The sequence below is a fragment of the Callorhinus ursinus genome, unplaced genomic scaffold (assembly GCF_003265705.2).
Source record: "Callorhinus ursinus isolate GAN/ISIS: 27379988/994484 unplaced genomic scaffold, GSC_fseal_2.0 scaffold11, whole genome shotgun sequence".
Classification (NCBI taxonomy): domain Eukaryota; kingdom Metazoa; phylum Chordata; class Mammalia; order Carnivora; family Otariidae; genus Callorhinus; species Callorhinus ursinus.
The window spans coordinates 47211602-47283248 of NW_027397073.1; the positions used below are offsets into that span (position 1 = coordinate 47211602).

Here is a 71647-nt window from a genome sequence, read left to right on the forward strand (position 1 = left end):
ATGTGTGAGGTGCGGGATGGGGGTAGGTGTGTAGTGTGTATACGGGGATGTGAGTGTGGGAGTATTATGTGTGAATCTTGTGCTCTGGAGTGTATGTGTAACAGGAATGCAGATGTGCATGGAATGTGTGTACGAGAGAGCGTGGGTGCGTGCTCGGGAGTGTGGACCGCTTGTGTACTGAACGTGGAGAATATGCGCAGTGTGGCGTGTACCCTGGTGTGTGTGAGACTGCGGATGTGGATGTGCGAGCAGTGTCCGGTGTTTGTGTGTGCGTGCAGAGTGCGCGCAGTGCCAGCGGAGATAGAGCGTGTGCGGGCTGGGGCGGGGCGGGCGCGGGCGGGTGTGTGCGCCCCGCGCAACCGGCCCTCGCCCCAGCGCTCCCGGCTGCCCCGCCTCCGCCCCGCGCCCGCCCAGCCCCCGGTGGTCCCGCCCCCGCCCTCCCCGCGTGGCCCCGTCTGAGGCGGGAGCGCGCGGCGCGGGAGGCCGCCCCACTGCGGAACCCGGCGGGGAGGGGAGGGCGGGCTGGGGCGGGCGCCCCGCGCCGGAAGCGTGCCGGTCGCGCTGGGGTGGCCGCGGACATGTGCAGGATGTCCTTCAAGGTGAGCGCCGCGGGCTCCGGGAGGGAATGCCGGGCGGGGCGGCAGACATGCGGCGGCGGGCCCGCACCTGCGGAGCTCCCGGGGTCGCTGGCGCCGCGGGGCCCGCAGGGCGGAGTGAGAGCCGCCCTGGGTGCTGGCGGGGGACGGGAGGAAGCGACCGGGCTGGGATGGCTCCTGTGGTTTGTGGTTAGGTTGTGTGGGCTTTGCTTGAAAGGCTTTCGGTACTTTCGGCCGCAGGTCCGGGGAGCCCGGCCGCAGGGCGAAGGGGTGGCGGAGACTGTCGCCGGGGTAACGGGCGGGGGCGGGGCGGGGAAGAAGCCCGCGGTCAGCGCTGTCCTGCGGCCGCGCCCCGGGAGAGAGACCCGGGCTGCGGCACCGATTCCCGATTCTGCGTCCTCGTTTCGGAATGCTAGCGGCACCACTGTCGCCTCCTCTCCAGAGCACTTTTCGTTCGCCGAAGCTGAGTGCCCAGCAGAGTGCAGCTGCAGCTGATTACCAGGCTTCAGGGTCCAAAGGAGTCTTGTCTTAAAAGAGTTTAAAGTCATCCCATTGAATCCTCACATTTCAGGATGAAAGTGATGATCCTTGATTTGCCTCTATTGGAAGGTCTTAATACAAATAATTAAAATGTATTGAGCACTTAAAATGTGCCTGACTCTGAGCCAAGGGCATCTGGGCGCATCTTCTGAATCCTCAGGAAGATCCATGAAATGGTACTTTCGTGTGTCTCTCCTTTTTTTTTTTATTTTTATTTTTTAAAGCAAGAAGACTAAAACATGATGAAGTTAAGTAACTCATCACGGTCTTGCAGCGAGTGCGTGAATGGTGTTAACATTGAAACCCTAATGTGTCTGGCTTCCATCTCTTACAGTAGCTCATGTAAACAGAGGGATGATATGTTGAGATTTGCATGTTAGAAAGATCTCTGGCCACAGTTTGGAGAAGGCAGTGGAACTGGGGTCATCTTGTTAAGTGGTAGGGACTAGGGAACAGGTGTCTAGAATGGAAGGAAGTAAACAAATCTGAGTGACTTAAAAAATTTTTAGTCTATGGAATTCTGTAACTGGATGTTATTCCCTGAGTTAAGGAAAGCTAGAGAGGTAAAGATAAAATGTTTGGTTTGGGACATGTAAAGTTCAAGGATGGATGGAAGTCCAGGTAGAGATGCTGATTAGACAGATCTACAAACTGGGAACCCCGGGAGTATAGTCTAGGCAGGAGATAGAGATGAGATGTAGGAGTGAGCAGTGTTAAGTGGTAATTAAACCCATGAGAATGAATGCAGTTGCCCTGTGAGACTGTGTAAAAGTGGAAAACAGAGGACTGAAGGCAAAATCTTGAGAATGAGCAGAATAAGAGAAGCCCATTGAGAAAACTGAAGAGCAGCCAGCGATGTATGAGAACAATCTGAAGCGTGTGCTGATATTTAAGCCAAGGATCTCTAATCCTTTGATAAAGATGGGGAGGAACTCAAAGATAAATACTACAGAGAAATCAAGCTGGGAATTGAAAAGTGTCCATTGTATTTAGCAACAAATGGCCACTGCTGACCTTGCTCAGAGCAGTTTCAGTGAAGTGCTGGCTTCAGGAGCCCGACTGCAACAGCTTCAAAAGAGAGTGGATGGGAACCACGAGTGTCCAGAGCTGTTTCAAAAACTTCTGCAAGAAACAGTGGCTGCAGCAGGGATTTGGAGCAGGCCAACGGTTTGTTTGCTTTAAAATGGTAGAGACTTGACCATCTTTAAATGATGACAAATATCTCAGCAATAAGAAGACAAATAACCCAATTTTAAAAAATGGGCAAAGGAGATGAATAGACATTTCTCCCAAGAAAATATACAAATGGCCAACAAGCATCTGCAAATATGGTCAACACCTTTAGTCATCAGGGAAAGGCAAATCAAAACCCTAATGAGACACCACTTCACACCCACTAGGATGACTATAATCAAGACAGACCGTGTCAGGTGTTGGCAAGGATGTGAAGAAATTCAAGTCTTCCTACCTTGTTGTTTAGGAATGTAAAATAACGCAATCATATTAGGAAACAATCTGGTGGTTACGATATGACCCAGCAATTCCACTCCTACATATATACCCAGAAGAAATGAAAACACCTGTTTACACAAAAACTTGTGCACAAATGTTCATTTTGTTATTCATAATAGCCAAAAAGTAGAAACAACCCGAGTGTCCATCATTTGTATATCATTGATAATAAACAAAATGTATGTATTAGCTTGAGCTGCCATAACAAAATACTATAGACTGGGCAGCTTAAACAGCAGGTATTTAATTTCTCACAGTTCTAGAGCCTGGGAAGTCCAAGATCAAGGTGCCAGAGGATTCAGTCTGGTGAGAGCTCTCTTCCTGGCTTGTAAACAGCCACATTCTTACTGGATCTTCATAAGGAGAGAGGAATCTCTGGTGTCTCTCCTTTTCTTGTAAGAACACCGATCCCATCATGGGGACTATACCCTCTTGATCTCATCTAACCCAGTTACCTCCCAAAGACCTCACATCCAAATACTATCACATTAGGAATTAGGGCTTCAACATGAGTTTGGGGTAGGGGGAAACAGAGATCTTCAGTCCATACCATGGTGTATCCACACAATGGAATATCATTCAAAAGAAGGAGGCTCTGAAACATGCTACAATGTGGATGAACCTTGATAATATTATGTTGAGTAAAAGAAGCCAGACCCAAATGATGCCATTTATATGAAATGTTCAGAATAGGCAAATCCATAGAGATAGAAAGCAGATTCTTGGTTGCCTAGAGCTAGGGAAGAATCCGGGGATGGGGAGCAATTGTTAATAGGTATGAGATGATGAAAATGTTTTGGAATTGTGACAGTTATGCAGCCTTAGGAATACACTAAAAACCACCGAATTATATGCTTTAAAAGGATGAACTTTATAATATGTAAATCAGAATCTCAATAAATATTTGAAATGATAAGCTTGACAGAGGGGATGACTGAGCTGAGTGAGGAAGCGTGGAGGAGGTGGGTGAGGCAGAGGGTGTGAGCAGGGTTTCATTAGTTGTAGGGGTTCCCACTAGACAGGTGGGGAGGAAACCCTCTTTCTTTGGGGTTAGAGGAAAGGAGGTGCAGTTGAGCAACAGTATCTACGTTTTATAAAAGTGAAGGCCAGGATGAGATCAGAATTTGGGATGGGTAGGAAGGAAGGTGTCAGAATTTGCCATCAAGAAGGGAGAATGACCAGGAGGTGACAGCTACTAGGTGAGGTGAGGCACAGGACAAGCAGGTGGGATGGCCTGAGTCGTGAAGGAGCAGAGATTTGTGTACTTGACCGGAAGGGCAGCGTCTCGAAGGCAGGTGAGGAGAGCCTAACCATATTTTCCACTCCAGGGCTGGTGTGGGAGAAGGTCCGGCCCCCACCAGCTGGGACATGCCGGAGAGCTCACAGCAGGGAGACAGAAGAAGTGCTCTGAGCCAGGTTAAGGATGGGGAGTTGATGTTCCATGCAGTGGACTTCCAAACAGCACACAGAGAAGGCCTGAGGACAAAAGGAGCAGAGACGCAGGCCCGTTGGCTGAGCCTCCACTAACCCTAGCTAGCATACTATCAAACATACTGAAAGGTACCCACAGCCCAAGATAATAGACTTTTTATTGTACGTTTTTGGAAAGGTTTTTAACTATATTGCTATTAAAACGATTTTAGCCATGAATAACATTTAATTTATATTGGCCCATGATTTTTCTGCAACTTTCATATATAGTAATTCTTGTGCAGGGAGAAAAATCAGACCTACAAATTATTTTCAAGTGCCATTGATATTTTATGAATATCAAATTTAGCAGTGAATAGAGTTGACAGAGATACATTTTGTAACTATTTTATTCATTCACTTTGATTTTAGAGCTATAGATTAACTGTTTATTTTCACAGGCCTCTGAAAGTCTCATAGGCCCTCTCACCTGGTACCAAAGCCATTTTTAAATATTTTTTTTTTAAAGACTTCATTTATTTATTTGACAGAGAGCTAGAGAGAGAGCACAAGTAGGCAGAGTGGCAGGCAGAGGGAGAGGGAGAAGCAGGCTCTCCGCTGAGCAGGGAGCCGGACATGGGGCTCGATCCCAGGACCCTGGGATCACGACCCAAACCGAAGGCAGCCGCTTAACTGAGCCACCCAGGCGCCCCCCAAAGCCGTTTTTAAAAAGCCCTGTCATTGTTGGCTGAGTCTGTGGGAGAATAAACAGAGCATCGAAAGTCACAAGTTAGCCTCTTATTGATGACTTAGAGTCACCGCATGTAGAGCTGTTTGCTTCTGAGCCACACGGACCCCTTTGTAGCTACTTCTCCTTGCTCCATTAAGCTATCAGCCATCACTGGTATGCCTCCAGTAAACCAGTGAACTTCCTCTTCCAAAATTGGCAAGTCCTCATTTGTTCTGGTTGGGAAAACAGACACGTTTGTTAGAATTATTTTTAAAGTAAAAGCAAACTCAGTAAAAGCAGACGCAGGTCTGAGCCTTTTTGTGGAATAAAGGTCACGGGTTTCAGTACACTGACTTGTGACTCTCTTAACAGCTGTTTCAGGACTTTCTCTTCAGGCCTGAAGCCTAACACAATGAGGAAGGAGACTCTTAACGTGGTGAAGGAGATCACCACAGTAGAGGAAACATTGCTAGAAGAAGAACAATGCCTGTATCTTTCTTGAGCACATTTTCCCCAAGAGGACAAAGGGTCTCAATACCATGTTTCCCCTTGGTGATAGAAACTGCTCATGGCTGGGCTAAAAGTAGGAGAACTTGTATTTTCCATCCTTGCTCTGAAAGTGCATAAATTATCTCATAATTGGCTCCAATTCACCAGTCAGCTAAAATTATTTGAATTACAGGAAAATAAATTTACAAAGCCACATATGTCTTTCAACAGCTTTATTGAAATACAGATCACATTCCATATAACTCACCCATGGAAAATGTTCATTTCAGTGGTTTTTAGTATATTCAGAGTTGTGCAACCATCAGCACAATCAATTTTAGGATATTTTAATCATCCCCCCAAATAAATCACATAGCCATTAGCAGTCACTCTCTATCCCCCACCCAGCTTTAGATAACTGCTATTCTACTTTCTATCTCTATAGATATGCCTATTTTTTTTTTTTTTATTTGAGAGAATGAGTGAGAGAGCACAAGACAGGGGAGGGTCCGAGGGAGAAGCAGACTCCCCGCCGAGCAGAGAACCCAATGCAGGACTCGATCCCAGGACTCCAGGACCAAGACCCAAGCCGAAGGCAGTCGTCCGACCAACTGAGCCACCCCGGAGCCCTAGATAGCCTATTCTTGACGTATATATCTTAAACAGACTTTCCACATGGGCTCGAGTTCTGAGTTTCGAAATGCTGCTCTTAAATGATCCTACCTCTAAGGCAGAATGCTTGGGGCAAATCACTTACTTTTTCAGTTTCCTATCACCTTCAGAAGTGTAACAATACTGACAACATAGGGTTAGGCTTCTCTAATGTTTATCAAGCATTCTGAAAATTTCAAGTACTTAGCATGAAGGGGACAATGGATTAGAATAGCCAGTGACAGGGCTCCTGGATGGCTCAGGTGGTTAAGCATCCGACTCTTAGTTTCGGCTCATGTCATGGTCTCAGGGTCCTGAGATCAAGCCCCATGTCGGGCTCCGCACTCAGCACAGAGTCTGCTTGTCCCTCTCCCTCTGCTCCTACCCCTGCTCTCACTCACTCTCTCAAATAAATAAATTTAAAAATCTTAAAAAAAAAAAAGAATAGCCAGTGACATCTCAAAAGTGTCCTGCACATGACTTCTCAGTCCTGTATTCTATCCTTATTTAATGTGGCTTCTAACATCAAAGAAATTCATGACTAATGTTCTCTTGATTGAATTAATAAGTACACAATCAAAACCCACAGTATTCTAAACCCTTTTTAAACAAATGGTTTAAATCTCTACCTCCTCTTAGCTTTTAATCAGAATTCCAGTACTATACAAGTAACAGTTTACCTTCTGTGTTTCCTCTCCCCTTCCTTCCTGTAACTAATTGCTGGTAGTGTAATAATGAGCAGTGTATGAGCCAAAATCCTGGCAGTAAAGGGGAGAAAAAGAGAAGAAAATATGGCATTTGTAGAAGTTTACACTCAGTTTTTCTCCCAAGATATGAGACAGAAGACCTCAGACTCTGGACTCGGAGTTGGGTTTCAACGCTGGTTCTATTACTTCCTAACTCTATGACCTTGAGTGATTCATTTCTGTGCCTCAGTTACCTCATCTCAAGGATGGGAATAATATGGGTGCTTGGGTGGCTCAGTCGGTTAAACATCTGCCTTCAGCTCAGGTCATGAAACCAGGGTCCTGGGATTGAGCCCCGCGTCGGGCTCCCTGCTCTGCGGGAAGCCTGCTTCTCCCTCTCCCTCTAACCCTTCCCCTGCTTGTGCTCTTGATCTCTCTCTCTCAAATAAATAAATAAAATCTTAAAAATGGGAATAATAAAAACACCTATGTCGTGAGGCTGTTCTGGGAATTAATGCATCAGAGCAATGAAAGTGCGTAGCACGCCTGATTCAGAGCAAGATCTCAGCGTTGGCTGGTGTTGCTGTTTCTCCTAATATCGCAACCAACAAGCCTGCCTGAGGGAGGCTCACTGGCCTCATTTTAGAGATCAGAAAAATCAAGAAAGAAGTTAAATAGTAAAGCATTTCCATGTACATCATCTCCTTCAAAGGCTAAAGGGCTTGCCTCTATTTCACTCTTAGCACTTATGATGATGTGCGAATCGTACCCGGAAGAGGATTGGAAGTTATCCAGGCAACATGGTGTGTATCAACCCCAAAGAGAAGGAAGGTCAGGGGCCTTTCTGTCTTGGCAGGAGCTGAGCTTGGAATGAGGATAGGAAGGAGGCCATTGGGGTCAGTGCTGCCTTATTCCTTGGTGTCTACAGAATTCCTCCAGAGGCCGAACAGTGGGATGACTACGAGGGCAGCCCCGAACACCAGACTGTCTGGGTCTGAAGCCTGCCTGTCCTCTGTCCCTTACCTCACCTGTGCAGCAGCATAGTGACAGTGCCCACCTCACTGAGCTCTGATGGGGATTCAGTGAGGTAGTATGCAGAGCAGATACCAAGTGGTACAGAACAAGCGCTTAGTGTTAGCGCAAGATACCCGCCCTAACTGTGTCCACCGCAGCGTGATGGGAGAAATTACCCATGTTTAATGATAGTCGTTTCCCCCCGGAAGAAGCCTCTTAGGCACTGAAAGTCCTTGCGTTCACAGCCAAACTCATCATTTCTTCCCAAAGCCTGCCCCTCTTACAGTTTCCCACTCTCAGGAATGGCACCACCTCAACCAGGCACTCAAACCAGAAACCCGGGAGTCAGTCCAGGCTCCTTCTCCCACCTTCTCCTGCATATACGGTTGCAGACCAAAACTGTTTAGTTTGGTTCCTTAAAATTTCTCCAGTCTGTCTCATCCTCCAGCCCCACAATTGTTACTTGAGCTCGGGCCCTCATCTTCTCTTGCCCTGTGAATGCGATAGTCCCCTAACCCTTGTAGACACCAACTTTAGTCCAGCTCCAGGCATCAATCCATTCTCCCTGAGGCTGCCACAGGGACCTTTCTAAAACACAAAACCAATAGTATCTCCCCACCTTATAACCCTGCCTTGGCTCCGCAGTGCCCAAGCAAACCCCACAGCATGGCACAGCAGATCCTTTGGGATCTGGCCCTGCCTGCTTTCAGCCCCACAGTGTCCCTTGACCTCTCTCTCCACTCCCATCCTTCAATCCAGCCCTTCCGAGCTCATGACAGTTCCCAGAATGCTGTGACAAGCCTCCATGTCTTTGCTTCACTGCCCCGTCTGCCTGGGATGCTCCTTACCCCGTTTCCTGCTCATCTTTTGAGACTCTTCTCGAGAATTCCTTATCTTTGAAGCCATTCCTGGCTACACCCCCGCCCCCATATAGGCTCGGCCATTCTCTGCTCTCACAAATAATCTGCATTCCTGTTCTAGCACCTGTAATTAACTTCTGATGCCTATTGGCATGACTTGCTTTCCTACTGGGCCATAAAGCCGTTAGAGCAGAGATCAAGGTTGACTCGTACCTCTTGTCCTAGGCCCTGGCCAGTACCACTGTCCCTATTACAGACCAGTGACCAGGAAATGAATTTCCAAGAGCTGTGAGGACTGCGCATTTATAGCTAGCATTTCTTGAGTGTTCACCATCAAACTGAGTTGACATGTATTCTGTCCTTTAATTTTCTAACAACATATGGCGGAGGTACTACTCCTGGCATTATTATGCCCATTTTACTGGAACAGAGAGCAGTTAACCTGCCAGAGTCACAGAGCTGAGAAGTAGCAAGCTTAGGACTGGAACTCAGCTCTTTCTTACCCCAAATCGACTCTCTTGCCTCCACCTCCCAGTAAATCAGGCACTTGAGAGAGAATGAAATCTGTACGTCTTTTCACAAAGTTCAGTTTCTAAAACCTTGTGGGAAACTAGGAAATCTAGCCCTGACAGGAGAGAAAGCCCCGAAGCCATCCTCAAGGCAGGAGAGATTATGACAATACAAGTCTGTGGTTTCCAGATGGTTTCTGAAAATAATTTGGGGTTAAAGAGAAACAACAAAATCACTAAAAATGATTTACAATTTATTACTCTCAAGTCTTCATGTTTCAGGAAAAACCAACAGAGCTGTTCCCTGGTGATATTAAGTTCTCTTCCTAATTCACCCTCCAGACTTCATTTTGGCCTTGTGCAATCTCCCTACTGAAAGGGCGTTGTTTCGTGATTTCTGATACAAGTCAGACCTGCCTGGCCGTCGCTTCAGCCAGTCACCAACAGCTGTAACGGGGGACCCAGCCTGGTACAAACCCGCCAACCCTGGGTGTGAACATAACCATTGCATTTTGGCCTGAAAACCCCTGGGACCATAACATTTACACCTTTGGGGAAAGCAAATTGTTCATCTGGAGTTTGAAGGGATTTTTGTTTTCCTCCTACCTGAGCCAGGAAACTATTCAAAGTATGTTTGCAACCTGCTTAGCACTCCCCACTTGGCCATGCTCTCCTCCAAGAACACAAGAGAGCACTAAGCCGTGGGTGAACCGAAGGGCGGCAGAAAAGAAATCCTCATACCAACAGATGCCCCCTTCACTCTCCCTGAGCTTTCACTTTAGATGGCTCTGTGAACAGGCGCCTGGCTGGCTCAGTGAGTAAAGCATGAGACTCTTGATCTCGGGATTGTGAATTTGAGCCCTGCACTGGGTGTGGACATTACTTAAAAATTAAAAAAAAAAAATGTTAATCCTCAGATGGCTTCTTGTTGTGGGTGACATTGTTTTGTTTTCTTTTTAACTTAGCATAGATAGGTAAGACATTGAATTTAATACCTTATCAGTATACTTAAAAGATATATCGTTTAAAAGGGCCTTGGGGTCAGATCAGTGTTTTAAGCCCACCCAAAACATGCTTTTGTTAAACAGTTTGAATGCTAGAAATTTCCTGAGACCAGCAAAATTCTTTATAGTACCAATACTCAATTTAATTTTGCCTACTCATTCTAACTTTGTAAAGAAAAGTGGACAGAGGGGGAAAAACTAGCATCTGTAAGCATTTATGATGTGTTGGGGACCGTATTTGCCAATTAACTTACATCATTTAATCCTTACCAAGAACTTCAAGGCAGGTAGTATAAGACTCACCAAAGCCGAGTCATTTGCCCCGGGCTGGGGTTGAAACCCAGAGCTGTCTGGTTCCAGAGCCTCCTCTCCACCCCCGCCCTCCCCTGTCACGGACTGTTCTCTATAGATCCAAATTGATGTGTTTTAGGAAAGGCAACTTTACTGCAGTCAATTCTGCCACTCTGATTCTTGAAGAACTGTTTGCCAGCTCTATTCCTTCCATAGGATGGTTCCAACGTTAACTTTGCAACTTTAAAAATGACGCAGCAGTGGAAAGAAGGATCCAGATGAGGGCATGTTAACAGTGTTTTCTGTCCAGAGTTCCTCATTCTTAACTGAATGCTCTGGCAAGTTTCCAGCAAAGAAAATTAGGTGGAGGGGAGGGGAGGCCTTGACCCAGAAAGCTGGAATCAGGTAGAAAGTTGAGGGCATAGAAAAAATGTGCATTGGGGAGGTCAGAATCGGGAGAGATTTCTCTCTGCTTAGAGGTGAAGAGGGATTTGGGAATGTTTCAGGGAGGAAATAGCATTTAAGCAGAGCCTTGACCTTGAAGGATGGGGGAGCACTCCTTTCAAGCAAAAAGGAAACTGTGAACAAAGACACGGAGGCAGGAAAGGGAGAACATTGGTGGAAAATAAGGTATTAATAGTGCTATATTATCAACAGCACTGCTTTTCGTAATGGCACTCCGGTATCTGGTATAAAACAGAATGTGTTCCATGACCAAGTATATCACAATCATCTGTTGCTGGAGGAGCAGTCTTTCCATGCTACAACACATCTGGAAATTTTGCTCTTTGAATGGCATATATTTGCGTAGAGAGGGTCACATTAACTGATGTCAAGTTTAAGATCCTGTCTCATTTTGCTTCTGCAGAAGGAAACTCCACTTGCCAACGCTGCATTCTGGGCAGCAAGAAGAGGCAACCTGGCTCTGCTCAGGCTGTTGTTGAACAGCGGTCGGGTGGATGTGGACTGCAGGGACAGTGTACGGATGGATTCTTTCGGTATATGCATGCCAAGGGCACGCCATTTCCCCTGCCGGCATGAGAGCAGCTCCTGAATACGTTTCCCTGTACAGTGCTCATCTACTCTTTCTGTATGCCTGCTTTATCCTTTTAAAAAGTCCAAGGTACCCTGGTGAATGTAAAAACTTTTGGGGGGCTGGAGGGGGTGCCTGGGTGGCTCAGTTGGTCAAGGGTCCCACTCTTGATTTCTGCTCAGGTTGTGATTTCACCGTGTGAGATCGACCCCCGAGTCAGGCTCTGTGCTCAGTGGGGAGTCTGCTTGGGATTCTTTCCCTCTGCCTCTCCCCCTCCACTCACACGCGCTTGTACACGCATGCACACTGTCTCCTCTCTCAAATAAATATTTTAAAAAAATTAAAAACATACCAGGGAAACCATTACATGCATAAAACGGAAGGCAGCCACAATAAGGAAAGAGGCACTTCACTGGGAATTACAATTAGCAAATTCCAAGAAGGAAAGCGTTTTTAGTCAGAGAATTCAAACCAACTGCTTCCGTGGAAAGTGGAGATAATTCAGAGCAGAAGAGGATTGCCATGAATGTGTAAGTTGGGTTTTCCTATAAGGATACGAGAACTGAGAACGGAAGGCACCACCCAGCCTCTTACCTTTCACTATTGTTGCAAACATCAATACAGGCACTGGCAAGTAAGGGGTTTAAAAATAGATACTCCTGCCCACTGGCAGGCATCCTTTGGGGAGCCCTCCCCCCGCAGAGAGAATCAGTGATTTCTCTGTACTCAGCAGGACAATGCATCTCTGGGGATCAGGAAGACCTCAAATGAGAGAGAGAGACAACAGAAATATTTTGATTTTAGGAATAAAAATGTTTTCAAGGGAGCCTTATTTTCCAGAAAGCAGGATGTGCCATTTCCAGCTTTTATTGCACAAATTTGGTAAGTGAGATCAGCCGCCCGTCTGAGATATCCCGGTTTGTTCGCTTTGCCCACTGGGGGCATCGGTGAGCAGTGTGTTGGGTTTGCACCTCCAGATCCACCCAGACCCTTCTTCAGTTTGCTCTGTGTCACAGAGCCCTGCTGCTGCCAACTCCCAGTCCAACATTGCTCTTGTAATGGCACAGCTTTATACATCACCACACTTTCTTCCAGCCATCCAGTGTGACTATGCCATCTGCTCCTTCCGCTGGGGCCCAGGCTGATAGGTGGTCAGGCATCTATGAACTGGCCATCCCAGTCTTACGTGGGTCTCCTCAGCAGCCCTGGGCCACACTGGAGCAGCAGTGCTGGTTTTCCCTGTGGCCTCACCCCCTGATCGCACTGATGACCATTTTTCCTCTTTTTCTTGAAGTCACCCTTTCTCAGCCACGCCTGTAACTCTTTCCTGACTTTCAGGTTCCTAGGGGCCACCTCACAGTGCCACACACACCTGCCCCCCAGATAGTAAGTACCCCGTATGCTCAGCCTTCCCAGCGCCCTTTCCTCCTCAATGTGACGTGTCCTGCTACCTCCTTTCCCCTCAGAGCTCATCCTCTGTCTCTCTTGGTCTGCTCTCTCAACCAGAAATTTTACTTCTATGAACAGATACTAATATGTTTACTTCTCCTCACTTAAACTAAAAACTCATTTTATTAGCAGCTCTCTGGAGAAATGGTTCCTTAAGCCAAAGAAGGGAGTCTAATTGCTGGGTGGTAGGGTAGCTCTATTTTTAACTTTTTGAGGAACCTCCATACTGTTCTGCAGAGTGGCTGCACCAGCTTGCATTCCCCCAACTGTAGGAGGGTGCCCCTTTCTTTGCATCCTTGACAACATCTGTTATTTCCTGTGTTGTTAATTTTAGCCATTCTGACAGGTGTGAGGTAGTATCTCCACCATGGTTTTGATTTGTATTTCCCTGGTGATGAGTGGTGTTGAGCATTTTCTCATGCACTACTAGGTATTTACCCAAAGGATACAAAAATACAGATTCGAAGGGACACATGCATCCTGATGTTGATAGCATTATCAACAATAACCAAACTGTGGAGAGAGCTCAAATGTCCATCGACTGATGAATGGATAAAGAAGATGTGGGGGGGGGGGGTGTAATGGAATATTACTCAGCCATCAAAAAAATGAAGTCTTGCCGTATGCAACAACATGGATGGAGCTAGAGTGTATTTTGCTAAGTGAAATAAGTCAGAGAAAGACAAATACCATCTTCATCTCATATCTGGAATTCAAGAAAGAAAACTGATGAACATATGGGAAGGGGAAAAAGAGAAAAAGGAGAGAGGGAAACAAGCCATAAGATGCTTTTTAAGATTTTATTTATTTATTTGAGAGAGAGAGCACAAGTGGAGAGGAGGGGCAGAGGGAGAGGGAGAAGCAGGCTCCATGCTGAGCAGGGAGCCTGATGCAGACTCGATCACAGGGCCCTAGGATCATGACCTGAGCTGAAGGCAGACACTTAACCAACTGAGCCACCCCGGTGCCCCAAGAGAGTCTTAGCAGTAGAGAACAAACTGAGGGTTGTTGGAGGGAGGAGGGGTGGGGGATGGACTAGCTGGGCGATCGTATTAAGGAGGGCACTTGTTACGATGAGCACTGGGTGTTATACGTAAGTGATGAATCACTGAATTCAACTCCAGAAACCAATATTGCACTATACGTTAACTACCTAAAATTTAAATTAAAAAATTAATTAAAAAATTGAAAAACAAAGCAAGTCTAAATGTTGGTAAGACGGCTTGTTGATTTTGAAAGCGTCTCTAAAATTGGTGGTAACAGAGACAGAAAGATGTTTGGGAATAGTACAGGTCTTAGTTCCCCTCAAAATTTTACTGGGAGGATTTCCACCTTCTTCGGGTGCCACCTGAACATGGAGTCTGGGTTCCAGGATGACCCTGGTGGTGAATGACCTCTGACCAGTCCTACCCTGGCCGATGGGGCCCAGCCTCTGGTTCACCTGGAACTCCTAGGAGAGCTGATGGAATGCATGGAGAGGCCCTGGGGCTCTCTTGGGAACTGCTCTCAACCTTGAGTTCATGACCGTGTTCTAACTTCCAACAAATAGCATTTAAAGAATGAATACGTTATCTCTAGGCTACCCACCACACAGCAAAGCTTTGATTTGCTAACATTCACCTTCTTTCCTAGATTAATGTTGTCTTCACATGATATTTACATTCTTTGCTTTCTTCATCTCTCTGATGCACATTTACCACCTCATCCCCCCACGCCCGCCTCCCCTCTGGTAACCATCAACTTGTTCTTTATAGTTAAGAGTCTATTTCTTGCTTTGTCTCTTTTTCTCCCCTTTGTTTTGTTTCTTAAATTCCACATATGAGTGAAATCATATTGTATTTGTCTTTCTCTGACTGCCTTATTTCACTTAACGTTATACTCTCTAGATCCATCCATGTTGTTGCAAATGGCAAGATTTCATTTTTTATGGCTGAATAATATTCCTGTGTGTGTGTGTGTGTGTAGATAGACAGACAGATAGGTAGATATCTTCTATCTTTATCCATTCATCTGTTGATCAACACTTGGGCTGCTTGCATATCTTGGCTATTGTAAATAATGCTGCAATATTCATAGAGGTGCACGTATCCCTTCAAATTAGTGTTTTCGTATTCTTAGGGCAAATACCCTGTAGTGCAATTACTGGATCATAGGGTCTTTCTAGGGGCGCCTCGGTGGCTCAGTCGTTAAGCGTCTGCCTTTGGCTCAGGTCATGATCCCAGGGTCCTGGGATCTAGCCCCACATCGGGCTCCCTGCTCAGCAGGAAGCCTGCTTCTCCCTCTCCCACTCCCCCTGCTTGTGTTCCCTCTTTCGCCATGTCTCTCTGTCAAATAAATGAATAAAATCTTAAAAAAAAATAGAGTCTTTCTATTTTTAATTTCTTGAGGAACCTCCATACTGTCTTCTACAGTGGCTGCACCAATTTGCATTCCCACCAACAGTGCACGAGGGTTCCTTTTTCTCCACATCCTCACCAGTACTTGTTTCTTGTGGTTTTGATTTTAGCCATTCTGACAAGAGTGAGGTGATATCTCATTGTGGTTTTCATTTGCATTTCCCTGAGGATGAATGATGTTGAGCATCTTTTCATGTGTCTGTTGGCCATCTGGATATCTTCTTTGGAAAAATATCTGTTCATGTCTTCTGCCTATTTTCAAATTGGATTATTTGGTTTTTTGGTGTTGAGTTGTATAACTTCTTTATATATTTGGATACTAACCCTTTATCAGACTTGTCATTTGCAAATATCTTCTCCAATTCAGTAGGCTTTTAGTTTTGTTGGTTGTTTCCTTTGCTGTGCAGAAACATTTTATTTTGATGTAGTCCCACTACTTTATTTTTGCTTTTGTTTCCCTTGCCTCAGGAGACATATGTAGAAAGATGTTATGGCTGATGTCACAGAAATTACTGTCTGTGCTCTCTTCTAGAACTTTTGTGGTTTGAAGTCTCAATTTAGGTTCTTAATCCATTTTGAGTTTATTTCCGTGTATGATGTAAGAACGTGGTCCAGTTTCATTCTTTTGCATATAGCTGTCTGGTTTTCCCAACATCATTTGTTGAAGAGACTGCCTTTTTCCCATTGCATATTCTTGACTCCTTTGTCAAAGATTAATTGACCATAACATCATGGGTTTATTTCTGGACTCTCTATTCTGTTCCATTGACCTATGTGTCTATTTTTGTGCTAGTACCATTACTGTTTTGATTCTTACAACTTTGTAATATAACTTAAAATCCAGAATTGTGATACCTCCAGCTTTTTTTTTTTTCTTTTTTTTTAAGATTTGTTGGGCTATTCTGGGTCTTTTGAGAGTCCATACAAATTTTAGGATTATTTGTTCTAGTTCTATGAAAAATGCTCTTGATGTTTTGATAGGGATTACATTCAAACTGTAGATTGTTTTGGGAAGTATGGGCATTTTAACAATATTTTTTCTTCCAATCCATGACCATGGAATGTCTTTCTATTTGTTTGTGTCCTCTTCAGTATCTTTCATCAGTGCTTTATAGTTTTCAGAGTACAGGTCTTTCACCTCCTTGGTTAAGTTTATTCCTAGGTATTTTATTATTTTTGGTGCAATTGTAAATGGGACTATTTTCTTAATTTCTCCTTCTGCTACTTCATTATTAGTGTATAGCAATGCAAGGGGGTTCTGTATATTGATTTTGTATCCTGCAAATTTACTGAATTCATTTATCAGTTCTAGTAGTTTTTCACTGGAGTCTTTAGGGTTTTCTATGCATAGTCTTTAGGGTTTTCTATGCATGTCGTCTGCAAATAGTGAAAGTTTTATTGCTTCCTTACCAATTTGATGCCTTTTTATTTCCTTTTCTTGTCTGATTGCTGTGGCCAAGATGTCTAATACTATGTTGAATAAAAGTTATGAGAGTGGACATCCTTGTGTTGTTCCTGATCTTAGGGGAAAAGCTCTTAGTTTTCCCCATTGAGTATGATGTGCACTGTGGGTTTTTCATATATGGCCTTGATTATGTTGAATATGTTCCCTCTGTTCCTACTTTGCAGAAGGTTTTTATCATGAATGGATGTTGTACTCATCAAATGCTTTTTCTGCATCTATTAAAATGATCATATGGTTTTTATCCTTTCTCTTATTGATGTGACATATCACACTGATTGATTTGCAAATATTGAACCACCCTTGCATCTAGGAATAAAGCCCACTTGATTGTAGTGAATGATTGTTTACTGTATTATTGAGTTCTGTTTGCTAATATTTTATTGAAGATTTTTGCATCTATGTTCATCAGACATATTGGCCTGTAGTTCTCTTTTTCTATGGTGTCTTTATCTGGTTTTGGTACCAGGGTAATGCTGGCCTCACCGAATGAATTTGAAAGTTTTCCTTCCTCTTATATTTTTTTGGAATAATTTGAGAATAGGTATTAATGCGTCCTGAAATGTTTAGTAGAATTCACCTGTGAAGCCATCTGGTCTTGGATTTTTATTTGTTGGGAGTTTTTTGATTACCAATTTAATTTCATTCCTAGTAACTGGTTTGTTCAAATTTTCTATTTCTTCCTGATTCGGTTTTGGTAGGTTATATATTTCTAGGAATTTAAAGAATTATTTGTATTTCAGTGCTGTTCATTGTTATCTCTCCTCTTTCATTTCTGATTTTGTTTACTTGAATCCTCTCTCTTTTCTTTTTGATGAGTCTGGCTGAAAATGTATCGATTTTGTTGATCTTTTCAAAGAAGCAGCTCCTGGTTTCATTGATCTGTTCTATTGTTTTTTTAGTTTCTATATCATCTATTTCTGCTCTAATCTTTATGATTTTCTTCCTTCTACTGGTTTTGGGTGTTTTTTTTTTTTTCCTAGCTCCTTTAGATGTTAGGTTAGGTTGTTTATTTGAGATTTTTCTTCTCAACATAGGTGTATATTGCTGTATACTCACTTTTTAGAACCACTTTTGCTGCATCCCAAAGATTTTGGACCTTTGTGTTTTCATTTTCATTTGTCTCCATGTATTTTTTTTTAATTTCTTCTTTGATTTCTTCATTGACCCATTCATTTTTTAGTAGCATGTTATTAACTTCCATGTATTTGTGCTCTTTCCAGATTTCTTTTCTTATAGTTGATTTCTAGTTTCATAGCATTTTGGTCAGAAAAGATGCATAATATGACTACAGTCTTTTTCAATTTGTTGATACTTGTTTTGTGGTGTAATATGTGATCTATTCTGGAGAATGTTCCATGTGCACTTGAAAAGAATGTGTATTCTGCTGTTTTAGCGTGGAATATTCAGACTATATCTGTTAAACCCAACTAGTCCAATGTGTCATTCAAAGCCATCATTTCTTTGTTGATTTTCTGTTTTTATAATCTGTCCATGATGTAAGTGGGCTGTTAAAGTCCCCTCCTCTTACTGTATTACTATCAGTTAGTTCCTTTATGTTTGTTACTGTCTTATATATTTGGGTGCTCCCATGTTGGGTGCATATTTACAATTATATCTTCTTGTTGGATTGTCTCATTATTATATGGTATCCTTCTTTGTTTCTTGTTATAGTCTTTTTTTCAAAGTCTACTTTGTCTGATAGAAGAATTGCTCCCCAGGCTTTCTTTTGACATCCACTTGCATGATAAATGTTTCCCCATCCCCTCAATTTCAATCTGCAGTCGTCTTTTGGTCTGAAATGAGTCTTGTAGGCACTAGATAGATGGGTCTTGTTGTTTGGGTTTTTGTTTTTAAGATTTATTCATTCATTTGAGAGAGAGAAAGAGAGAGAGCACAAGTGGGAGGGGGAGAGGGAGAGAGAGAATTTTAAGTAGGTTCCATGCCCAGTGCAGAGCCTGACACAGGGCTCGATCTCATGATCCTGAGATTCTCAAGTCCAGTGAGTATCTTTATGACCATTATTTTAAATTCTCTATCAGGCATATGGCTTATATCCATTTTGCTTAGATCTGTTGCTGTGGTTTTGTCCCATTCTTCCATTTGGGACATATTCCTCTGTCTCCTCATTTTGTCTAATTCTCTATGTTTCTGTGTTAGGTAGGAAAGTCAGCTACGTCTCCCACTCTTGAAAGTAGTGGCCTTGTGAAGAAGAGGTCTTGTGCCCTGTGTTGCAGTGTCCCCTGTTCCCCAGAACCTGGTGCTTTAGGGGGGGTCTCCCATATGTGTTGTGTGCCCTGCTGTTGTGGCTAAGCCACTTTTCCCTTCAGTTCAGGCACCTGCAGTGGCTCTCCTTGCTGTTTTGGACAGTGTTTGGTCCTGGTGGTTTTAGTGGGCCAGTCTGGGCCTCACCCTGGGCTTGAGTTGAGTCAGACCAGGTGTTTGCCAGAGATGCAGTAGCACCAAACTGCAGGGTGCTTTCTCTGTGTTGTCCTTTGAGAAGCTTTCATTGGCAGGCAGGGCCTGCAATCAGACCAGCTGTCTGCACTGCTGGGGCCACAGTATGATTGCTTGTGTGGTTATCTTTCCTTCTCTCCAAGGCAGGAGTCACTTTGGAGTGGTGCTGACCCTTGTTGGGGCTGCCTGCACACTACCAGGCTTATGGCCCTGGTTTGCATGAGCTCCAGCCAAGAGCACATTGGAGGGGACAGAGCCACAACATGCACAGGTGTTAAGTAAGGGGGGAGTGGTGTTAGCCAGTTAGGTAGGGAATATCAGTGCTGCGCTGGTTCCTGCAGGTGGTCGTATGTTTTTGCTGGGGGGCAGGGGAAGGAAATGGTACCTACCAGCTCCTTTGTTCCTAGAGAAGTCTTCCAATGATCCGGGCTCCTCCAGCACATCTCTGAGACTAGTAAACAAATCTCCCTCCCATATACCCCAGGCATTTTTTAAACTGCTGCTTCTATGCTCTATCTCTGTGGGCTGTTTGTGGTGCTGTCTCTTTAAGGGTAAGGACTCAGGTTCCTCTTGTCCTCCATCCTCTCCCAGAGCTGAGCCACTGATTTTTAAAATTCCAGGGGCACCTGTCTGGGTCAGTCAGTAGAGCATGTTTAACTCTTGATCTTGGTGTTGTGGGTTCGAGCCCCACGCTGGGTGTGGAAATTACTTAAAATAAAAATCTTAGGGGCTCCTGGGTGGCTCAGTCGGCTAACCATCAAACTCTTGATTTCAGCTCAGGTCATGATCTCAGGATCATAAGAGGGAGAAGCAGGCCTCCTGCAGAGCAGGGAGCCTGATGCAGGGGCTCCATCCCAGGGCCCTGAGATCATGACCTGAGCGAAGGCAGAGGCTTTACTGACTGAGCCACCCAGGCGCCCCTCTCTCCCTATCCCTCTGCTCCTCCTCCCCTGTCCCCCACCACACACACACATGCTCTCTCGCTCTCTCTCAAAATAATAATAATAATAATAAAATTTAAAAATAAAATAAAAATCTTAAAAAATAAATAAAAAATAAAATTCCAGGCTTTAAGTCCTGCTGGTTGTAAGAACTCATGAAATTTGGCTCCTCTAGTTTTCAGAACCAAATATAATGGGGATTCATCTGCCCCCCTGCAGGCTCTCTGGTGTAATCATCTGTTTCCCTCCCTTCTCCACAGCTCCCTCCCCACCCAACCCGCCTCTCGCTGCATACAGCAGTGGTCTGTTCACCTCCCCACTGCATCTCTGCCCTTCCTACCCTCTTCAGTGTGACCTCTTCTCTACCTTTAGTTATGGAGTTTGTTCTTCCAGTCTTCAGGTCGTTTTCTGGGTTATTTAACATTGGTGAGAGTATCATCTATTGTAACTCCCATTGTATATCTATTGATACTCCCATTGTATCTATCAGACAAGGTGAGCTTAGGGTCCTCCTACTTCGCTGTCTTCCCAGCAATCTTCCAGATTGGTTTTTTAATCAAAGATTCTTCTATCTGCAATCTAAATAAAAATTGTTCACATTCGGGAGGAAGTTAGTAATACCAGCTTCCACATGCCATTCTAATCCTGGAAAATACAGAGGAAGATGTTCAACTTAATAATGGTTGGTACAGCCTAATGAATGTCCAACATTCAAATACCAAATGCGGTCACATGGAAGTAGAGAAAATATCATAGAACACTTCTATGAAGCCATTAGTTTTTTTGTTTTTTGTTTTTTTTTTACTCTACCTGTACTTTTCATACATAGCAAACAAGACTTTCCCAAAATTAGTATTGAGATTCACAAAAATCAACAAAAGCCAGATGATAACCTAACATTTACTGAAGTATCATAATATTTCCATATCTAACACTTACTGAATATCTAACATTACTATGCTAAGCACATTGCCTGCAGTATCTCGTTTACCCATTTGATTTAATCCAGCAGATGCTTTTATTATTCCCTGTTTTGCGGATGAGGAGGGTGAGCCTTGGAAAGGTTCCATAACTAGCCCAAGATCATAATGTCAGTGACCACTCAACTCTACTGCCTTCCTACAAAATGCCACCAGTGAAATTAAAACGAGGCTTGTAAGACTCACTTATTACCCTGTACCTAGCAAGCCTTCCTCCTATGCAGAACCATGTCTCTCTCTCGTCCACGCTAGAAAGGCAGGCTGCTGCATATGCAGGGGTAGTGGTCAAGATCACAATTCCAAGCCCTCAAAAACAACTGTAAATTAAACTCTAAACCCCAGGAATTATAAGCAACCTGCCCCCAGGTGACACAGTTGATTGATGATAGAGACCGACGTGAACCCCTCGGCTCCTGACTGACTACTATGATTTCCCATTTCATTGAGGTACCTTGCATCTTTACCTGAATCAGTTTTAAGATAAAGACTTCTAAACTCAGAAAACCAACAGGTACCACTTAACCCATTTTTTACATGAAAAGCAGTGTTTGGGCTCAGGAATCATTTAATATGAATCATAAAATGAGACCATTATATCCCTACTGGTTTAAAATGCAGTAATCATAGTTCACTTGGACTGCATTTCTGCGGGTAATGGAATCAAGTGAGTTTTTAGGTTGAAAACTCCACCCTCAGCAATCTGTCGCTTTGCTTTTTCCTTGTCTACTCTGCGTTATAAGGTTATTCATGAGACACTTATTACAGTGGGAAATTTTGCACTTGGACGTGTCTTGAGTGGACCTGAGAGCCCTTCAGCCTCTTCCCCAGGACCCTCTCTGACATATGATAGCCTAACCGTTGTCTGTCTGTCCTCCATCTAGCATGGCACCACGCTCCTCATGGTCGCCTCCTATGCCGGTCACATAGACTGTGTGAGGGAACTGGTTCTGCAAGGAGCAGACATCAATCTCCAGAGAGAGGTAGGTCAGGTTTACACTTGAATAAGAATGACCCAAGTGACAGTTGAAATTTTTACAGTAGTGAATTGGTTAGGAAGACAAGAGTAATCATTGCTTTTTTCCTACATGACATTGAAGCCCAGATTGCAGACTTTACTGTGCCTAAAATAAGGCCCAGAAATGGACCATTGGTTGTACTTGAATTGAATGAATGTTCTCAAGCATGTGTTGTAGTCTGAGGTAACCAAACCTCTAACCACATTCCCTAAGCACTCCTACATTTCCTCCCAAGCTTAAATCAGGTCTGCCTTCTTCCCTTGGGATGAGGTGCTATAGAAGTTATAGGATTTTCACAGAGATCATTGTATTTTTAGGAGGATTGGGTCACCAACCTATTCTGAATGAGGCTCACTTGCTAGACTCTCTCAGCCTTCTTCATCAAACCATGATTTCAAAGGACTTCTCTGATTGGCCACGTATTAGATAAGCTCTCCCCAAAAAGGCCATGTAGTGAACATTGAACTAAAATGTGAGCCTGTCCACATGCTTCATTCAAAAGCCATCTTGGGAGTTCAGTCTGGCTAGAGGATTCATTCTTGGTCCAGTGAAGAAGAGTGGTGGGAGGCTGGGCCTTTTAACATACTTTGGGAGTCTGATCTGAGGGGGATCCATTTATTTCCAAGCTGATCTAGGGCCTCTAGGTCATCCCTAAAGTGAATCTGACCTCTCGGTCCACACTAACTCAGACCCAAGATGGCATCCTGGGGCAAGCTCCAAACCAAACTGGAGCTCTTGATTTTCCTTGATCCAGTCTTATTCAGGGGCCTGCCCTACAGTTGTTTCAGAAAAAATGAGTCATCAACCAAACTTTCATCAATCAGTACACCCCATCTTCCAGGCTAGACTGCTCCCTCTGAGTGGAACAAATTAGGAAACCCCAGGTGTGAGGGCTGGATATTCCGTGGGGCATGTAAAGTCCCTCCCCTCTCCCCTCTGGGTGTCACCTTGGCTGTGGACCATGGAAGAGTGACACTTGATGGATAGAATCTGGAGTCTGGTTCTCCATAGCCCTGGACCAGCAAGCCTGATCTATCAAGAGGAGCCATACAGACTATAGCAAATCCAATCTCACAGACAGATTCTTCTGAGCAATTTTCACAACACTGGAGCATTGTTTTAGGCCCTTTTTCACATCAGCAGCTAATTTCCTTCTGGGAGGAAAATGTTCGGGCCCATTTAGAATTATAGTTTGAAATTACCCTAATCTTTTTGTTTTTCCTTTATGCTTCACAGTCTTGGTTTATTATAACTTTAAAGAATAGACAGATTTTTTTCTAATAAAAACAATATGATTCAGATCTGCTTACTCAAAAAACTTTATCCTGAAGGGCGAGTTCAACACACACAAAAATATCTTCAGAACAACTGTGAAAAGCTGAAAGAAAAGAAACATTTGTTTGCTTTCCAGCCAATGTATGGTTTATATGGCTTTATATTTATCTGTTTGGTTCCAACTGCGCAACTCATATTCTTGGATATGAAAACTATTGTGCATTGAACAAAATGGCCCTCAAGGACTTACCAAAGTGCACCCAATTTAGAGGTAACCTTGTGGCTCAAATAATGATGCTATGTGAGTTCCCAGTGGTCTCCTGAATTTCCCGAGGCCACGTCAGCCTCCAGTGATAGAGCTGCCAAAGAGAGGCCCCAGCCTCACCTCATCTGTTTTGCAATCAGAGAGTACCTAGCCGTGCTATGGAAGTTACTCATATAGCAGGCTTCTACCTGGGTTCATTCTTAATCCACTTTTCCAATTAACCCATATCAAAATACTTTGTTTCCTTAAAAAAAAATACTTTGTTTCCTGAAAAAGTACCTGTCATTGTTTTCTTTGGATGGCCATCTAGGTACACAGCTTGCAAGAACAGGAGGCTAATGATCCAGAGAGACCATTGCTCTAAAGAACCAGCAATATTGGCTAAAATTCTCAGGGATAGGAACTGTGTGTGCAGTTGTCATGAAGCCCTGGGTTACAATAATAAAGCACATGCTTTTAAGACTTCTATTCACGTTCCAGACTGAAGTCTGGTTCTTTTGTCCACAGATTGCCACATTCATGTGCACAATGATTAATGGTATGTGTATGTTCCAAAATTGACTCAAACTGCTCTGATATGATTTTTAATTAATATATTACAAAACCTTAGTGAAAAATCCTTTTTCTTAGTGAAGAAACAATTTCTAGAAATTATCTCTGGTAGTGTCTAAAATTTAATGTCTATTAAGAAGATGAGAGTTTTCCTATGCTAGCCACGTTTCTTCATCCAGACCTGTTTACATCTTCAGGTTTCTGGATCTCAGCATTTTCCACTGTAAGAAAGCAATAAGAGGATACTTCCCACTTGTTTCTGTGGGAACCAAGGAGAAAAATCACTCCTGCGTTGCAGGCTGAAAGGCTCTGGGAATGGTCACATGCCCTGTGCCTCCCCAGGGCAGCGTCTGGTTGGGGGCATAACCTGAGATAGAAGGTCATGACTGGGAAGGTATTGGCTTGTGTTCTGCCACAGTGGTTGGGCTCATTGTTCCCTGTCTCATACACACGCACACATGCATACACATGTACACACACACTTAAGAACAAGCTTCAGAGTCATCAGTAATCCTTAGGGCCTGATCCTCCTGGCTTCTCCCACCAGGGTGAGAACCTACCACTTTAAGACTTCTGGGTAAGCCATGGAAGGTGTTTCTCCTCACTGTGCCTGGCAAAGTGTAATGTTAGCTTCATCCCTGCTCAAAGCACTGGAGTGAAGAGCATCTTTATATGAAAAATATATATTGCCCACAAGAACAGTTTGATGAATTCGCTCCTATCACACAACGATTTGGCTACCAATCTTTGAGTAGGCTTGTAAAAATGGCTGGGAAGAGAGGATGCTAAAACTTGCATCTCCGAGCTTTGCGCAGTGGCAGTATCGTAGCCAATGAGGTTTATCCGAGGCGCGATTATTGCTAATTGAAAACTTGCATCTCCGAGTAACACTGATCCCGTTTAAGATTTGGAACCAGGCTGTTTCTTGTTCCTGTGTCCTCTTTTGAGAAATATTTTGAGTCCGTTTGAGTGAATTACTTAGATTCATTCTACTCTGGGGTGCTTAACTTTGTAACCAGAACTCTGCCGGAATTCTTTCCTGTATGAAGGAATGCCCATGTTAGCAAGCATGATGGTTAGTTCCCTGTGGCCACTGTAACAAATTACCACCAACTAGGTGGCTTCGAAGATCAGAAATTTATACTTTTAGGATCTGGAGGCCAGAAAATTCAAGGTGTTTCCCTTTGGAGGCCCCAAGAGAGAACCCATTCTTTACCTCTTTCAACTTCTGGTAGCTGCAGGCATTCCTTGACTTACGGCCGCAACTCCCTAACGTCCGCCTCTGTGGTCACATTGCTTCTTCCTCTCTTCTGTGTCAAATGGGTCTCTACTTCACTGTTATAAAGACAGTTGTCGCTGGATTGAGGTCGCACCAGGATAAGCCAGGATAAGTGCCTCTTCCCAAAATCCTTAATCACATCATATGCCACAGAAGGTAATATTCACAAGTTCCAAAAATTAGGACAAGGACATATCTTTTGGGTCCACCATGCATCCCGTTATACAAACAGTAAAGTTCTCCTTTCATATTCTCACTTCTCTGAACAAGGAATAATATCAGTTCAAATGTAGCTCCCTCCTATGTTAGAAGGCTTACGTACAAGGATATTTTGTTTAGTTTGCAAATGTATAAATCAAATGTAATGTAACTAAATGTCTTAAAACCAGCTGCTTGTTCTCTCCTAGTCAGGTACAACTGCCCTGTTCTTTGCTGCCCAGCAAGGACATAATGATGTCGTGAGATTTCTCTTTGAATTTGGAGCATCCACTGAATTTAGGACCAAAGTAAGAGAACTTTCTTGATTTCATACCCTGTTGAAAAACGTTAGCAATCATGAGTATTCATGTCTCTCCATCCATAGTGTGAATTTGTGCTTCTCTTTTTTTTCTAAAGATTTTATTTATTTATTAGAGAGAAAGAGAGAGAGAGCACAAGCAGGGGGAGGTGCAGAGGGAGAGGGAGAAGCAGGTTCCCCGCTGAGCAAGGAGCCCGACATGGGACTCAATTCCAGGACCCTGGGATCATGATCTGAGCCAAAGGCAGATGCTTAACTGACTGAGCCACCCAGGTGGCCCACTCTTTTTATAAGATTTTCAAGCCTAAGGAGGTGGGTTTCACAAAGTTACTTGTAATGGCTCAGAGGTAGTCCTAGGGAGTCAATTCAAAACATGACATTTTTTGATGAATCACAGACCTCTACCCCTGAAACAAATAATATATCATATGTTAATAAAAGTAAAAAAAATGACACTTTTACTCTGGGCTCATAATTTTATGGGGAATTATTTAGAGTCTGTCTTGCACTGGTAGCTTTGGGACACTAATTTTTGGGACACTAATTTTTGTTATCAGGATGGATACAGTAGCAGGTGTTTTGTAACTCCCTGTTTTCATGGGCTTTTTTTTTACTTCAAGGTTAATCCCAGTGCTCTGATAGGAACTGTCAAAGTATTTAAGCCACTCTTAGTGAATCTGAGAGATTTCTAAGGAGGGCGATTTGACAGGCAGTTTACTTTCTGAGATGTCCTCACTGAACTATGTAATACATGATTACACTTTATATAGTTGGGCAAGGAAATGTGATTCTTCCTTTAAAGAAGTCATTGATTCTTCATGTTCGACACACAGATAAGAAAACTTAGGTTGCAGAAAGTTCAATTTTGTGTTCATGATATCATTTTACATGATAACGGTTTATAGTAGGAGAATTTGAACTGCTTTAACATTTTTGGAATTATCAACTTATTTCCAGCCTAATCACAAACAAAAAAATTCCTAGAAATTTGCCTTACTTGGAATGTTTTAGGCTTTCTTAATCCTTTGTATGTGATATTTGGATATCAGGGGAGTTTCCAGTGTTCTTTTTTTTCTTTTCCTGTTAAGATGCTATTAAGTAGAACTGAATTTCAGATAGGATCAGTCTGTTCTGAACGTGCCATTGCATGGTGCACATGCCTCTGTAAATGCTGAATATAATATACAATAGTCCAAAATATATGTGTGTGTATATTTTTATATTATCATTTTATTTGTCATTATAAAAGTAATACAACTAAAAATAGAAAGTAAGGTTCGACAAATGTAAATCTCAACTCTTTGAACTAAGTCAGAATGATCATGCATCACCATATGGCTGCTTCAGTCTTCTTGGTTAACAAGTTAATGCTGGCTTTAAAGCCTTTGTCCCTGCACCAGGGGGCCCAGAGCGCAATTCCAAATGTTTCCATTAGGTCAACTGCAGGTGTCCGAGAACTTTCCATGGGAAGAAGAGAGTGTTCGAGAGGTGTTGAGTTTTCATATGATCCTGACATCAAAACTGCCTTTGTTTCAACAATTGTTCTCAACGTTATTGAAGCTATATCCCACAAAATGTGTTTTTAAAAATAAAAAGTACAAAGACACCTGGGTGGCTCAGTCGGTAAAGCGTCTGCCTTTGGCTCAGATCATGATCTCAGGGTCCTGGGATTGAGCCCCACATCGGGCTCTCTGCTCAGCGGGGAGTCTGCTTCTCCCTCTGCCTGCCCCTCCCCCTGCTTGTACACACACACACACACACACACACACACACACACACAGACACACACACGCATGCATGCAGGCGCGTGCACTCTCTCTCAAATAAAATCTTTAAAAATAAGTAAATAAGTAAAAGGTACAGGGGCACTTGGGTGGCTCGGTTGGTTAAGTGTCTGACTCTGGACCTCAGCTCAGGTCATGATCTCAGTGTCATGAGTTCAAGCCCCACATTGGGCTCCACGCTGGGTATGGAGCCTACTTAAAAAATAAATAAACAATAAAAATAAAAGGTACCAGCTCTTCTATGACAATCACCATATTTTATCTACTCTCTTACCTCATTAGGCAAAGAGAAAAATCGACAGAACGGAAGTTGGAAATGGTGGTGCTCATTGCTACTATTGCAGTTTTTGTTGCCCCACACCCCACCCACACTGGCCCCCACCACCAGCCTCAGCCCTCACAGCTCAAGTGCCCCCTTGCCACAGCCTGTGAACAAGGGAGCTCTTACGACAGCGTTTCTCCAAGTGAGGACCACCTGCCACCTTCACACCACAGCCCCCTCACGTGACTGGTCAGAAAGCCTGTTTCTGGGCCTCACCAGAATCAGACCCTGTGAGGGTGGGAGTCAGAGGGCAGGCATTTTGGATAAACACTCTATACCCCAGATGTAGACACCACACTATCCTAGAGTTATGATTTGTATTTTAGAACCAAATGACATGTTCCTGCGTTATTTACAATTAGCACAGATGTCCACAGACCAATTCGCAGAGCCAAACAAACAGCTCCCCAGTTGTAGATGGGAAAAGATAATGCCTTGGCTGCAGCACCTGAGAAAAACCATCAAGGGTTTCAGTTGACCACAGACTCAGTGAGTCAGTAGTGTGATGTGGTTGACATAAAAGCTAATTCTAATTTACGCTGTCGAGATAAAAGTAGAGTAGTAGACGGAAAAAAGGAATGTCCCATTCCCCATCAGACCACATCTACTGTTCTGGGCTCCGATCCGTTCTAGGGCCCACATTTTAAAAGAGATCTGGACAAACTGGCACATGTTCAAAGGAAAATGCCAAGTAGGATGGTGAGAGGCTCACAGTGCAAAAGTTATCCACTCTTAATGGACACAGACCTTGTCCCTTGAAGATAATGGCCCCAGACGGTTAATCCATAACTCACCTTAATCTCAGAGGCCTGCAGCTGGGGGGGAAACCACAGGGAGAAGCCAGCCTTTGTCAAGCGGGTCTCTAGCCAAAAGACACAGGAGACTATTTGGGTAATTCCAAGACAGAACTGACTGGCACAGACTTTCTCTGCTTCATTTCCTTTATTGAGAGGCAAATAGATGATTCTGCATTTGACCTGGGGAATTACTCACAATAACATAGTCCAGTAACTGCAATGTATCCCAAGCAAGTCATCCACTTGTACTGCGTGATGCCTTTAGGAGGAACCCTGTCATGAATATAAAGAGAAAGAGATGAAAAAGGAAAAGTGAGTTTGTTGTTATCTATGGGGAAAGTCTTTTCCAAAGCTCTCCCTCTGTAAGGAGCATCTGCTTGGTAAACGTGTGCCTGCACACTTTCTAACGTGTTGCCACTTTGCAGGATGGGGGCACGGCCCTGTTGGCTGCCAGTCAGTATGGGCACATGCAGGTGGTGGAGACGCTGCTGAAGCATGGAGCCAACATCCACGACCAACTCTACGTGAGTGCGTTTTCAAGGGCATATTAGGTGGACCCTTGCCTATCCCCTCCTCCCACACAGCGCTGCAGTCTAAATTCAGAGGCCGGAAATGCCACCTTCAAAAATGTTTTAATGAACAGTAGGACTTTAATCTGAGACATCAAAGAAAAAGGTAGATTTAACCAGATGAGCTTTTTCTGTGGAGAAACACATAATCTTCTTTACCGATCTTTGTTCTACCCTCTTAAAACTCTTGTACATATGAAATATTCATAGATTGTATGTAGTTAGGATCTTCAAAAATCATGTGACACGTACTTACCCATAAGATAACCAGCCCAGCATATGGACTTGCTGAAAAGCAAAATAATGCTCCTGTCATAGAGTTATCCAGGAGGAAGAGCACACATGAAGGAGAAATCAAGTTATTTGGAAGAGAAGTGAGGTTGGGGTGGTGAACTGTGAAGTACATGCACACCATCGGCCTTCAAGAGGCATCTACCGCAAGTGTGGGTCTGTTGTAGTTAATTGACAATTAGCTCATTGCCTAAAGGCTCTTTTAATTGTCACCGTCATTCCAAAGGATTTATGGCAGATGTTATTCTGGTTTTGGACAACAACAACAAAAAAAATAAAACATGAGATGAAGTGACTTGATAGAGTATCTTCATGAGGAGGGAAAGAACCTACTACCAGTTATGTAGGAATCGTATTTTAGGCTATCCTACCACCAGATATTTAGCACTATGGCACCATACTTTCACAGACAAGTAGAGAGATGTGTCCATGTGAACTTTTCCATTTGCACGCCCTTTCCTGAGTTTACACGATTGACTGCCACATCAGAGACCTCTTTGAAGTGCATAGCAACGAGCATCACCCTTTTGCACTTCAAAATCTGTAACACCCTTTGAACATGTGGCTTTCCCATTGAATGACTGAATTACTTGATTTGTGTCTGAAAGAGTGATTCTCAGCTCTGGCTGCCATTAGAATCACGTAGGGAACTGGAAAAAAAAAGGGGGGGGGGTCTTCCAGGCCCATTCCAGACTAATCCGGAATCTCTGAGGGCACAACTGGGCAGCAGATGGTTCTGATGGGTGGCCAAGGCCAAGGGAACAGAGGTCTACAGCTTTGGCTATTTCTTTGGCTGCATATAATGAAGTATATCTGAGAGCATGAATGAGTCTGTGTGTGTGTACATACATATATGTGTGGTTGAACAGGAAGAGCCCAAGTCTTTGGAAAAGGAAAATGAGTTGTGATTTTCATCCCATGACCACTGATAGTCAACAATCCAGATTGACTGGCATAGTTGTGCTGTTAGTACATTCCATCCAAAAGGCTCACCCAGGGTGGCACATCATCTTAGAAATGCAGAGTTTGGGGAGAGCCCATTCCTGTACTAAATTCCTCTGTTATGAAGTGACTCAAGAAATTTCATGCACTGAAACTTCCATTTTATGTTAAGACGTTTACTCTTACCCAAAGCATCCAAATATAATTGTTTCCACTAAAAACAATTGAAACATGGAGGATCCCCAAGTCAATGACTCCTGAAATCTTCTAGGAACAGAAGAAATGTGTCGTGTGCAGTAAAAACTGCAATGCTTGGATATCCATCTTAGAAAATTTCTAAGAGTTAACGGCTGCTAAGAGCACGGTGGACTTTCTGTGACAACACAGTAAGGAGCAGCTGAACATTTCATCCCCATATCAAATATCTGCTTAAAGATCTATACAAGCTGAGTAATTTTTTAATGATTGCCTTAAGAGGAGTCTGGCAACTCAGCAGACACCCACCAGAAATCCAGCACCCTCCACCTGGTTGGACTTGCAGGGAAAAGCGCTTTGTATTTTAACTTGTGGTTAATGTTCCTGATGGGAGGGGTGGTAATTAACTGGGTTAGTGAGGTGTTTTCCACTAGTATGTGCTCGGGTTTTCCACTGTGGTCTAAAAATAATGAAGCTCAGTGAATGCTGTCTACGTGAAGTGAACATCTGGGGAGGATGCGTGCTCTGAGCTGATTGCTGTCTTTGCTGCCATTACCAATGACATGTCTTTAAGAAAGAAATGCCCTGAAGACATAGACTCATTTAAAAAGAAAAAAAAAACCACTAAAGAAAACTGGAAGCAAGCGCTTGCTTTGAGCTTTTCTGCAGAACTGCTTCGTTGTTTATAGGTCTAGGTGCTGTCTACTGGGCTGTCAGGGAGCAAGCTCATGGATAGTCTCACCAGGGCAGTTTTTCTAGAAGTGTCTTTTGTTTCAAAGCTTGGAAAAATGGCATGTTGGGGGGAACGTGGATAAAGGGGCAATAAAGAGAAAGGGGTAGGAAAGATCTAATTAAAAGGACACTTTTATTTCTGATTCATAAAACATACCAAACAGGTTTGGGGGACTTGTTTGTTGTTTTTATTAATAGATTTTATTGTGTTTGTTTTTAAACTAACACTGAGTCCTTACTTGACAAAAGAAGTGGAAAACCGTATTAAATGTACGTATTTGTTAAACTAATCAAAAGGGGGATAACCCCGAGATCCCACAACGAAAGCAGGCGGCTGCTAACGAGAAGCCTGTGCAGAGGAGAGAAAAATGATGACTGGCTATTTGGACAAGCCTGGAGGCTGCTGCCAAGGGGGTGGATCATAAGCTCCATGATTAAGATTGTGTAGAGTGAACAGTCATTACATTTATTATAACTTATCCTTATAAGACTCTTTGAAATGTTACCTTTCCACCTGACTTACTGTGATATTTTAGAACTATTCTTCAAAGAATAAAACACTAACCATGAATATGAAAACAAAGTGGGGGACAGAAATGGAAAGTTGTATTAAATGGATGCATTTTTAATTGGAGTCTTTTAAAATAAATGTGAACGATGATTCGAACCCTTTCATTTTGACCTCTCTCAGGATGGAGCCACTTCTCTCTTCCTCGCTGCCCAAGGTGGCTACTTGGATGTGATTCGATTGTTGTTGTCTTCAGGAGCAAAAGTCAACCAGCCAAGGCAGGTAATGTCCGAGTGCACAGAGCGGTGGGGCAGGGAGGGCCTGCCATCCTGCAGCAGCTCCTGAGATAACTGGTCAATTCTGGGCGTCATTCAACCCTTTCGCCTTGGTGATGAAGTTAATCTTGGATTAGGGCTTCTCCTGTCCTTAGCTTTGGGCTCACCTGCAAGCCTGTGATACCAGGCTGACTTCACCATTTACTGTTTTGGAAACGTGGGTGTTTGGTGTCTGAGGTCAAGTACATACTCGGCCACCTCCTGTTCAAATAAATTATGGCTGCGCTGAGGTCAGGAGAGTGGGCTAGCCTGGGACATAGGTAAACAGAGGTGAGTCAGGTAGCCTTGCCCCTGCCCCGTCTCTCCGCTGATATGCTGCCTCATCTCTTACCCCCGTTTCTTCTTTGACCACACCAAAGAGGAGCCCATTACCCACTGGGAATCATTATTAGGTTCCACACCTTTCATCTCTCACAATTATAACACCACTGAGAATTAATTTACCAACAGCAAGCCAACATCTAGCAAATCAGTTGATACTTAAAGGAACAGAACTACCAGGTAATATAGGTCATACTTTATGAATAGTAAAGAACCATCCAAATCTAAGGCATTGTAATTAGCTTCTCTTATATTGGAATGATTTCTGCACTAATTAATTTGTTTTTAACAAAACATTTCAGATTAAAGTAACATTACTTTAAAGGTAGTTTTCTCGGGAAAAGCCAAGCTGATTTCTTCCCAGTAAATGACACCCAGGCAGATCCCCACTGTAATGTAACCTAATACATAATGTAACATATGCCTATATGTTCACATAGGGAAGGTTGGTCTGAGCTCTTGGCCCCAGGCTTCTTCAGTCTTTAGAAGTCCAAGCACATAGGAAGCTGAAAAACCCACTTTCCCTTTTGGGCAAAGTGGGTTTGAGGTCAGGAATCCTGAGGTCTAGATCCAGCTCCGCCAATAACTAGCTGTGTGGCTTGAAACTAGTGGATCAACCTCTCTGGACTTCTCTTCCTTCATCTGAAAATTAGGAGGTTGGACAGGATGATCCTGACAATCTCTTCAAGATCCCCCTTTGTAATAACTGTTTTATTCATTATTCAGAATTCTTAAGCACTTAGCATATGCCAGGTACTGCTATAAATGTGAGATTAAATTTTTAGAATTTTAAAGATATTCTTAGATTTAGATGGCCCCAGGAATACTCTTGGGAAAGGAAAGCTTTTAGAAGAAGTTGCACTTCTATACCTACCAGAGTTGACATTTGGGGATTGGAGCTTAATATTTTCTTGTTGGTCCTTCTTATTTTGAAAGTATTGATTGGTTCTGAATCAGACGCTTCACTTTGCCGAAGTTAATAAACAGAGCTGATCATTTTTAGATTGCAGAAGTTTGACTTGGAGGCCATTATTGAGGGTACCACCGTGAATTTAGAAATGAAAGATTATCAAGACTATCAGGCCTCTCCGTCTGTACATCTTTCTGAAATAAACCCTGGCACTTTGACAAATCTATTTGTAAAATAAATTGTATTAACCATATGCCTAAGGTACTATTCATAAAAAAAGACAAGTTGATATAAGAGATTATATTTCAAATAGTGCATGGATTGTGACCACTCGAACCCATGTTGAGTCATAGGATGACGCCGAAGCCAAGAAATTAAAGAGTGTGCTAACAGTACCATGGTAGCCACACCCCCACGGCGGTTTTCATTCCTCACAATGAGGATGACCTGGTCAAAGCAGATGACCTAGTCCAGCCGTGGGAGGACCCCTCCCTCGGATCAAAGAGCAAGTGACATGCCCTTCAAAGACTGCATCTAATGCAATTGTTTGGAATTATGAATCCAACTCTGAAAAGATGGTTATTCAGAAAAACAGTGTTTTATAAAAGAATAGCTTTGAAGGAAAAAAAGCAATGGAATTTTTCCTTTTTATAGGGTACATTCACCCCACTCTACCTTCAAGCCATAATCTTTTTATTACCTGCCATGAGCTAATAATGAAAGGTTGTCTAGCCGGGTCAGACTAGCCCAAGTTCTGTCTTCTTTGAACTGTAAACTCTGCAAAAAAAAAAAAAAAAAAAAAAAAAACAACAGTAAACTCTGCATATTTAATTCCCTTCCTAGAAAACAAACAGTGTCATAAATATGGCAAAAGTGATAGTAGTCCTGGCTGACTTTGTCACAAGTTAGGAGGAGGTTAAAAAAAAAAAGTATAATTAAAAGTTTCCATTAAAATGGCCCGTGAATGGTAGAATATGACATCGGCAGGGCATTTGGACACCAGCATATTCTGAAATCTCAGCTGACACACGGAGTCCCTGTCAGAAAATTCTTGAATTTATAAAACAAAGACCAGGATGTTTGCCCGATTTCATTTCTTAATGTTTTTAGAAAAATCTGATTTATGATTTTTTTTCCTTGCCATTCTCTGGGGTCCCTACATTTTATGGTACCCTGGACAACATGTTATCGGAGTTGCACTGAAATTATTCAGCTGACCTTTGATCTGAGCTGCAGGGAATCCGAACAGTAGTAGTCCTTGTAACTATCATGGATGAACTAACTGAAAACCTCTCTAAGGCTTTTGTGAGAAGGAATCAGAATCTCAAATCCATAGGGAGACTTTGGAAAGACTAAGCTCTTGATTTGAAACTTGAAAAATATTTCCTCCTCGTTCATCCTAAAGAGGTCAAGAGTCACCGAGATCATTGTACTCTATAGTCAAGCTAAAAACTCATCTTCAGTCTTTCTATGTGACTGCAGCATGTAGAGTTGATACACACGTCAAGCCCTTTTAATCACGAGCTAAGATGGCTAGTCTGTTTTTCTATCAACAAAATTCTTTGATATATACTTTTCCCAGTGCAATTCATCCAGCTTATTAGACAGTACTTTCATAGTGTGGCAAAGGTCTGAGTGTTTACCCAGGGCTGAGTTTGGCCTGTCATCGCTCATCTCTAACTTGTCCTCTCAATGTGCTAATCAGGCTCTCTTTGAAGCCTGACAGAAAGGTCATGTCATAAAACGTCTTCTTTAGCCTTGGTTTGCACTGTATGCAGAGATGCTGGGGCCCAGATAGTGCTGGTCCTCCCAGGTTGCAAGCTCGGAGGGGCAGACCCAGTGGTGGGCAATGGGAGAAAGTAGGGCTAGTTGATTGATGTAATGTCCTGAGGGCTTGGGGTGGAAGCAGACAGCAACAGGGAGGCCCCATTGCTTGCATGCCCTCTGCACATGGTAGGCACTCTGAAAAGGTATATTGACTCCAGAAGATACCCCATGGTTTGAGCAGAGCTCCAGTGAGGCTTAGAAGGCCAAAAACATAGTGATCGGTGGCTGCAAACTAGAACAAGGCTCAGATGCAGGGTCTGGGCTCATGGCCAGGACACCAGTCCCAGGAAGACTGTGAGAGCCAGCTAGGGAACCACAGCCACGTCTCTGGGTGGGGAGCAGCTTGTGAGTTATGGGGATATGGATAACTTAAGGAAATGAAACACAGTCCATTTTGCTTATTAACTGCATGACCTTAAGCAAGTCACTAACACTCCCTGAATTCCAGGGATTCTTCGGAGGTTTCTCTTATTATTACTTTAATTCCAGTACAGTTAACATACAGTGTTATATTAGTTTCAGGTATATCATATAGTGATTCAACAGTTCTATATATGTGTTTCATATAGGACTAGAAGCAGCAGAAACAAAGAACTAGTACCACTAAATATATTCATTCCCATGGAACAAAATGGTTTTTTTTTTTTTATTTGTTAGTTGTTTATTTATCAAGACAAACTATTCCATAAGCCAGTATTCGTGTTTCACAGTTCAGAACACAGGTCAGTGACAGACTTCAATGGAACTCAACCCAAAGAAATTCTTTACATTCCCAAATCACTTTGCACTCTGAAAGATACCAGCCTTCTTCATCTCCTCAAAATCTTTCATGGAATCATAATTTCTGTAGAAATCTGCATATGCCTTCTTTCTTGGTTCAGCCACAGCAAACTTATAGAAAGCTGCAACCCCCAGGGATACAGCGAACGCTCCAACAATATGAAATCGCAGACGCTTGGCCAGAAGGCCTCGCATCTGAGGTTTCGTCAAAGCACTGGAAGTCATGGTAGTTATTCTCCTCAACACCAACCGGAACAAAATGGTTTTAATACTTTTTCTAAATAATCTTTAGGACCCTAACTAAAATGATCCAGCATTTAGTTTTCTAATACAAATCATGTCATAGGCTCCATCTCATGATGTGATCTATCTATAAAAATGTATTAGAGGATACTTGAAATTATCTCAGATGGAAGGAGGGGATAACCCAGTCAGAAGGAACTGTGCAAGTCACCTGTGTAACCATCTGTCAGTACATAAATCCTCTCTCTAAGAATCCTGCTGAGTGGTAATCAGCCACTGTTGAACCCCTCCAGGCGTGGGGGACTCATTACTACTATTGAGTCTTTAACCAGCCTTCATCACCACCTCTGTCTTATTACACTGAGCCAAAGTTTTGCATAGCTTTTACTCAGCAGCCCTCTTTGTGCCACTTGGTATGTGAAATTGGTCTAAATCCCTTTCTGTTTGGTTTGCACACAAATAGTAAATGACAGCGGTCATAACCCTGTGAATCTCGTGTTCTTCAAGCTAAGTGTCCTATTTCCTTTTCTTAAAAAGGTACCAGGGAGGTCCTAACTTCCTGTGATTTGTTTTAACATATTTTAAAACTATATATTTTTGTCAGGAAGTATTCAAAAACATAAATTTTTAAATGTTTTTCCTACTCCAATTCTCTCAAAACTCAACAAAAAGGAGCCAAGTTGACTTAATTTCTATCATTTTCATAGGAAAAAATAAGAGAAAACAGGAACTGAGGTGTACAGAAGAAGGGAAAAACCTCTCTCCACAAACCAGATAATCAAGTAATAAGTACTTTGATTTGACCGTAATGCTCCAACTCACATTCAAGTTCCTGGGTTTAACCACAAATCTCATTTTACCAATCATTCCCATCTGTTCAGTCAGTTATCTCACAGGAAAACTGGGAAAATCAAATAAAGCATGTGGAGTGTTTTCTAAACCAAAGTACAAATTAAGGTGCTTACTGTTTTTCATGATAAATACACAGATTCAGTGACTGTATTTTCTAAGCACGCGCTCGCCAGTCCTGTGCTCAGCACCTTCCTACATGTTTCCGTGAGTATCTCTGGGGGGCTAACATTTTTGCTGAAGAGAACAGAGGCTCAGGGTGATTTGCCTAAGGTCTCATAACCCGAAAGTGGCAGCTTCTTTTTCCACCTACCATGACTATTGCACTTAAAGTGATAAAAGTTCAGTGTTGGCATTACTGTTATGAATTGACGCTATTAATATTTGTTCCCAATATACCACCTCAACACTTTTCCACATGTTAGTATCAATTAAGATCATTTTACTAACAAGCAAGCTCTTGGAAGGCACGTTGAACAAGCCCGCGGCTGGCCTCTTTGCGGCCAGCTGCCTTTCCTTGCCTGCCCTCTAGTGGAGATAGTGACAAAGAACAAGTGAGCCCAGAGCAGGCAAGGAGTGGGAAGAGATTCCAGCGCCCGCCTCCCTCTCCTGCCCCCCACCCCGCGCCCCGCCCCGCCCCTGTTCCAGCGCACACCCCTTGGGCCGCAGTCCGCTGGATTTCCCACCCTGCCTGAACCAACCACATCTGTCCAAGCCGCTGCGACTGCAGATGCTCTTCCTTCTACATGGAATGTCCTCCCCCACCCCCCACCTGGCAAAATTCTAGTCCTCCGTTAAGGCCCAGCTCAGATTTCACCCCAGCTGACCTCCATAACCCCCACACAGTAAGCAGGCCCCTCTCCTGGCTCATCTTGGGCACTTTTGTCCATACTTTATTATAACACTGTAGTCATCCTGAAATGTCCATGTCTCTTCTCCACTAGACTGAGTTCCTTTGAGACCAGAGACCATACCATGTCTTCCTTAGTATTCTGCCGGAGACTTAGAAGATACTTAATAATTGTTGGTTGGTTGAGTGAATGAAGGAATGAGTGATTCTAAATTGGGAGAATCGAATTAGGTAATGAATGTAGACATGCTTTGTAAACGAAAGTACAAAGTAAGGTATTTCTATTGCTAAAAATAAATCTTCAGATTCAAGAATATTCCTACAAAGCCCTTGTAAAAGTGTAAAGTGGCTCCAGGTGTTTGTCCTTCTCCCACCCTGTTTCATTCCGCACCTCTTCCCCATCTCTCCCAAGACACAGGAGTGCCCATGTCCTCCTACCATCCCTCAGCACCCCCGGATCCTTCCAGGCTCCTGATTTGCCATCCCCCACCACCCCACTCAGGCCTCTGTCCTCTGTCCCTTTGCCAGGACAGCAATGGGCAAGAATCCTGTGTCTGCTGTGGCTAGTAGACTGGAGTTGAAATTATATACTGCAGCAGAAAATGAACCTTTATGTTCTCTAATGAATCATCCTTCAGCCCCCATTCCCACTGATGAGTAAATTCAGCCTTAGCTGACCGAAACAGTCCCAGGGGGCCATATTACCTTCATTACCTCAGAGCCCAAGTTTAGTGAGTTATGGTTCCTCCGCCTTCCTCCTTGCCCTTCCCTCCAAAGTGGCCTAAGTCCTCAGAGGTCAGCCTACCACCCGGGCATTAAGGTGGGGTGGGGACACTCATGTCTGGTCCTTGGGCTGGTTTGTCCAGCCTTTCCTGTCTGTGAGTATCCTGCACTGGTACCTTGTTGGCCCGTCATCATGAAATCACGACCTTCTATGGCCTTATCGTCCCACCCCCAGGCTGAGTCCAGGCCACTGTTTACCCAGCACTTCCAGTTTCTCCCAGGTGCACAGATGTCTCACTGATGAGGACCAGGGGTACTGGGGGATGTCTCGGGCCCATTGGCCCAGACTCCTTCACCCATTTCTGTTCTCTCTCTCAGGCACCAGCCAGGAGCAGAGCTTCTCTAAGAGGCTTTCAGTTTTCCTGGGTTTCATCCCAAGAACAGGAGAAAATCCTTTTCCGTCTGGAATTCACCATAATTTACCTGGGCGCTTACCTAACCCAGATTCAAGCCAGGAGGAAAACGCATACACACACGTCTCACCTTCATCTCCCCCACGCCCTCTCTAGAGCTTCCTTCCAGCACTAGAAGGGTTTTCTGTCTTCCTTTCTGTCTGGCAGGAACCACCCTCCTATCAAATCCTTCTCCCTCCCTTGGATGTTTCACCTTTTCTTCTCTGGAGCAACACCTCTCTGCTTCATGGCCTCGTGCTCACAAAACAGGCTCTTTGGGGGCACAATACTCAGGAAATATTACCAATAAATGTCACCCTGCTATGACTCGCTAGTGTGCATCCCATCCCAGAAGAAATCATATCACATCCTGCATAAAACTAAAGTCCCTAAAAATGACTGGCTGTGGGGGATTCTAGACACCAGAATAGAAGAGTGGGAGAAATGTCTTTAGTTCTCTGACCCTCACACATCATCTCCAAGAAAGCTGCCCTCTCTCCTGTGGGAACGAGGGCCCCCACTAAGCAGGGTGTGTTGTGTGAACCCACCAGTAAAGCAAACAAACTGACAGAATCTGGGGGAAATAAACACATGCTGGCCTCTCCTCCCTGGGTTTGTCAAATCTGGCTCTGCCTTGGTGAGCAACTCCACCACTTTCCCACTCCGCGTTCCCTGAAGTCCCGCACCAAACTATGGGCTAAAAGATCCTGCCATAAAATGGCTGTATTATAAGCCCAAACCCGAATATTGGCAATCACGCAGGTGTTCCAGGCACTACCAAATGCCCGTCTGTGTAACTGGGTTAAAATCTCCGTCCTCATGTGTCGTCGGGAGGCTGTTTGTGGGTGCTACCTTGCTGCTCGGCGGCTGCTGGGTGGCCCGGTGGGAGCAAGCGTGTCCCCTCGCCGGCAGGACGGGACGGCGCCGCTGTGGATCGCGTCGCAGATGGGCCACAGCGAGGTGGTGAGGGTGATGCTGCTGCGCGGAGCCGACCGGGACGCCGCCCGCAACGTGAGTCTGAGCCTCAGCTGCAGCACGTGGGGGGCTGGGGGAGGGGGTGGCGCGGGTAGTGCATGCACCGACGAAGCTCCAAAATTCAACCCTGGACGTGCGGAGAAAACGCGCCTTTATTTGATCTGTATCTCCCCTGGGTTTTCTCCTAACGTCCACCAGCTCTTCAACAGGAAAACAAAGTAAATGTCCGAGTCAGCTGAAACTTAGCAAGTGCTACCCAGTCTCCCTAAGGGAAAGATGTTTCATCCTCAGAGATCCTCCTCCACCTGAGCTGACTCCTGGATGAACCCGGGAGGATGCGGGAGGTAGGAGCCCGGGCCTCGGGCTGTCCTTCGGGTTGTCCCTTACGGTTGCGCGTGCGCCTGCGCTACGCCTCCTGCTGGCCCTGGACCGCAGTGCAGGTCGGGGCGCAGCCTCTGTGTTTTGGGGTCCCGCGGTGCTCCTGGGGCTCCACCTCATCCGGCTTCCCCAGCTGCAGACCCCTGCACCACATCCGCCATTGGCCTCCACCTAATAATGCTAATATCAGCTAAGTCTGCGTCGATGGGCCCCACAGCAGGCCCTGTGGCCGGTAGAAACTAAGGGCAGCTTAGGGAGACCCTGTGCTGCCTGACCACACTATGCCATTTGCGTTTTGGGTTTGCTTTGGTTTGGTTCTTACAGTGTCTGGCCTTTCTCCCCTTAGTATTACCCTTGCTTATGTGACCCACCTCCCTTCTTCATGTCTGAGCCCAGAAAGGGGTAAAGACACATTCCTGCCTACTTCACTGTCCTCTCTCCCACTCCATCTCTTCTTCCCACATCTCTGAAACCAGAAAAGAAGAACCCTCTAATCTCATTTTCTTTCTTCCTGATTCCAGTTAAACCTTTAGAGCAGGCTGGGATATTTCCTTTCCTACAGAATTCTGTGAGCTGAATCCTCCAAATACAGCAATTGATATGTAAAAGCAGGGGGGAAAAACGGAATTTGGAAAATCTCTTCCCAGGCCAAAAAGTGATGACAGAAACTGGCTATAAATTTTTGCCTTTTTGCATTTCTTTTTAACAGATTTCAATCTATCCCTTTCCTACTCACCACCTACCCACCCCAACCCCCACAGACAGATACCTAGGGCACACTAGAGCAAGGTTGTATATAAGACAGAGCAAACAGAAAAGCAGATGCAAAATGTAAAACAGTAAATATAGTTCGGTAATTATTTAAGTCATTAAAAATACTTTAACATTAATTTCCACTAAGTCACGAACTGCAGACAATGCCTCTTTGGTCCATCTGTGTCCTAAAATATACTCTTGACATTCCCCTCGCCCCTTACCCAGTGTCCTAAGGGACTGGAAGAGTCTGAGTTCCTAAATGGCAGGGTTCTAAGATAATAAGTCACGTATTTTGTCTAGCATTCTTTCATGCAGAACTGAATAGGCTCTAAAATAGCTCCTAGATTAAGAGACGTGGCCTGCTTATACTTTGGTTTACTCCTTTCACCTGTTCTGATAAGCATATTCCCGGTTCTCAACTAACGTTTAGTTCTTAGCCAACACACGTTAATAGGCAACTTTTCTTTTCCTCTCTGTTAAGGATGGTACAACAGCATTACTCAAAGCAGCCAACAAAGGCTATAATGATGTTATAGAAGAGTTGCTGAAATTCTCACCCAGCCTTGGCATTTTGAAGGTAAGACTTAAAGAGAAATCTTACCAATCTGTAAAAGAGAGGCTAAAAATTAAGAAGCCCATACCTGAGCACTGCAGGAGAAGCTGAGTGTAATCCACATAGTTAGTTGCATTCTTGAAAGAACTTACCTACAACTTCTTAATGTTGGAGATTCATGGGCACTGGTTGAAATGGCAGGGTGGTAAGAAGAGTGAACCAGAGTCTGTTGCTACTTAGTTTTCCAGAAAAAAAAAATTAGTAGTAATTAAATCGCTACCTTGGAAAGTAAACTATCTTGATATATATATCTCATTGGACTAAAATCTTCCACCACTCATGAAACACATGATTTGTGGGGTGCCTGGGTGGCTCAGTTGGTTAAGCGACTGCCTTCGGCTCAGGTCATGATCCTGGAGTCCCGGGATCGAGTCCCACATCGGGCTCCCTGCTCAGCAGGGAGTCTGCTTCTCCCTCTGACCCTCTTCCCTCTCGTGCTCTCTCTATCTCATTCTCTCTCTCAAATAAATAAATAAAATCTTTTTTAAAAAAAGAACTTAAAAAAAAGAAACACATGATTTGTGTTCCATGAAATATGGAGGACAGGTGCTCATGTTTCTTCCCTTCGTTATCTGCAGCAAAGAACCACATTGTTATCTTAGGTGAAAGAAAATAAGCCTCACATATCTGGACACCTCACAGAATGTGTCATTCTGGAGAGCTGGGTCTGCCAGGAAACAGAGCCCCAAAACCCTTTTTTAAATTTTAACCATTTGAGACTAGGATATTTCTCAATTACAGTGTATACCAGGGGTTGGCAATCTTTTTTAATAAAGGGCCAGGGAGTAAATATTTTAGGCTTCATGGGCCATAGAGTCTCTGTTGGAACTGTTCAACTCTACTCTTGTAGCATGAAAGCAGCCATGGGGGCAAAGGATGGCTGCATTCCACTAACACCCTATTTATGGACATTGGATTTCTGGAATTTCATATTTTCATGTAGTGTTCTTTATTTATTTATTTTAAATCTTAGCTTGTTAGGACATAGAAAAACAGGCGGCAGGCTCAATTTGGCCCATAGGCTGTAGTTTGCAGACCCCTAGTTTACACTACTGTTTTCTTAAACGGAGAACAGGAAACCTGTTCTAAACTTGGAACAGTGGCTTAGCATTTGGAGGGATGTTTCCTTGGGCTTTATTGATGTATAAAAAGTCAATGTGTCCTTGAATGATCCCAGAGGCTTTTTGGACACCCTGTATCTGATCTTTATATATTTAGGTTCTAGTCTTGTGATCAGCTGATACAGGACTGCTTTTGTCGGAATGCTGGTCCCTCTCTCTGTCCCAGTGAGCAACTTCTAATCTTCCATGAGCTTGGAAGCGGGAAACCTACATTCATTAACACTGTTTGTAAAGTAAGAATAAGTGGTCTATGAAAGGGAACTCTCTATGAATAAAAGAAATGAGCTTCAGAAATGGACTTTGTAATACCTGTCTAGTTTCAAAGAGCTCTTTTTCGGCTTGGTATTTTATTCTTAGCCATGTTGCAAACAGATGAAGTTGACAAGTTGGTGAAAATTTAGATGGGTGAAATGACAAGTGAGTTGTCATACATGTTAAAAAGCAAACATGCCGCTTTGGAAAGGAAAATGCTACTTTGCTGGAATTTTTTTATGGGTATTATATTTTAGTCTTTTATAAAATAAAGTAGCTTATTATTATTATAAAGCTAATGTGGAAAATAAGCTTGCATTTAGATGCTTTTGTAGACATATGCATGTCTACAGAGCAGATGTCATGTGACTGCCCATCATTCTTATATCAGGCTTGTTATATTCTCTTCCTCTCCCCTCCCAGAATCTGGCTACGTGCTGCACATAGATGCTTCCTTAGTTCAATAAATATTTGCAGTACATTTCATAAAATGTCAGCAACCCATCCAGTGGGCCCTTCTGTGCTCAAAAATGCTCCATCTCAGGGCTTGGGGGTTTCCTCACCCCACATGCTCATGCCCTGTAACCCCCCAGTGGTGCTCCCACCCACCTGAGTGAGTGGCGTGCAGGTAGCTGGGCTGACAGGTCGGCCTGTTGGCTTGCCAGCCATTTCTCCAGCCTCGCTGGAAGCACGAAAACTATATATGTTGTCCTTGAAGAAAAAGACAAAATGTTTGACATAGCATTACTGCTTTTGCTGCAACAAATTCTAATATATTTAAAACTGATTGACTGATCCTGAAGTCACGTGCACACTGGGCCAGATTTCTGGCTTCACTTGCCAAAGGACGTTGGCAGTATGTGTACTGACCGTATGCTGTGGACCTGAGGACACTATTAGATGCCGATGTGCCTTGGAAAGGGACTGTGAGGAAGAGCAAAGCTCCAACCTGAGTCTCCTCACTCAGGCTGGTTTATGATGAAAGCCAGGCTCGGTGCTGATGGCTGTGAGCCCACTCCTGACACACACTGTCGTTTTCTCTTAGAATGGGACATCGGCCCTCCACGCGGCAGTACTCAGTGGGAATATTAAAACAGTCGCGCTGCTCCTAGAAGCAGGGGCGGACCCAGCCCTGAGAAACAAGGTACCAGCCTTTCCCTCCCTCTCTTTTAACTCCTCTGGGCACCTGTGCAAAGAGATAGACAGTTTCTACCTAAGCCAGGATAACCTGTCCTGTGCACCCTGGGCCAGATTTCTTGTTTCACTTGGAAAAAAAAACATTGGCAGTACTTAGACTGACCGCCTGCTGTGTGCTGTGGACCTGAGGACACTCTATTAGATGCTGACGTGCCTTTGAAGGTTTGAAGGGGACTAGGAGGAAGAGCAAAGCTCAGACAGGAGTCTCAACCCTCAGGCTGGCCCCAGCCCCTCTCTTCAGACCTCGGCATGGTGAGGGCATGCAGGCCGTCAGTAGGAGGAATGAGCGGTGCATCTGGATCCAGAGAATTATGCTAAAAACCCTGTATCTATCATCCATGGCCGTGAGCTAACAATGGTGCAGCCTCCCAAGACAGGGTGGGGAGTAGTAGTTGCGGGGAGTAGAGTTATGGGGTTCTATCATCAGAGAAGTGTCCTAAAAAATTCAAAGCCCTGGTAGTTTATTGCTATCCTATATACGTCAGACGTGCATATCTTGACAAGTGCTTGAGCTTTCTTTGCAGAGTAGAAGAGAAAGGGGGAAATGTTGCTCTTATACTATTTTTTTGTTTTGTTTTGTTTTTAAGATTTTATTTATTTATTTGTCAGAGAGAGAGAGTGAGTACAGGCAGGGGATGAGGCAGAGGGAGGAGAAGACTCCCCACCGAGCAGAGAGCCCGACGCGGGACTCGATCCCAGGACCCCGGGATCATGACCTGAGCCGAAGGCAGCCATTTTAACCAACTGAGCCACCCAGGCGTCCCTGCTCTTATACTGTTAACAGGACTTGGCGCCGCTGTTCCGAATCAACCCCTATTTTTATACGCCAAAATCCTTAGTTTACAATTAGGTCAAACGTGGAGGTGGGAAGATGCCCAATACCCATTTTTTCCTATTTGACATCTACATTAGCAGTCAAGTGTAGAACTGGAGGAGGAGGGCGGCATCTCTGGGGGAGGGTAGGTCTTGAGAGAACACTAAAATATGAACTTTTAAAGGAGGGAGTAGGGGCACCTCGGTGGCTCAGTCGTTAAGTGTCTGTCTTCGGCTCAGGTCATGATCCCCGGGTCCTGGGATCGAGCCCCGCATCGGGCGCCCTGCTCCGCGGGAAGCCTGCTTCTCCCTCTCCCACTCCCTCTGCTTGTGTTCCCTCTCTCACTGTCAAATAAATAAATAAAATCTTAAAAAAAAATTAAAGGAGGAAGTAGGAGCGGTGCTTATCAATAAAGGAAGGTATGAAAAGCAATTTTCACTTTGTACTTATATGCTATTTGAGCTTTTATAAGTATCTATTGCTGTGTTAATTTCTTTAATAATAAAAGCAAACACATAGAACCTTTTTCATGACATTTGGAAAAGGAACAACCATTAAGAGGTGCAATTAGACAACATGCCAAGAGTCTTTTTTATTTTCATTTTACTTAGCATGTGGAGTTATTATTTCCTTGTTCTTACTATTAGAGTGCTTGAAGACAACACTTCTGCTTATCTCTTCCTGAGATATTCCGATTTGTTTTCCATTAGCTGGCCTGGCTGTGTGATAAGGCAGCTGAAATCAGACTTGTACTCTTATCTTTAGACCCTAGACACAGACTTCCTAGAGAGATTGATCTCTCTTGCTTAGCCATCCAGTAGCTATGGAAACTAAACAACATGCAATTCTTTGTCTCCTGGGATTTCAGCAATAAGGTTTATGGGGAATTTCCAGTGACCAAAATGCCGGACTTTGGATTGTCCCTAATAAAGCTACTTGCGTATATAAAGCTATAGAGAGACTGCTCACGCCGGAGTTTCATACACCCTTAGAGAGCTGGGAGTTGTTGCCAGGGAACCCCACCCCCATCCCACCCACCACCGGCCACCCCAAAGAAGCCAGCCACTTAGAGGCAGCTCTAGAAGCAAGGGTGCTGGGATTCGGGCAGCCACCCAGGACTCTTGAAGGGGGTATTCTTTGCCTTCATTCATTCAATGCATCCTGAGTACCTACTAGATACCATACACGGTGCTGTATACTGGGGAGACAGTGGTGAATGGAGTTCCCATTGTCTCTGCCTTCAAAGAGCTCAGAGTTTACTGAGGAATAAAGACAATTAAACAAGAATCTGCAATACAGGGCGCCTGGGCGGCTCAGTCAGTTAAGCCTCTGCCTTCAGCTCAGGTCACGATCTCAGGGTCCTGGGATCGAGTTCCGCATCGGGCTCCCTGCTCAGCAGAGAGCCTGCTTCTCCCTCTCCCTCTGCTGCTCCCCCTGCTTGTGCTCTCTGGCTCTCTCTATCTCTCTCTATCAAATAAGTAAAATCTTAAAAAAAAAAAAAAAGATTGCAATACAGTCACAAGCTATCAGCAGGGAGTAATGGATGCTACCGGACGCTTCCCAGAGGAAATGACTTCTAAGCTAATACAGAAGCAATCTTCTGCTCCAGGGGTGGAGTTCTGCTCTGGGACTGTGACGCTGATGCCTCAGGAGAGGGTAACCAGCAGCCCCAATGGCCACTCCCCACACTGTAGCTGTCCCCATGGGTGCCAGCCCTGTGTTCCCGATACTCCCAACTGAGGACTCAGAACACAGCTTCTCCCAGGAGCAGTGGGGAAAGAGAGTGTTTTGATGCTGTGGTATCATGAACACGGGCCTTTGGTCCTGCTCCATAATGAATAAGATGGCCTTTGGGGGCTAGCCTCGGGCACTAGCCATCATAATAGTCCATACAACTTCAGCAACCTGAGAATTCAGTGGGGACCAACCTGGAAAGAGGAGGCATGAGACCAGGTTTTTAGAACTACATGGATGACACATGGAGCAGCAGTGCGATTGACCAAACTTTGACAACAGGGTTTGAGGATATAAAGCCTTTTTCAGTGGTAGAGGTTACACACAGGAGCTGTAACTCAGCAAGCGTGTAGATAAAGTACAGCTTCTTGGATCTCCTCTTCCTCCTGACCACAGAGGATCCTCTGGCTACCTGCCAACCTGCTCACCAAGGTTCACCCACGTGAAACAGCTCTGTTGTTCCTGAATATACTCCAAGACTAGATGGAGCTTACGTCTATCTACCAGGCGCATTTCTGTGCTGGCCCAGGCATGAGGCCTGTACAATGTCTGTTCCTACAGGAACTAATAATAGAATCTGAAGCCTCTAGAGAGGCCTCTGGTCTATAGCAACATAGCATAGTCATTTCCTGCTCAATTCAATCCAGCATCAGCATCAATGGTCCCTTGTGGTGGGCTGGGGTGTAGCCACAGGACATGCTGTGCAGCAGACCTTTTGTGGCAAACAGAATTCTCAGCAACTCTGTGCATAATTCCCAACAAGTGAGGGCCCAGCTAGCAGGTGGGGGTCAAAGAGCAGGACCCAGCCTAGAAGGTAGGGAATTCAGGGGTTTCACCTAGGATCGGAGTCCCAGATAAAGCAGGGGTGTTTCCAGGTGTGGCCATGGGAGGAAAAAATATGTGAGACAGGTAACATCTGCATCTAAGACCTCTCCCCTATTCAGGGTGCCTTTCTACCCTTTAACTGCCTCCCCTGAAATCCCAAGAACACCCCGTGATTCATCTATAACAACAGTTCTCAAAGTATGGTCTGTGGACCCCTGAGGGTCTGGAAGACCCTTTCAAGAGGTCTAAGAAGTCAAAACAGCACACTTAATAATACAAAGATGTTATTTGCCCTTTTCACTGCACTGCTGTTTGCTTTAATGGCGTAAAAGCAATGGTGGGTGAAACTATTGGCACCTTGCACATCAAAGCAGGGGTATAAACCATACCAGCAAATGATTTTACAAAACTCTGTGGGTTATTTTACAGATTTTGTAAATTATTTTACACAAATACGAGACTTACTTAAGAACATCTTTGATGAAGCAGTAAACCGTTTCAGTTTTATTAAATCTGGACCGTTGTTATACATCTTTTTAATATTCTATGTAACGAAATGAGAAGTATGCATCCGGCCCTTCTGCCGTATTACTGAGGTGCAGTGGTTGTCTCAGGGAAAAGCACTCACGCCATTGTCTGAATAGCAAAGTGGGCCAGTTGCTTTTTCATAGAGCGCCATTTTTTCTTCAAAGAACAACTGGTATCCACCACGTGAGTCTGATGGCTTCTTAACACAGGCTTTTCTGATGAATCAGTGCTAATATTAATGAAGGTGATCTTTTGAGATTGTATAATGCAATGTGTCAACATTTGGCATAATTCATTGAACTAATATTTTCCAAATGGCCAGTGTGTGATGTTATAAATCATACATGGGGAAAGATTCTATTAGATCTGTGGATTTTTAATGTAAAAACCTCATTGATAAGGCTTCAGATTCCGCACTGCAGTTACCTTTAAGAAACTACCCCTTGTTTAGTATGGGTGTAGCATCAAAGGAGGATATCTACAATGATCTGAAGAGGCTGTTAAAATGTTTCTCTCTTTTCCAACTACCTATCTGTACAAAGCTGAATTTTCTTCATATGCTTTAACCAAAACAACGTATCACAATAGATTGGATACAGAAGCAGATAAGAAAATCCAAATGTCTTCAATTAAGCTACACATTCAGGAAATATGCAAATCTGTTAAACAATGCTATTCTTGTCACTAGCTTTTTTGTCTTTGAAAATGTGGTTTTTTGTAAGTATTATTTATGTTACCCCAGTGCATTTACAATTTTTAATGAATTATGGTATTTTTAAATGTTCTTCTTTTCATCTCTAAGAAGTTTAAAGCAAAAGCTCATTGGGATCCTCAATAATTTTTAAGAGTGTAAAAAGGTCCTGAGAACAGAAAGTTTGAGAACCACTGCCCCATAACGTCGATTGCATGGGGTAAGGACCCACTCATGAAATAAATGCATAAAGAATGTGTCTCAGCAGCATGATGAGAAGAAAGGACATTCAGTGAAACCCAGGGTCGGGGGGAAGTGGTGACCACAGAAGCTGCTCTTAACCAGGTATCTCTTATTCTCTGAATGCCTCCTAACTCTGTTTTCTCAACAGATACCTGTCCTGAATCTCAGGTCCCTAGCGGACACACTGACCCATACTAATTAAATATAAAGTATCAAATTTAACATTACCAGTATTTACTGAGGACATACTAGAGGCACCAGGCGTTGTGCTGGAAATGAGGATACCATGATTAATCGTACATGGACCCTGGCCTCCAGGGAATCACGATGTACTAGAGATATGGCTTAGAAAAATAACTCTAACGATGAGATAAGAAAATAACAAATGATATTTATATGATTAAAGGAGACCTTTAGGGCCTTAAAACAAGAGTGAGTCCAGTGGGGTTTTTCACCAGTAGAGGAGCAAGTTTGGGTCAGGGGCCCCTCTGTGGAGTCCCTAAAACCATCCCAACTGTGAGAATTCACCAATGCCTGTCTTGTCTTCTTTCAGGCCAATGAACTTCCGGCAGAACTAACCAAAAATGAACGTATACTGCGTCTCCTCCGAAGTAAAGAAGGACACAGGAAGAACTAACTTAGTTCCATATTTGACTGAAAGATAGAAACCCCATTGCCCAAAAAGAAATTGCTTTTCAAATAGTGTTGGAAATTCCTTTAAGCAAGGAAATGCCCAGAATGCCCACCCTGGGTCCCTGACCAAGAAGAGCTGGGCTCTGTGCCCCGAGTCAAGAACAGAAAGACTCAGGGACCCCTTGCCCTCACTTACATGGGCTTCTCATGCTGGCCAGTGACCCCAGTGCTGTGGGGCCTGCCAGATTCGTGGAGTCCACAGAAACTCATTTTAAACCACACTAAGTTGGGTCTCTCCGTTAAACTCTAAGAGTTAAACCCTGGAAGAGGTTTAAGCAAGATGATGAAAGCCTTTAAAAGACTGAAAGTGTGATCTTCAGTGAATCAAAGCACTTCTGCTTTTGTGTTAATTCTAAGTGTGCTAAGAAATATAGCTCCCTCATATTTTACACATAGATGTCTGTCCTTCCAGTGTAAAATGTTTTCTTCTACCCAAAGATCGTAACCACGATTCTGAAGCAATGACGTGTAAATTTACATTAAAGAGCCACTTCTGACATTCCAGCATGTGATTTTCCAAGATGGACTGTTGAACTATAAAAAAGAGAAATTGTTTATTTGTGAGGTGATCCTCGTTTCATTCCTAACATGGAAAAAAATCATTTTTACCTAGAATCAATATGGTGGGTACGGTAGGATGCGAGTGGCAAATTTGGAAACTCAGAAAATTACAAACCACAGGAAATTTAGGCTTGTCTCTTTGAACTTTTACTTTGGTTCTATTGCTGGGAATCCGCTTCCCATGCCATAACTAAGTAACTTAATATGCTGTGTAATCCTGTTGCTTGACCTAATGACTTTGAGGTCCTTGGATAAAATGTGACATATGCAAGTACAATACGTTGCTATTCTATTGCAGGAGTATAAGTAATAAAAGACTGTTATTAGTATTTAATAAGTGTTCATCTATGCATGTTCTTGAGCTGATTGATTCCAAGAAAGAAACCTGAGTTTTTTTTAATTATTCCTTGGAGGGAAGTCAAAATTTATGTTCAATGCACTTCATAATCAATGGTGTCTAAATGCCTCAGTCAGTGCCTAATTGCACACACAAATTAGACCATCTTTCTATAATCTACCATAATAAACGCTGATGGTATTTCCGTTATTTAAATACTTCCTTAGTTTTCTTTTCATGTTCTGTTCTGGTTTCCAGCCAATGTTCTGTGTAAAGACATGTTAAGATGGAAGGAAATGCAGTCCCCAAAGTTGTTTTTTTTCTTAACCAACTTGCAGTGGTTCTAAAAGCATTATCTTTAAGTCAGTAAGTGATGGAATATAATTTTTGAAATTAGAATATATTCTCTTAAAGTTTGTTATGATCAATAAAATAATCAATCAATAAAAATCAGCTTATTTTAGTCAATAAAGGCAGTAATGAGCAAGCCACAGAGCCCCCAGAGATGTCTACAGCCTGACTAACTATGCAACAAGTCTGCAATCTAATTTCTGGATAAAAAAATTAAAGAAAGTTCTGTCTATATTGCTAAAATACCCAGATAGAAACTTTTTAGTAGCTAAAAAGCAGTGCCAGTTTCTTCACTGACTTTCTTTTACTTAGCAAAGTAGTACAAATACACTTCCCCCACAGGAATTTCATAAAACTATGTTCATTTTGAAAAGGAAATAGTGTGGTCTTAAATGTTTTCCATTTTTTCCCCCTTTGTTAGCCCTTAGGCCAAAACTGGTTGCTCATCACTGATATAAATCAAAACGGTATTATGGACACTGATAACAAAGTTCTAAAAGACAAAATGGGATGAAATCACAAACTTAATGTTTTCACTAAGATATGTGGTCCTTGGCGTATTGTTTTAAGCGGAAAATGTTGATCAATTCTAAGACCATAAAAATGAATCCAGTAGCTTTAACAATACTTAATGGAGGTTTTCTTACTAGAGGTAAGAGGTCTCTAGCTTAGAAGGATCACATTCGGTCTGGGTGAGATTATGACATTATCCATAGCAGGGAAGATGATTATATTAACCACTCACCAAAGACTGAACAAAAATCTGCTATTTGAAGTAAAATTGTGTTTATTTGGCACACAGGTAAATGGTTATTTTTTTATTCTTGTTTTATGTTCATCTAATTCACAATTCAATGAGCTCTGCATCCTAAGACAGAACTAGCAATTCCTATGCAAATCATTTGTTAATTGAACTAAAAAAGTCTTCATTACATCCATTTGTTTGATGACATATTCCATGTTTTAATTCAAAATAAAGTTAATGTACTACCCAACTTGCCTTTGATCTTTTTTCCTGTTTGTTTTTAATCGGAAGTGAGTTATTTCTATGTGATTTTTTAATAGCATGGAATTTTAGAGTAATTCAGCTTTGTTGGTAAATATATTGATACTTGGAAGCCTGAGTAGATCTTTAAGCTTTATGATTTCATTATTTCAACTATGGAGAACTTTTGTAATGATCCCACAAGGTTTCTCAGTCAGACAAAAATTCCTGGGAGGGTCACGGAAGATACTGAAAACAAACTTTGGAAAACAGAAATGTACACTGTGATGATTCGTTATCCATAGACATTGTGGAAGGATTCCCCCCTTCTAGTTAACACATCCATCACCGTATACTGATCTGTGTGTGTCTTAATTTCTATTTTTATTCTATTTCTATTTTATTACCCGTGGTGCTGCTGGCCCTTCAGTCCCATGCAGTAGCTTTGTTGTCTGCAATAACTGTAAATATTTGCATCGATAACATCAGGTATCTGGAGAACTCCATGACCACTCTGGCTTCCCCCCTCCCCTGCTGCCACAAGAAAGTTTTGTCTCATCATTCTCCCGCACAGGAGACCTAGTCAGAGGACAAGAGCACTCCCCGAAGTGGCAGGCTACCTGGGATCCCACAGAGATGCACTTTGGGGTGGGCCTGCACTGCAGATTAGAGGGTAAGAAACTGAGGTCCTAATTGCACAAAGTGGTTTCCATGCTAGGACTGGGCTGAGCCTCAGGGGTAGTGACCAGTGCAGTCTGCGGATCATGAATAACATCAATAGAAACAGAAGGATTGTTATGTGCTAAGCACTTTACATAGTCTCATAAAAGTTCCTATGCATTTTCTCATTTTCCCCTGACAGCCACGCTATGAAAAAGGCATTATCATTATCCACATCTTACACCTGAGGAAACTGGCTTTGAAAGAGACCCTCCTCATAACGTTGGCCTGGTGCCGTTCTCCAATCTTGGGGTTTTGCTTTCTGTAGTGGAGGAAAGCGAGGGGAGTAATGCCCAGATGCAGTCACAGTTGTAGCCTCAAGGCAATGAGGGTGGTGAACACAGGATATATTTTAAATATTTAGAGGCAGAGGGATGCCTGCCTGGCTCAGTTCATAGAGCATGTGACTCTTGACCTCAGGGTTGAGTTTGAGCCCCACATTTGGTGTAGAGATTACTTTAAAAACAAAAAAAATTTGGGCGCCTGGGTGGCTCAGTTGGTTAAGCGACTGCCTTCGGCTCAGGTCATGATCCTGGAGTCCCGGGATCGAGTCCCGCATCGGGCTCCCTGCTCAGCGGGGAGTCTGCTTCTCCCTCTGACCCTCTTCCCTCTCATGCTCTCTATCTCTCATCCTCTCTCTCTCAAATAAATAAAATTTTAAAATAAAAATAAAAATAAAAATTTGGGGGGGTGCCTGGGTGGCTCAGTCATTAAGCGGCTGCCTTCGGCTCAGGTCACGATCCCGGGGTCCTGGGATGGAGCCCCGCATCGGGCTCCCTGCTCGGCGGGAAGCCTGCTTCTCCCTCTCCCACTCCCCCTGCTTGTGTTCCCTCTCTCGCTGTGTCTCTCTCTGTCAAATAAATAAAATCTTTAAAAAATAAAAAATAAAACATTTTTTAATTAAAATTTAAAATTTAGAGGTAGATCTAATGATAATTGGTGATTAATTGAACATAGCAAGGAAAAGAGGGTTAGGATTATACTAAGATGTGTCAGGGGATCCTAGGACCTCCCCCAGGTTGGGTGATTTGCTGGAAAGACTCCCAGGGCTCATCATGTGGTCATATCCATGGTTAAGTTTACAACAAAAGGATAGATAGCAAATCAGCAAAGGGAAAGAGAAATGGAGAGAAGATGGAGGAACCAAGCTTCCAGTGGATTCACACAGGAGGAGCTCAATTCCTCTTGCAATGAGATGTGGCAACATTGACAAGTATTGTCTACTGAGGGAAGCTCATTAGAGACTCTCCCACACTTTCAACTGGGAGCTGGTCACATAGGTACCCTCTGCCTAGCATTTACCAAAATTCCAGGCTTCCAGAAGGAAAACAGGCATTCAGCATAAACCACATTGTTGGGTACAAACAGGTCAGACACAGTGAGCCATTGTCATTTCAGGAAGGCTTTAGATCAGTGTAGGGAACGGTTTACTAGCCAGGTCCCCAGATGCCAGCCAATGGTAGATCTTGTAAGCAAAACTTCCTAACGTTAGTAGTCTCCGGTCTGCTAGGTTAATTCTTTTCCACACCCAAGGTTTACATGGTGGATGGTGACAATAACTGTGTTAGAAAGAAGGAAGCAGAACTGGAGTGGGGACAGAGAGAGAGGGCGCGTCTGGACAGGTTCAGTTTAAAGAACGTGTGAAATAGATTCCAGAAGGCAGTTGGAAACTGCAGCTTGATGTTTAGGACAAGACTGTTGCTACTGATTCAGGCATCACGTATGTAGAAGTGATGGGTCAAAGTCATGGGTGAATGAGGTCCCCAGGGAGACTCTGGGGCGAGAGGAAAAAACTGAGAAGTGATTTTGAAGGATAAAGTGAAATCAGCCAAGGAGGTGAGATGACAGAGACAGGAGCAGGAAGTGAAACACATATCAAGGGACGAGAAAGTCAAGGGAGGCGAGGAGGGTGGGCAGCAAACCCCATGAAGCGTGACCACGTAACACAAGGGCTGACAAATTCCAGACTTCCGCTCCACAGCTTTGCCTTTGGTGAGCTTGTTCAGCCATCAAAGAACTCTAGCCCTGAGTTGGAAGGGACAAGGGTGGTGACTGGTCAGGACCCGGAGCCAATGTTAAATGAAAAGAAATGGTTGTCTAGAAATGATTCTAGTTGTCTAGTTGTGATCGGTAGAATTGTATTTGTGACGCCAATCCTAACATTTTCTAGGAACTGCTGGCATCAGAAAGCACTGCCTCTGCTTTGCCACCGAGAAAGAAAGTACAGGCAACATCAGAGATATTTAGACCCGGTTCCGACTGCGGCAATAAAGTGAATATCACAATTAAGTGAGTCACGTGAATTGTTTTATTTCCCAATGCATATAAAAGCTATGTTTACATTATACGGTGGTCTATTAAGTGTGCAATAGCATTATATCCTTAAAAACGATGTACATGCCTTAAATTAAAAATACTCTTGCTGGGGTGCGTGGGTGGCTCAGTGGGTTAGAGTCTGCCTTCGGCTCAGGTCATGATCCCAGGGTCCTGGGATCAAGCCCCGCATCGGGCTCCCGGCTCCGCGGGAAGCCTGCTTCTCCCTCTCCCACTCCCCCTGCTTGTGTTCCCTCTCTCGCTGTGTCTCTCTGTCAAATGAGTAAATAAAATCTTTAAAAAAATAAAATAAAAATACTCTTGCTAAAAAAAATGCTAACCAGCATCTGAGCTTTTGCTGAGGTCTTGCCTCCATGTTTCTGGCTGCTGACTGATCAGGGTGGTGGTTGCTGAAGGTTGGGGTGTCTGTGGCGATTTCTTAAAGTAAGACAACAGTGAAGTTTGCTGCACCAGTTGACTCTTCCTTTCACAAACGATTTCTATGTAGCATGTGATGCTGTTTGATAGCGTTTTACCAACGGAATTTCTTTCAAAATTGGAGTCAATCTTCTCAAACCCTGCTGCCATTTGATCAACTAAGTTCATGTAATATTCCAAATCCTTTGTTGTCCTTTCAACAATCATCCCAGCATCTCCACCAGGATTGTAGATTCCATCTCAAGAAAGGACTTTCCTTGCTCATCCATAAGAAGCAACTCCTCATCTGTTCAAGTTTGATCGTGAGCTTGCAGCAAAGCAGTGCCATCCTCAGGCTCCACTCCCAGTTCCAGTTCTCTTGCCATTTCCACCACATCTGCAGGGATTCCTCCACTGAAGTCTGGAACCCCTCAAAGTCATCCATGAGGCTGGAATCAACTTCTTACTTTAACTCCTGTTAATGTTGATATTTTGACCTCTTCCCATGAATCACAAATGTTCTTAATGCCATCTACAATTGGTGAACCCTTTCCAGAAGATTTTCAATATACTTTGCCCAGATCCATCAGAATCACTATCTTGGCAGCTATGGCCTTATGAAATGTATTTCTTCAACAATAAGACTTAAAAGTCAAAATGACTCCTTGATCCGTGGGCTGCAGAATGGATGTTGTGTTAGCAGGCATGAAAACCACATTCATCTTGTTACAGAACCAATGTGTGTCCGCTCTTTGGTGAGTTATAGACAGAAACTGCGCCCGGTGGGGTTCCCTCACAAAGTCATCTTTACTTGTACAAACGAGGAGATCATGTGGAATGACTCTCCAAACAGAGGTGAGCAGACTCATTTTATGAGGGTGGGGAGGGGCGTGGGGTGGAATACTCAGAGGAGATTTTAACATTAAAATAAAGATGACAAAGCGAGGTAACTTTTTTTTTAATTTTTTATTGTTATGTTAATCACCATATATTACATCATTAGTTTTTGATGCAGTGTTCCATGATTCATTGTTTGTTCATAACACCCAGTGCACCATGCAAAACGTGCCCTCCTCAATACCCATCACCAGGCTAACCCATCCCCCCACCCCCCTACCCTCTAGAACCCTCAGTTTGTTTTTCAGAGTCCATCATCTCTCATGGTTCGTCTCCCCCTCTGACATACTCCCCTTTTCTTCCTCTCCTGTTATCTTCTTCTTTTCCTTTTTTCTTAAAATATGTTGCGTTATTTGTTTCAGAAGTACAGATCTGTGATTCAACAGTCTTGCACAATTCACAGTGCTCACAGTAGCACATACCCTCCCCAATGTCTATCACCCAGCCATCCCATCCCTCCCACCCCCAACCACTCCAGTAACACTCAGTTTGTTTCCTGAGATTAAGAATTCCTCATATCAGTGAGGTCATGTGATACATGTCTTTCTCTGATTGACTTATTTCACTCAGCATAACACCCTCCAGTTCCATCCACGTCGTTGCAAATGGCAAGATCTCATTCCTTTTGATGGCTGCATAATATTCCATTGTGTATATATACCACATCTTCTTTATCCATTCATCTGTCGATGGGCATCTTGGCTCTTTCCACAGTTTGGCTATTGTGGACATTGCTGCTATAAACATTGGGGTACACGTACCCCTTCGGGTCCCTACATTTGTATCTTTGTGGTAAATACCCAGTAGTGCAATTGCTGGATCGAACGGTAGCTCTAATTTCAACTGTTTGAGGAACCTCCATACTGTTTTCCAGAGGGGTTGCACCAGCTTGCATTCCCACCAACAGTGTAGGAGGGTTCCCCTTTCTCCACATCCCCGCCAACATCTGTCGTTCCCTGACTTGTTAATTTTAGCCATTCTGACGGGTGTGAGGTGGTATCTCATTGAGGTTTTGATTTGGATTTCCCTGATGCCGAGCGATGTTGAGCACTTTTTCATGTGCCTGTTGGCCATTTGGATGTCTTCTTTGGAGAAATGTCTGTTCATGTCTTCTGCCCATTTCTTGATTGGATTATTTGTTCTTTGGGTGTTGAGTTTGATAAGTTCTTTATAGATTTTGGATACTAGCCCTTTATCTGATATGTCGTTTGCAAATATTTTCTCCCATTCTGTCGGTTGTCTTTTGGTTTTGTGGACTGTTTCTTTTGCTGTGCAAAAGCTTTTTATCTTGATGAAATCCCAATAGTTCATTTTTGCCCTGGCTTCCCTTGCCTTTGGCGATGTTTCTAGGAAGAAGTTGCTGCGGCTGAGGTCGAAGAGGTTGCTACCTGTGTTCTCCTTTAGGATTTGGATGGACTCCTGTCTCACGTTTAGGTCTTTCAACCATTTGGAGTCGACAAAGCGAGGTAACTTGGTAGGGCACTTTCTGATTCATCTGAGCAGGCATGGTCCTGGGATCTATTCAAGTGTTTCTCTTCCTGTTCCAACCATTTGTTGGTTAGTTTCTAAAAGATGAAATTGATATTTAGAAGCTTCTAGGAGTTTTCTGAGTCCAGGGGGGTCAGGGGTCACACCGGTGACAACCTCATAGTCCATCAGAGCTCTTGGCTGACCAGGTGCATTGCCGATGAACAGTAATATTTTTAAAGGTATCTTTTTTTATTCCCCCCCCCCCCCCCGGAGCAGTTGGTCTCAACATCAGGCTTAAAATATACAGTAAACTATGTTTTAAACAAACAGGCTGTCATCCAGGACTTGCTGTTCCATTTCTAGAGCACAGGCAGAGTAGATGTAGCATAATTCTTCAGAGCCCTAGGATTTTCAGAATGGTCAGTGACATTGCCTTCAACTTAAAGTCACCAGCTGCAGTAGCCCCTAACAAGACAGTCAGCCTGTCCTTTGAAGCTTTGAAGCCAGGCATTGACTTCTCTCTAACTGTGAAAGTACTAGATGGCATCTTCTTCCATAGAAGGCTGTTCCATCTACATTGAAAATCTGTTCTTCAGTTAGCCACTTCATTATTCTGGTTCGATCTTCTGGATCACTGGCTGCAGCTTCTCCATCAGCACTTGCTGCTTCACCTTGCACTTTGATGTCATGGAGGCGGCTTCTTTCCTTGAACCTCATGAACCACCCTCTCCCAGCTTCAGACTTTGCTCCTGCAGCTTCCTCACCTCTCCCAGCCTTCCCAGAATTGAAGAGAGTCAAGGCCTAGCTCTGGATTAGGCTTCGGCTTAAGGGAATGTTGTGGCTGGTTTGATCTGCTATCCAGACCACCCAGACTTTCTCTGTATCAGCTGTAAGGCTGTTTTGCTTTCTTATCATTCATTTGTTCATGGAAGTAGTACTTTTCATTTCCTTCAAGAACTTTACCTTTGCATTCACAACTTGGCTAACTGGCCCAAGAGGCCTTGCTTTCAGCCTGCCTCAGTTTTCAACATCTCTTCCTCGCTAAATTCAATCATTTCTAGCTTTTTGATTTGAAGTGAGAGACGTGCGACTCTTTCTTTCACGTGAACACTTAGAGGCCATTGTAGGATTACAAATTGGCCTAATTTCTATATTGTTGTGTCTCGGGCTAGGGAGGCCCGAGGAGAGGGAGTGGGACGGTAATGGCCAGTGGGTGGGGCAGTCAGAGTACACATCTATCAGTTAAGTTCATTGCCTCGAAGGAGAGCAATTCGTGGTGCCCCCAAGCAATGACAATAGCAGCACCGAGATCACTGATGGCAAATCACCATAACAGATAGAATAACAATGCAAAAGTTTGAACTATTGCAAGCATTTATTATCAAATTGTGACACACGAAGTGAGCAAATGCTGGAAAAATCATGCCAGTAGACTTGCTCAATGCGGGGTTGCCACAGACCTTCATTATGTAAAAAAGAAAAAAAAAAAAAAGCAGTATCTGCAAAGCACAATAAAGCAAAGCACAATCAAATGAGGTGTCCCTGAACTTGGTGCCACACTATAGAGATTCAAGATCTGTGTGGCACAGTGTCGATGGGCCTGTGAGTTAATGTTTTATTACCTTCCTGGGAAAATGAGAGAAACTGCATTTATCTCTGCTGGTCAATTGGTTTAGTGAGTGTTATTTCACTGTGATGAGATGCTAAAAAATCAATGCAGAGAACTATGTGGTGGCTCAGGGCAATTGGGTGGCTCAGTCGTTAAGCGTCTGCCTTCAGCTCAGGTCATGATCCCAGGGTCCTGGGATCGAGCCCCGCATCGGGCTCCCTGCTCCGCAGGAAGCCTGCTTCTCCCTCTCCCACTCCCCCTGCTTGTGTTCCCTCTCTCGCTGTGTCTCTCTCTGTCAAATAAATAAATAAAATCTTTTAAAAAAAAAAGAAGAAGAACTATGTGGGGCCCCACAGTAACAGAGCCAGCCATATTGGGATTTCACATGCCTTTCACAGCTCAGGCTCTTGTACTTACCTGTGCTTCAAAATATGAAGAAAAACAGACAAAAAAAAAAGTGATGTGCTCTCTAGAAAAAATTAGAATACTTTATTTCATATTCCACTGGCTGACAGCCCAGCTTGTGTCTTTAGTCTGCTTGACATACCAAACACAGTGAGATAAACCAAGACAAGAGAGGTGTTTCTCCAGACTCTCCGACTAGACTTAGCCCTCAGTTACATAACTGATGCATTAGTGGGTCTGGAAAGTCTTAGAATCTTTTCCTGGTGCCCTCACCCTTATTTTTAGTAAAACTTTAAGATGATTTTAAAATCTGAATAAAGTCATGCTTTTATCAACTGAAGGAAGCTAATTAAAGATCTTCGAGTCTTGGATGCCTTGTCAGCTTTGTCTCTGCGAACAGAAAGAGTCGTTGTCCACCCCCCACCCCACCCCACCACCCCCGCTGTCGTCTGTCCATCCTTCATTAGGATTTCACCCTTTGATTTTTAATAAGGGAAAGGCTGCTATTGTGCTATTGCTCTCACTTTCCCATAGTTGAACTTTTAAGAATAGCCATAGAAAGAAAGTCTTCAGGGCACCTGCGTGGCTCAGTTGGTTAAGTGACCGCCTTCAGTTCAGGTCATGATCCCGGGGTCCTGGGATGGTGTCCCGAATCAGGCTGAGCCTGCTTCTCCCTCTGACCCTCCCCTCTCTCATGCTCTCTCTCTCTCATTCTCTCTCAAATAAATAAATAAAATCTTAAAAAGAAAGAAAGTCCTCGTTGGACTCCCTATTTTAGGGAAGATCAGACCCCAAACACCTCAGGCAAAGGAAATTGTGTCATGTGACTGAATCTTACAGCGAAGGGAATGCCAATGTGAGACACTGACGGCCAAGTTTCAAGTCATTCCCACTTTGGTAGCATCCTCTCTGAGCGGAAGTCACAGGCAACCCACAGCTGGATCAATCAGCAACTCAAGTGTCCTTACTAGGGAGAATGTTTTACCATAAGTCTGACCAACGAACCCCCATTTCTGAGTCAGTCCTAACCACTGGCACCAAAGTCATGAGTGATAGCTGTCAGCTATTTTAAATGAGGATGTCTATAAAATTCGGCTTGCTTAAGTATGGAGTCTTAAAAGTCTATTGCAGAATCCAAAAGAACTGAGTGCCTATTTCAAACAAAAGACATGTTCGTAGCAAGTTTATTTATAAAAGCTTAAACTGGGAACAACCCAAATGTTTGCCATGGTATTTTTATACCATGGAATACTACTCAGCAATAAAAAGGGTGAATTAGTGCTCTGAGCAATGTGGATGAGTCTCACACCCACACATCTGACAAGGCTGAGTGAAAGAAACCAGACACAGAGACTGTGGTTCCACGTACATGAAGTTCAAGAGCTGGCAAAACCAATTTATAGCGAGAGAAGTCAGAATTGTGGCTATGTCTTGGTTGGAGGGGGGTGATGGTGTTGACTGGCAAAAGGCCTGAAGAAGCCTTTGCAGTGCTAAAAATGTTCTATAGCATTCCTCTGCGTAGTGGCTACATGGATCTGTGGCAACTAGCCTCTGAGAAGGCCCCCTAAGCTCTCCTCCCCTGGTGTTCTTGTACTTACGCTCTTCTCCTCCTGTACGGGATCAGGACTGGTCTGTGTGATCAGGAGACTATGGCAAAGCATAGTCCAACAGAAGAGTGTTGTGAGGGGCTTACCTGCTCCTATTATCTGTGTTCAGCTAGGTAACCTCCTACTATCTACAGGGGCTTCTTTTAGGGCCAGCACTTGCTGGCCCTGGACCTCTTTTTTTTTTTTTTTTTTAGGCAGTCCATCAGCAAAACTTACAATGTCTGTGAATGCTGCAGGGAGTTCTATGACATTAGCAACGGGCCAACTTCTCCATCAGGCACAGTAAACACAGTGCATCGGGCCCCTGATACTTCTAAATTCACACAAAAATGTTTTAATTTCTATTTTAAAATTAGAAGAAAAATAAGAATGTAATAATGAATATGCAATAATGAAGGCTGCCTGTATTATATTCATTTTTATACCCATGCAGTTGTAAAATGTACTTTTAAGTGGTTGTTTTGGGAGGAAGGGGCACCCAAAACAAAGGTAGGTGCCTAGGGCCCACAAAAGTCATAATGCAGCCCTGAGCAAAAGGTGGGGTGCTATGGACTGAATCGTGCACCCCAGATCCATAAGTGTTTAAGCAACCCAGTCTATGGTATTTTGTTCTGGCGGCCTGAGCTACTACAAAGGGAAAAAGTGAAAAAAGTAAGCAAAGAAGGGCTGGGTCCGTCAGCACGGGCTCAGATATCACCGGGTGAACTCAGTTGCATCCTAGTACCCCCCAAAGGCCCGGCTCTGTCTTCATTTCCTATTATTGAACTTCAGCCTTCAAATTAGAAACCAGGCAAGTTCACAACCTGTGCCGAAGTTAGGCATTCTTTTTTCTTTGCCCGCTTGTATCACGGCCTGTTTTGAAGTTTCCAAGTCAGCAGGGAAAAAAAAAAGCTTCTATAATGGAAGGATTCAAAGGCATTTTGTTGTAATAAAATTTTATTAACATGAATATACTGCTCAACGTGCATCCCGAGTCTAGAAGATGAGGTACAATGTTTAGTCAATGAGGTAACCCACGAGAGGGTTAAAGAACCTGTTTTATGGAGGACAGTATGATCATCTGGGTTGAATACACTAAGAGGTCAAGTGAGATGACAGGAAAGGGGTTGTCATTAGATTGGGCAACACAAGAACCAATGACAACTTTAACGAGAGTAGGTATCCCTGTGATTATCCAGGCTTTGTGAGGAGGAGGGGAGCTGGACCCTTACATCACTCCTTGCAGCAAAATAATTCCAGATCATGATTTCCATGGAATCGTTAAAACTGTAGAGGAAAATATGGGATATTTTTTTATTACCCTGCAAACTACTGTAAATTAGTTAAAGTATCTGCAACATATATGCTAGACAAATGAGTTCATTTTCTTAGTAAATAGAGAACTTTTACAAGTCAATATGAGAAAGAAAATAATAGAAAATAAAAAACACAGAAAAAGAAATAAATCATTTATAAATGTATGAAGATGCTTAATCTCACTTATAATTAATCTCTCTTATAATTAATAAAATACAAATTAAAGCGTCACCATTTAAAAAAAAATAAATAAAATAAGTAGGGGCGCCTGGGTGGCTCATCAGTTAAGCATCTGCCTTCAGCTCAGGTCATGATCCCAGGGTCCTGGGATTGAGCCCCACATCCCTGAGCAGGGTGTCTGCTTCTCCCTCTGCCCCTCCCCCCAGGTCCTGCACGCTCTCTCTCTCTCTCTCCCCCTCTCTCCGTTTCTTTCTGTCTCAAATATTTTTTTAAAAAAGAGAAATAAAATAAGTAAAATCACAGATGCCATTTTTCACCTATCAGAATGGCAAACAAAGTGTTGTTAAGGAGGTGGGAATCAGGCACTTCCACATGTTGTTAGCAAAGGAGTAAATTGCAATCTCTTTGGAGGGCAATTTAGCCAGAATGAAAATTAAAATGAACATTTCCTTTGAGCCAATGATAATTTTTTCCAACAGTTCTACTTGTACACAATCGCACGGATTTAGGCACAAGGATGTTCATTGCATTATTGCTTCCAGTAACCAAAGTGACAAACCAAGTGTCCAAAAGGATACTGATTAGGTAATGGATCAAAACTATTAACATGAGTATTTCTAGATTTCCCCTTCCATCTGCAAGGTAAAGAGAATTTTGTTTTGGGTCAACTTTCCCATCTCCCTCCCTACAGTAAATGTTCAATAGCTTTCAGACTTTTGTGATACGATATCACGAGGAAAGCAGAGGACACAGAAAGATGTAAAGCTTTGTGGAATCCAGACAAGCTCAGGAATGTGAGGAAGCATATGGAAGAAAAAAGGTGAATTTTTGCAGTATTACTGGAACCATACAAACCCTTCATATTACCAGAAATGCAATTTGAGACGAGTAATTTGGAAGTATTGCCGGATGGTGAACTATATTTTATTGACTTAGGTACTGCCCTGAGACTGGCCTCTATCACTCCGGCTTCAGGAATGTTATATACACATAATGAAATCCCATAGAGATAGCAGAAGTAGTGAGGTGGAAAAAAACATATTGCTTAATGTAAAAAAAAAAAAAAAAAAGCAAGCTTCAAACTGTGTTCAGTATGTCCCACTTATTTTAAAAGTCCATATATTATATCACATATATGCTTTCAAATGCAGAGTCTTCCAAGGATGTTTCTGCATATTTATAAAGATGTGTATTTAATAATTTCATTTTCCCTCTTATTTTCTCCTTTATTATTATGCAGTCAGTGTTCAATGGTGTTTATAATGATAGTGGTATTAAATATTACCTAAACTAACAAAAAGTCTCTCCTAGGATCTCAACCATGTTAAAACAATTTTTATAGAAAGAAAAAATATACCACAGTGTGACTGATTAAGGATGGAATTATAAATGGTTTTTTATTCTGTCCCTAACTTTTGTGTATTTTCAAAGTTTCTACTGTAAATATGAGTTACTTTATCAGAGAAAAAAACAATACACATTTCTCTTAGAAATATGATAGTTTATTTTAAAAATATTTCCTAGGCATTTGGGTATTATTGAAGTCGTACAAAAGAACTAGGAAAAAAATAGCTAAAGGTCTTTTTGTTATCCTTTTGGTGAATAGTGAACATAATGTGTGGGGCATCAAAATTTCTGCCCATCCCAGACATTTCTCATACTTCCTTTACTCAAGTTAATTATTTAGTAAAGGCTTTTTTTTTTTTCCATTGGGACTTTGCTAAAATTGGAAGGGTAACTAATCTACCACGATCCCAGGAATCCATTAGAACAGTTAAGTTTAGAATTTGAGAGTGCATTGGAACCACCTGGAGGGCTTATTAAAACTCAAAGAGCTGGCTCATCCCGAATTTTTGTTTCAGTGGGTCTAGGGTGGAACCTCCCTCCAATTTGCAGTTCTAACAAGTTCCCAGGTGATGCCGATACTGCTGGTTCAGTGACAACAGTTTGAGTCTCTGCGGAACTAAGGCACACTACTTGATCGCAAATGAATCACCAGAGCGGGAGAGCGCACAGTTGCAGGAGGGCCCGGAAGCCTTCACGTAAGATCTGGGACTGAAGGTCTAGAGGAAATCCATACAGTTTCAACGCCCAGCCAGCCTGGTGGACATCCCAGGGCTGAGGAGGTGGGGAGGCAAGACAGTAACCAAAGCAGACGCTTTGTAAGCGACGCTGGGAATATCACCTGCATCATGGTCCTACCTGGGTTTGATCATTGCCACAGACGGATATTTAGTCTTTTCATTGTAGATTGGCTTCCCCGTTGGGAAAAGAGATCCTTACTTACATTTCCTTAACTTCAAAATGATAATGACTGATGCTTTTGAGCGGTCTCAACAACTGAAATCTGAGGGAAAATATTACTAGAAATGCATATAATAAAAATAAATGCAAGAGCAAAAAAGATAGTATGTGCAAGGCTCAAAAATGGAAGACGCTTCTTTGTCTTACCTGACTTCACCTAGAAATTAAAAATGGACTCTGGTCCCACCTCTGGGTCAACCTTGCGAGGGAGGGAGGTTGGGTTGGGGGGAGGGGGTCTTCTCCCGCGGACCGGTCCAAAGTCACGCTACGCACAGCTCCGCCAGCGGGTGTTAGTTCTAGAGCTTTTCCTAACGTGGGCCGAGAGGCCACCAAGCGGAGATTGGCTGGCTCGGGAGTATCGCCCACCACCGCGCTCCGCCCCTCGCGCTCCCGGATCACAACACGGTCAGGCCACCGCGCGGCACCGCCCCGGGCGTCGCTGAAGCCCGGGCACCGATTCCTTTTTGGTGGCTGAGTCTGGGGCCCTGAATTTGCTCGGAGTACTAATCGGGGCTGAAATAAATACCTATTCCGCTGAGGAGTGGGATCGGAATTGGGAAAACAGTCTCCAAGCGCTCCCATTTACTAAAACCTTCTCGCCCACCGTCCCCAGTTCAGGAAAGACAAAAAGGGGGAAGAGTTAAAACGTCAAAACCACACACTTTCGGCATAACTGCAGAAATATCCTCCCCAGCCGGGTTCCAGAAGTTCGGCTGCCCGAGTCTGGGATCCCTACCCTATGCCGCACCCCCACGGCCACAGGGCAGCGAAACGCACAGCTGACACCACAGAGGAAGCCCAGCCAAAGCAGCGCCGCCCAGTCAGGCCCCGCCCCGCCCCCCCGCTCCGGCTGGGGCCGCCCCGGCCCCGCCCTCCCAGGGTCGGCCCCGCCCCAGAACGGGTCTCGGGCGACCCGGCAGCGGCACCGCCCAGAAAGGGGAGGAGTCGACGACGCCTTCCTCTTTCCTGACCTGCGCTCACCGCCCACCGCCGGCGTTTGCTCCCTCCCTCGGCTGGCACGGGATCCTGAGCCCGCCCAGCGCGCCGAGCCTGGGCAAACCGAGCCGAGCCGAGCCGAGTCCCGCTGTTGTGCGCAGCCCGGCACCGCGGCAGCATGACCGCGCGCGGCCCAGCCCTCGGCCTCCTCCTGCTGCTGCTCTGTCCCGCGCAGGTAAGCGAACGTCCGCGACCCGGGAGGGCGCTGGGTGGGGGGACGAGGCAAGGCGGCGAGGCGCCCGGTTCCCCGAACCGGCGCGGGTCCAGCCGGTCCTGGGGAAGTTGCTTCAGCGCTGGAGCCCCGGGCGTCCGCCGCCCGCTCCGGTTTCTTTCCCTGGCCACGCATTCTTCTCTGTGGTCTGGAAGAGGTGGCAACTGGAAGCAGCTCGCTTGACCTCTCTTGAGCTCATTTCAGCTGTGGTCACCTAATTTCTGGGTTTAGGATGTGCAGTCAGAGGGAAGGACGAAAGTGGGTAGAGAGGGGGCGGGATCTTATTTATTTAACCTGGCTTTAAAAAAAAAAAAATCCGGCCACATGCGCACGAACTCTTTATGAATTTGTTTAGAATATCCTACCACTTTATTTCCCCTTCTCCCGAAGGTGGAGGTGGGAGGGGAGGTAAAGAAAGGAAACAAAATTGCCAAGCGCCAAATTGAAACCGTCCTAAGTCAGCTTGGTCTTCTCGAAGAGTGCAAGTTACTTGTTGTTAACTCTCTTTTACATCTTTAGAAACTGAGACCCAGCAGGGGATCATTGAGTTTCCCCTTGCCGCAATATTAGCTAGCTACAGAGTGGGGCCTGGAACTCGGTGGCCTAACTCCCTGGGTCAGCTTTTCTTTGGTTCAGTAGCCTAGGGCATGAATGCCTCACTGCTGTTTATTATTGTTATTACATAAGTTTCAGGTGCACAGCTTTATAATTTAAACATCTGTACACTACAAAATGATCACCACAAGTCTACTTACTATTCATCACCATACAGTTGACCCTTCACCCATTTTGCCCAATCCCCAACCTCCTTCCCCTCTGGTAACTACTAGTCTGTTATCTGTCGGTTTGGTTTGGTTTGTTAGATTCCATGTATCAGTGAAATCACCCGTATTTGTCTTTCTCCATCTGACTTATTTTACTTAGTTAGCATAATCCCCTCAAAAGTCCATCTATGTTGTCACAAATAGCAAGATCTCATTCTTTTTTATAGCTGAGTAATATTCCACTGTATAAATATATCACATCTTTATTCATTCATCTGTCAGTGAACATTTAGATTGTTTACATACCTTTATTGTGAGTAAGGCTTTTGTGAATGTAGGGGTGCATATATCTTTTTGAATTAGTGTTTTCATTTTCTTCGTGTAACTATTCAGAGGTAGAATAGCTGGGTCATATGGTATTTCTATTCTCAATTTTTTGAGGAATCACATAGTGTTTTCCACAATGGTTGTACCAATTTACAATGCCACCATCAGTGTGCAGGTGTTTCCCTGTCTCCATACCCTCATCAACACTTGTGTTTTCTTGTCTCTTTGATAATATCCACTGTAACAGGTTTGAGGTGATCCCTCATTGTGATTTTGATTTGCATTTCCCTAATAGTGATCTTGAGCATCTTTTCATGTAGCTATTGTATGTCTTGTGTGCTGTCTGTATGTCTTTGAGGAAATGTCTGTTCAGATTTTCTGCCCACGGGCGCCTGGGTGGCTCAGATGGTTAAGCGTCTGCCTTCCGCTCAGGTCATGATCCCAGGCTCCTGGGATCGAGTACATAGGGCTCCGTGCTCAGCGGGGAGCCTGCTTCTCCCTCTGCCTCTCTCTCTCTCTGTCTCTTATGAATAAATAAATAAAATCTTAAAAAAAACAACAGATTTTCTGCCCATTTTTTAATTGGGTTGTTTTTTGTTGGTGTTGAGTTGTACGGTTCTTTATATATTTTGGTTATTAACTCTTTATCGGGTGTATGGTTTGCAAATATATTCTCTTCAGTAGGTTGCCTTTTCATTTTGATGTTAGTTTCCTTTGCTGTGCGGAAGCTTTTTAGTTTGGTGTAGTTCCACTTCTTTATTTTCTTTTCATTTCTCTTGTTTTTGGAGTCAGTTCCACAAAGACCTCACTAAGACTGGTGTCCAGATTACCAACTATGTTTTCTTCTAGGAACTTTATGGTTTCAGGTCTTCTATTCAGGTCTTTAATACATTCTGAGATAATTTTTGTGAATGGTGTAAGATAGTGGTCTAGTTTCATGCTTTTGTATATAGTTGTCCAGTTTCCCCAACACCAGTTATTGAAGAGACTATCCTTTCTCTGTTGAATGTTCTTGGCTCATTTGTTGTAGATTAATTGTCCATACCTGTGTGGGTTTATTTCTGGGCTCTCAATTCTGTTCGACTGATCTGTGTGTCTTTTCTTATACCAATAGTGCTACTTTGATTACTACAGCTTTGTAACATAGTTTGAAATGGGGGAGTGTGAGATCTCCGGCCTTGTTCTTCTTTATTAAGATTGCTTTGGCTTTTCAGTATCTTTTGTGGTTCCATATAAATTTTAGAATTGTTTGTTCCTGTTCTGTGAAGTGTGCCATTGGAATTTTGATAGGTATTTCACTGAATCTGTAGATTGCTTTAGGTGGTATGGACATTTTAACGATATTCTTCCAATTCATGAGCACAGATTATCTTTCCATTTCTTTGTGTCGTCTTCAGTTTATTTCATCAGTGTCTTATGGTTTTCACCTCCTTGGTTAAATTTATTCCTAGATATTTTATTCTTTTTGATGTAATTGTAAATGGAATTGTTTTCTTAATTTCTTTTTATGATGTTTCATTGTTAGTGTGTAGAAATGCCACAGATTTCTGTGTACTGATTTTGTATCCTGCAGTTTTACTGAATTCATGTATCATGTCATCTGCAAATAGTGACTGTTTTACTTTTCCCTTTCTGATTTGGATGCCTTTTATTTATTTTGCCTCATTGCCATGACTGGGACTTCCAATACTATGTTGAACAAAAGTGACAAGAATACGCATCCTGTCTTAGATGAAGAACTTTCAGCTTTTCCCCACTGAGTGCGATATTAGCTGTAGGATTGTCATGATGGCTTTTATTACGTTGAGGTATGTTCCTTCTGTATCCACTTTGTTGAGAGTGGGTATATCTTTCATAAGTGGATGTTGAATTTTGTCAGCTGCTTTTCCTGCATTTATCGAGATGATCATATGATTTTTATCTGTCATCTTGTTGATGTGATGGATCACATTGATCTACAGATGTTGAACCATCCTTGAATCCATAAGTAAATCCCACTTGATCATGGTATATGATCCTTTTATTGTATTATTGGATTTGGTGTGCTAATATTTTATTGATGATTTTTGCATCTGTGTTCATCAAGGATATTGGACTAATTTTTTTTTAATAGCACCCTGGTCTGGTTTTAGTACAAGGGTAATGCTGGCCTCATAAAATGTGTTTGAAAGTTTTTCCTCCTCTTTGATTTTTTGGAAGACTTTGAGTGTAGGTATTAAATCTTCTTTTAATGTTTGGTGGAATTTGCCAGTGAATCCATCTGGTTGGTCCCTGAACTTTTGTTTGTTGGGAGATTTTTGATTACTGTTTCAATCTCCTTACTAGTAATCGGTGTATTCACATTTCCTATTTCTTCATCATTCAGTCTTGCAAGATTGTGTGTTTCTAGGAATTTATCCATTTCTTCTAGGTTGTCCAGTTGGTTTGTAATTTTTCATAGTAGTCTCTTAATGATCCTTTGTATTTCTGTGGAATTAGTTGTAACTTCTCTTTCATTTCTGATTTTGAGCTGTCTCTCTTTTTTCCTAGCCACAGACTGAAAGTAAAGAGATGGAAAAAAATAGTCCATACAAATGGAAATGGAAAGAATACTGAAGTAACTATACTCATATCAGACAAAATAGACTTTTAAAACAAAGATTGTAATAAAAGACAAAGGAGGGCATTCATTACATGATGATAAAGAGGTTGATCCAGCAAGAAGACAGAACATTTTTAAAGATATATGCACCCAACATTGGAGCATCAAAATCTGTAACACGAATATTAACAGACCTAAAGGGAGAAATTGAAAGCAATACAATAGTAGTAGGAGATTTTATTTATTTTATTTTTTTAATTTTTTAAATTTTTTTTTGTAGTAGATTTTAATAGCCAGCTTTCATCAGTGGATTAAAAATCAATAAGGAAACATCAGCCTTAAATGACGCAGTAGACCAGGTGGACTTAATGGATATAGACAGAGCACTCCCTCTAAAAGCAGCAGAGTACACATTCTTCTCAAGTGTTCATGGAACGTTCTGTAGGATAAATCACATGGGGTCACAAAATAAGTTTCAATAACTTCAAGAAGGTTGAAATCATACCAAGCATTTTTTCCCATCACTTTAGTATGAAACTAGAAATTAATTACAAGAGGAAACCCCACAAAAATGAGATTAAACAACATGCTGCTGATCAACCAATGGGTCACTGAAGAAAATCAAAGGAGAAATTAAAAAATACCTGGAGACAGATTAAAACAGAAATATGACCTACTGATATCTATGGGATGTAGCAAAAGCAGTTCTTAGAGCAAAGTTCATAGCAGTACAGGCCTACTTCAAGGAAGAAGAAAAATCTCAAACAATGTAACTGTAACTTTATACCTAAAGGACCTAGAAAAAGTAAAAACAAAGCCCCAAGTAAGGAAGGGAATAATAAAGATCAGAGCAGAAATAAATGAATTAGAGAAACTAAAAAGACAAGAGAAAGGATCAGTGAAATTAAGAGCTGGCTCTTTGAACAGAGAAAATTGACAAACCCTTAGCTGCATTCACTGCTCTTTCTGCATCTATGGTTTTCTCTTTTAAAACCAGGGGTTGGGGGAGAAAGTTTAAGGTTATAGTGCTGATTAAATCAGATGAGGGTGCAAGAGTGGAGCTCTGGGATCCTGTGCCCTTGTGCCCACTCATGCACATGTCAGTAACGAGGAGGTAGTAAATCAGAGGGGAAAGCAGATTCGGGTGCTTCC

General features: G+C 43.3%; 2 protein-coding genes and 1 pseudogene across 7 annotated transcripts in view; all 3 read left to right on the forward strand.

Moving 5' to 3' along the window:
- The first annotated feature begins 452 nt into the window (after positions 1-452).
- Positions 453-52408, forward strand: ANKRD29 (ankyrin repeat domain 29). 6 transcript variants are annotated; one of them, XM_073898401.1, is made up of 11 exons: positions 453-599; positions 11161-11290; positions 21892-21990; positions 24074-24104; positions 25809-25903; positions 29243-29341; positions 32238-32336; positions 40257-40355; positions 41935-42030; positions 44485-44583; positions 50025-52408. In XM_073898401.1, the coding sequence occupies exons 2-11, from the start codon at positions 11252-11254 to the stop codon at positions 50106-50108; spliced, it is 840 nt and encodes a 279-aa protein (XP_073754502.1). In that variant the 5' UTR covers positions 453-599; positions 11161-11251; the 3' UTR covers positions 50109-52408. The 6 variants fall into 6 exon arrangements, with proteins under 6 accessions (XP_073754502.1, XP_073754504.1, XP_073754500.1 ...); XM_073898399.1 differs by having other exon boundaries at positions 459-599; positions 11161-11271; XM_073898402.1 differs by lacking the exon at positions 453-599 and adding an exon at positions 4098-4208.
- LOC112835392 (U4 spliceosomal RNA) lies at positions 24922-25052 on the forward strand (annotated as a pseudogene).
- A 14201-nt stretch (positions 52409-66609) lies between the features above and the next one.
- The window catches only part of NPC1 (NPC intracellular cholesterol transporter 1), a 48525-nt gene continuing 43487 nt past the window's right edge, over positions 66610-71647 (forward strand). Inside the window, exon 1 of the mRNA XM_025886401.2 lies at positions 66610-66787. Coding sequence (XP_025742186.1) covers positions 66731-66787 — 57 coding nt within the window. The 5' untranslated portion in view covers positions 66610-66730. The remainder of the gene's footprint in view (positions 66788-71647) is intronic.

Coding starts and splice junctions, on each gene's coding strand:
- ANKRD29 (XM_073898399.1), top strand. CDS start 579: ATGTGCAGGATGTCCTTCAAG. Junction 21,991..24,073: donor ACATCAATCTCCAGAGAGAG/GTAGGTCAGGTT, acceptor TTTTGTCCACAG/ATTGCCACATTCATGTGCAC. Junction 32,337..40,256: donor AAGTCAACCAGCCAAGGCAG/GTAATGTCCGAG, acceptor CCTCGCCGGCAG/GACGGGACGGCGCCGCTGTG.